This window comes from Vicia villosa, linkage group LG5, assembly GCF_029867415.1.
Source record: "Vicia villosa cultivar HV-30 ecotype Madison, WI linkage group LG5, Vvil1.0, whole genome shotgun sequence".
Classification (NCBI taxonomy): domain Eukaryota; kingdom Viridiplantae; phylum Streptophyta; class Magnoliopsida; order Fabales; family Fabaceae; genus Vicia; species Vicia villosa.
This window is the reverse complement of record NC_081184.1, coordinates 141,411,768-141,483,856: the sequence shown is the minus strand read 5'-3', so window position 1 is coordinate 141,483,856 and position 72,089 is coordinate 141,411,768. Positions and strand designations below refer to the sequence as shown.

General features: G+C 31.1%; 5 protein-coding genes and 1 non-coding gene across 6 annotated transcripts in view; 4 read left to right on the top strand and 2 right to left on the bottom strand.

The window, feature by feature from the left end:
• The window catches only part of LOC131602821 (uncharacterized), a 4,179-nt gene extending 206 nt beyond the window's left edge, over positions 1–3,973 (top strand). The window contains exons 1-3 of the mRNA XM_058875019.1: positions 1–113; positions 2,321–2,725; positions 3,014–3,973. The exon at positions 1–113 is cut by the window's left edge and continues 206 nt beyond it. Of these exons, the coding sequence (XP_058731002.1) occupies positions 1–113; positions 2,321–2,725; positions 3,014–3,883 (1,388 nt within the window). The 3' untranslated portion in view covers positions 3,884–3,973. The remainder of the gene's footprint in view (positions 114–2,320; positions 2,726–3,013) is intronic.
• Positions 2,806–2,878, bottom strand: TRNAK-UUU (transfer RNA lysine (anticodon UUU)). The gene has a single exon. It is a non-coding gene; the product is annotated as a tRNA-Lys (tRNA).
• A 345-nt stretch (positions 3,974–4,318) lies between the features above and the next one.
• On the bottom strand, positions 4,319–6,715 carry LOC131602822 (WAT1-related protein At5g64700). Its single transcript, XM_058875020.1, has 7 exons — positions 6,462–6,715; positions 6,327–6,389; positions 6,118–6,234; positions 5,252–5,507; positions 5,001–5,159; positions 4,766–4,917; positions 4,319–4,655 (listed from the first exon to the last, which is right to left on the bottom strand). Exons 1-7 carry the CDS (start codon positions 6,632–6,634, stop codon positions 4,529–4,531), a joined length of 1,047 nt encoding a protein of 348 aa, XP_058731003.1. The 5' UTR covers positions 6,635–6,715; the 3' UTR covers positions 4,319–4,528.
• Positions 6,716–30,848: 24,133 nt separating this feature from the next.
• Positions 30,849–33,888, top strand: LOC131607588 (probable mannitol dehydrogenase). The gene is made up of 5 exons (XM_058879571.1): positions 30,849–31,187; positions 31,265–31,378; positions 32,145–32,655; positions 33,197–33,350; positions 33,510–33,888. Exons 1-5 carry the CDS (start codon positions 30,946–30,948, stop codon positions 33,710–33,712), a joined length of 1,224 nt encoding a protein of 407 aa, XP_058735554.1. The 5' UTR covers positions 30,849–30,945; the 3' UTR covers positions 33,713–33,888.
• A 5,711-nt stretch (positions 33,889–39,599) lies between these two features.
• On the top strand, positions 39,600–42,558 carry LOC131602820 (probable mannitol dehydrogenase). Its single transcript, XM_058875017.1, has 5 exons — positions 39,600–39,838; positions 39,916–40,029; positions 40,872–41,382; positions 41,902–42,055; positions 42,211–42,558. The coding sequence occupies exons 1-5, from the start codon at positions 39,741–39,743 to the stop codon at positions 42,411–42,413; spliced, it is 1,080 nt and encodes a 359-aa protein (XP_058731000.1). The 5' UTR covers positions 39,600–39,740; the 3' UTR covers positions 42,414–42,558.
• An 8,765-nt stretch (positions 42,559–51,323) lies between these two features.
• On the top strand, positions 51,324–55,801 carry LOC131602819 (uncharacterized). Its single transcript, XM_058875016.1, has 8 exons — positions 51,324–51,617; positions 52,270–52,372; positions 53,047–53,154; positions 53,268–53,377; positions 53,867–53,974; positions 54,051–54,096; positions 54,402–54,533; positions 55,198–55,801. The coding sequence occupies exons 1-8, from the start codon at positions 51,409–51,411 to the stop codon at positions 55,279–55,281; spliced, it is 900 nt and encodes a 299-aa protein (XP_058730999.1). The 5' UTR covers positions 51,324–51,408; the 3' UTR covers positions 55,282–55,801.
• The last annotated feature ends 16,288 nt before the right edge of the window (positions 55,802–72,089 follow it).

The following is a 72,089-nucleotide window of genomic DNA, read 5'->3' as shown; positions in this document are numbered from 1 at the left end:
GACAGGAACAGGAAGAGGAACATCATGGTATCAATCTTAAAAATGTTGACCAAGTTATTGATGACGATCAAGGAAACACGCGACGTTCTCTTAGCTTGTTGTTCAACAAAGAGGTACGCACTCAATTTCCATATTCTCGATATTTTGTTTCTTCATTGCAGTTATTTCTCTCTGGTTTCTGTTTTTTCTTTATGCGTGCACCATGGTTTTAAACTATGAAGCACGGACATCCGGACACAATACTGATACTAATAATAATTTTAAAAAATGAATAAATTAATGTAATTGCAAGTCCCTGCATATGTGCATAGGTGTTTGATGCCGATATCCTCGTCTTTTTTTAGAGGTGTCACTGACACATAATTTTAATTCGTGGTTGCGTGTTGTGATTTCTGTCAAGTAATTGTTGAGATACTTGCAGTGAATTTTGATTAGGAGGTGTTTGAAATAAATCTTTTAAAAACACTTAATTTTTAAAAAAATTCGTTTCATCGGAATAAAAAAAAATGAGTTTTGAGGTTCTGAAATTTTTTAGTTTTGATGAATTTTTTTAGTTTTGAAGAAAATACTTGAAAAACACGGAAAAAATCATGGGAGGCATGATTAATTGCATTTCGATGCGGTTGCAGCAAAGTTGAGGCCGCAGTTGTAGATGAGGACTTCAATTTAAAACCATGGAGTGGACACCACTTAGTTTTATAATTCTATAAACAAAAGTAACCAAACATAATAATTAGACATAGTTGCCTATGGTTGGAACTTTAATTGTTTTGGCAAGGTTCTCCTAATTAGTTTTCGAAGATTCTTACAAACATTAAATCATGCACTAAATGCGTAGCAAGCAAAGGTGAAACCCCTTTTTGGAGGACCCTATTTGTTTGGATTCAATCTCTTTGGTTTTGTTTAACTGCTATCATTGCTGTCATGCTCTTGTTATAATTAACTAGTGTGTCCCACGGTTTCAAACATGAATGATGGCAAAGTGTGAATAAAAGGTTAGAATAGTGTTTCTGGTGCACGTTTGGATATGATTGTAATAGGGATGATTCATTGCTACAACCAATCTAGAATTCCTATATAGAAAAGAGTTCGCTGTAGATCTCCATCACACATTTTTCTTACACCAACGCAGGTCTGTCTTAAGTTTTTTGAAGTCCTGAGTAGGTTAGTTACGGTTCAAACTTGACAAACAACTATGGGTTGTATTAAGCTATGGCTTAGCCGTGACAAATTTATTATGAGATCTTATTTAGCCACATTTTAACAATGGCAAATTTGAAGTCCTGTCCTATAGCCCATGTTCCACACTCTCAAAGACGGCCCTGTTCCAACATGTGTCAGTAACACGCTGTGAACCTGTTCTAAAATTATACCACCAAATATGGCAGAAACATCTGAACAAATATGGTATTGTAACCACTGAAATTTGTTAACAGATAAATGATCTCAATGGGACAAATTTTTCTGAAGGGACAAAATAAGAAAGCGGAAAAGTGATTCAGAAACGCGTTAGGCAAAAGAGAGGGAATCGGAAATGCATTGAGTTTTGGTGCGAATTTGTGAAATGATTTAGCCTTCTTTTTATAGAATTGAAAACCACAGTGGACAAAAAACCGATGGCTCATATAGCACGAAAGCTGAGAAACGGACTACTTGAATGAGCTTGGAAGGAGCAGATGCTGAATCATGGAGGGCCCGTGCAATCGATCTAATTCGGGACTCAACTCAGTAACATTTTTGGCGATAAAAATATTTTTAAAATCATTTTACTCCAAAAACAACATATACTAATTTGAACTTACTTTAATATTCATTTTCCCCCTCAATATTTAGTTGTTGAAAAAGTTTGAAATGCTATGAATTTGAGTTGACTGTGATGGAATTGGATCCTAGACAAATACATGCGTAGTAAATGGTGGGTCTCATAGTACATTAGTACATGTTATGTTTGGAGCTGCTAACTGGTGGATTTTAGCTAAAGATGGTTGGAGTGATAAGTTGCATGATTTGGTAGTTTGAAAGGATAGCATAAAGGTTAAAGTAATAAAGAATTAATGATTCAACTCCTACTAAAATAACAACAACAATTTGCAGTCAAAAAAGGTTAAAAGGAACAATGCATGTTTCAAGAATATTATTTTATTCTACTATAACTTTTGATTTTACTGATAATCAATCTCTTCATCCTTCGATTAGTATGATTTCTCATATTCGTCATCGGTTGTTTACTTTTGAAAACGATCATTTTTAATAGAGATAAAAAGTTAATTTGATATGCATAGTTTTTTAACTTCTTTTCTGATGTTCTATGTTGTCGTAGAATGAAGACGATAAGGTTTCCACTGAAAATGAAAAAACCAAAGCTGAGGAAACGGTGAAACATGAAACATTAGAGGACAAGAAACCTTTGGAGGATGCTAAAAGCAACGAGCCAACAGTGAAACACGAATCTCCAAAGAAAGAGGAGAAGAAACCTTTGGAGGATACTAAAAGCAACGAGCCAACGGTGAAACATGAATCTCCAAAGAAAGAGGAAAAACTATATCAGGAGAGCAAGATCAATGAGCCAGCTGAAAAACAAGAACCTGCAGTGGTTGTTGACGATGTTGAGGAAGTATTTTCACTACAGAATCAAAGCAGTCATCCAGCTAAAGAGATTGTGAAGACAGAAATACCAGAAGCAGCTAAGCAAACTTCAGAAGAAACTATAATCATTGCAGCTGAGGTAACATCTTTATTTCAAATTTTAAAAAAAAAAGAAATTTTATCTATAGTTGCTTGGTTGCAAAAACAATTGCCATAACTCGCCGTCTGTGGGAATCGAACCCACGACCACGTGGTTAAAAGCCACGCGCTCTACCAGCTGAGCTAAGACGGCTTGTTGGTTTAATGGTTCATTTTTACTCTTATCTTTTGTTTCTCTATCCTGATCAGCGCGACAAGCGTTTATACTAGTAGATAAAGTTAAATTAATTAATCCAAACATGTCTTGACTTGTATTCTGATATCTTAGAATGAAGATGCAAAGGTTTCCACAGAAAATGAAAAAACCAAAACTGAGGAAACTGTGAAAAAAGAAACATTGGCAGACAAGAAACCATTGGAGCATGCTAAAATCAGCGAGCGAACAGTGAAACTAGAATCTCCAAAAACAGTGGAAAAACTATCACAGGAAACCAAAAGCAATGAGGCAGCTACAAAACAAGAACTTCTGGTGGATGCTAAAATCATCGAGCCAACAGTGAAACAAGAATCTCCAAAGAAAGAGGAGAAACTATCACAGGAAACCAAAAGCTATGTGGTAGCTACAAAACAAGAACCTCTGGTGGATGCTAAAATCAGCGAACCAATTGTGAAACATGAATCTCCAAAGACTGAGGAGAAACTATCTCAGGAAACCAAAATCAATGAGCCAGTTACAAAACAAGCATCTGCGGTTGTTGCTATTGAGGAAAAGCCTACATTGCAAAACCAAATCACTGACTCAGCAGCTGATGTGATTGTGAAGAGAGAAATACCAGAAGAAGCTAAGAAAACTTCACAAGAAACTAAAATCAATGAACCAGTGGTGGAAGTAACAGCGGTGAAACAAAATCAAAATGCTATTCCAGCTGAGGTAACTGTGATAAAGACAGAAACACCAGAAGTTGAGAAGGTTTCAGAGAAAACACAAAGCAATGAGTTGAATGAACCAATCAAAGATGTGGTAGTTTCTCCGCCTAAGAAGAAACTAATTGAAGAGGTTTTACCAAATGCAGAATCCGTGGAGAACAAAGAAGTGGAAACGACATCTGGCATAGGAGAGAAAATCTATGTTGATGCTGTGGGGGAGCATAAGCCAAAGGCTTCTGATGTTGGCAGTGATAAAGTTTCTCCCTCTTAATTCAACGGTCTATTGTCGGACTCAACATGAAGTCGGCCTTGCCATGTTGTGACATTTCTCAACTATATTTGTGTTATTCTTATTTTTCTTTCTTTCTATCTATTTATAATTATTTGAAGACTATTTTTTGTTCTTGTGGAGTTACTTGTATTTTTGGTTTCCTGCTATTGCTTATCAGTATTGATAGGTCTAAATCACCAATGTAAATTGTAATTTTGATGTGGTTTGCATGTGAGAATTCTTGGAAACTAAAAACTACATGTTTAAGAATGTTTCTTAATTCTTACATTACATGCATCAAGCTCAAAAAACCATTTGATTGTTTGAAGTGAGATTTGTGTATGCAATTGATGATTTAATTATACTTTATGATTTTGTACTGTAACATGATTAAAGCATGCTCATATTAAGTTTTGACGCCTAAAGAAAACAATATTATAGCAAAAGATACAATTGACTTTATATTTTGGGCCAAGATGTTCCTTGGTGATAGATATATCTGTATTGAAATCTACTATCGATTATGTTTTAGTCGACAGGTGTATAAAAATTGTATAAACTTCAACACGACCGTCGTAAGCATTTACAGATGAGGTATTGATATGATTGATATTGACTCAATAATCGGTCTATCCACCGTATAAGTCACTTATTTGGTTCATTCAAACTCGAAGCTTGCTCCATGTCCAAGGAAGCTTTCGGCATTTGCTCTCTGCTCTTTCCCCACAACACACAGTACAGTCCTAAAACCAAAGCACAGCTACCTAAAAGGCTGCACAAATTTACACCAAAAACAATCACATAATCAATTAATCAACTTAAAATAGAGACAGAAATTAAGCTTGAAAATAGTACTTTATATTGACTAGTTAATGAAAATACCTTCCCAAACTTATTATCTCTCCCAAGAGAATTGCTGAGGAGAACATAGTCATGATCAAAGCTAGCGGTGTTGACATGGCTAGAAACACTGGTCCTCTCTTCTCTATAACCCATGTTTGTAAGTAATATGTCACACCAGTCACCATAATTCCCTATCATCACAATAATTTATTGTTATCAGGCATTAATTACTTCATAGATTACTAACAAATTTAATTAAGATTGAGAGTATTACACAATATAACACAGCGACGAGTCTGACATTCCAACCCAATTTCCATTGTTCAATGTCTCGTTCTATGGCCAACGCTACGACCAAAGACTGGATTGAACTTAAAAAACACTGAAGAGTCGTGAGTAGCAGCTTTGAAGGATATCCTTTTACGATAAACGTCTGGTTAAATATCAGCAAAAGTTAGTAAATAATTTAAGAGTATATATATTTGAATTTAAGTTGGTGGCAATTAATTGATAAAAATGAATTACTTGTAGAACAAGCCACATTCCCCAAAAGGTATTAGAAAGAAGCATGAGGAAACAACCCTTGATCCATGATGAGCCAGATAGAAGATGGCCCTGATGTAGTTGGGTTTTATGGTAATTCCCCAAAAAGTGAAAATGACTTAAAAGTTCTAAATGAGGTCCTTTATAAAAAGCAAGAGTTGCTGCTCCACCCAAACATGCCACAACACCAGCCAACTTAGCTGCCCCAGCAGCTGTTTTTACTCTCAAAACTTCGATTCTGAAATGCGAAAAATCTATGCTTTAAATAGTGGTACATTTATATAATGGAAAGTGACATTTTTCCCCATATGAAAACAAAACAAGCTAGCTAGACAGGCACATATTATTGGACAATCATTCAAAGTATATTCCGCGGCTGCAAAACCTTAACACAGGTCGAATCAAAGTAAAAGTAATCCAAAAGTTGAAAAGATAAACGTATAATGGAAAGTGATGCAAAAATAACAAGAGAAAATATCTATATACGATATGGTAAATCGTAATCGTAGAAAAAGAAGATGCAGATGAATAGAAGAAAACTAGAAAAAAAGTGATATGACAGAAAGAAAACATGTGAACAAAAGTTAATCACTATCCTTAAAACTACTATATACCACTTCTATTATTAATCTCTATCTAAATACTATTCACTTTTTTGTTTCTTAGATAGGTTACTGTTTAAGTAGAAACCGGCGAGAGGTAGATGAAATCCGACCAAATATGGTTTGAGTCTGGATTTAAATCCGGATTCTCTTAAATAATTCGCCGTTCACTTGAGCTCATTAATCACTTGAGTTCAATCTTACTATAACTTTTGAATAAGGTGTATAATGCATATGAATAGATACCTGAATAGGAGTGCCAAGAAGAAGGTAATAACTGGAAGACAGTTAGTAGTAGCAGCAGCCAAAGTTGCAGAAGTATTTATCAAAGCAATACCATATATGTTTAAGCTCAAAGTTATCCTGATCAACAAATTTCATTAGATTATGATTAATCACAAACACATATAAGCACTATAATTGTTTCATGAATCACTAATCTAGTTCATACATACCCAATGAAAGAAAGGAAGAAGATCTGGCAAAAGGTTTTGAATGGTAAAGGCGGTGCAGTTTTCCTGTATCGAGTTCAACGTTGATTAAACGAATGAAATAATTGAAGCTGATTAATTATGTAATTATGATCATACCATTCAAAGAAGAGAGCAAAAGGTGTTAGGAAAATTGTTGCTGCAGACTGTCTGTAGAAGACAAAGATGAAGTTGTTCATGCCGTGGTCGAATGCAGCTTTTGACAGAAGAAACATTGCTGCATATATGGCTTGTATGATTATCACAATCATATAAGGATTGTCTCTTCTCATCTTTGCTAATTTGTTTTTTTAGTTATGACACAAAGTTCTTCAAGTGGGGAGTGAGTAGTAAGAAGTTGATAGGATTAGCTCTCTATGAGTCTGCTATATATACATGTACACGCTTATGCTACTTTTACTTTACATGTTAGGGGACCATATCTCTACACGCTGTTACTCTAATTTCATTTCATTAATTCTTGTAGATATAAAAGTTTTATGGATATCCACATTTTCCTTGTGCAGTGAATGTCTTAAAATCTGTTTTATGCTTTTAAAAGTGGACCCCGCATTTTGAAGTTGATTCGACTCGGTTATTACAAGTGATTGACACATTTTTATAGACAACATATAATGCAAGATGCCATGACATAATGTTAAGACATTTGATCTCTATGTGCTCAAAACAAGAGACAAAGATGTCGAACAAGATGTCCTGCACATTATGGAATATCATCTTAGAAACCAGCTACAAAGTAGCATAATCTCGCGCCTGATTTGTTTCCTTTTTTGATAAGTGTTTATGCGCTTTTCGGAATGAGGAAAGAATCCTCTAAAGATCAATTATTAAGGACAAAATGAACAAATTCAATTGAAGAAAAATTAAATGCATTTTACAAGGGACTCGCTTTTGGATATAAATGAGTTTTTGTGAAAAAGTTGAATAAGAATGGTCAAATTGTAAGATACAAATCGTGATTTCTTACTCAATGATTTTCAAAGACCTAATATTGATTTTGATGAAACATAGTCACTTGTAGGGGATGCAAGTAATTTTCAATAATTAATTAGCCTGATAGCACATGAATGGTTTAATTTGAACAGGACGGATGTTGTAAGAGCTTATAATATTTGCATTGTTCACTTGATATGGACATTTATATGAAAATTTCTGAAGGGTTTACTATACTAGAGACACATATTTTTGAAATCTTAAGAAAGCTACTCCATCAAATTGAACAAGTCTTTCTATGGACTAAAATCATGTGGACGTGTGTGGTATAATTATCTCATTGAATATTTTTTTAAGAGAGGGATATCCAATTAACTCCCTCTGCCCTTGTATTTTAATAAAAATATATGAAAAATAATTTGCTATAATAGATATCCACATGGATGACAAAAATCTTATTGGACCTCCTATAGAGTTTCCAAAATCTATAAATTGCTTAAAGAAATTGTTTGAGATAAAGGACTTGAGAAAGACAAAGTCGTTATAAGGTGAACATTTAGACAATGAAGTTTTTTTACATCAAAAAAGTTATATAGAAAAAGTGTTAAAACGTTTCTATATGGACATATCTCATATGTTATATAGCATAAGTGTTAGAACATTTATATACAGACAAATCTCATATGTCGTCTACTCCAATGATGCTAGATCATTGGATGTGCAAAAGGTCCTTTAAGACATCGAGAAGAGGTACCATATCTCAATGTAATTCAAGTATTGATTTATTATGCGGAAATCAGTTACTTGTCAAATTCTCATTATTTGTTTACTTATCTTGATACAACAATTCATGGAGACTCGTGAAACAAACCATAACAACAATTTCAGCTAATCATGGAGAAATTTTTAGCACTACATGAGGTAGATATCCCTTATTTGGCAGAGAATGTATTTGGTAGATATCCCAAATTTAACACTCACAAAAGACTCGTGGTTTGGCTTCTGGAAAAATAAATACAACAACTATATATGAAGATAATACTGCATGCATCGCTCAATTGAAATATAGTTACATTAAAAGAGATCGAACAAAATATATTTCTCTAAAATTCATTTTCACTCATGATCTTTAGAAAAGTGGTGTTATAAGCATCCAAAAAATTTGTTCATGTGATAATCTTCTAAACCCTTTATCAAAGTCACTCTCAAATAGAACTTTTAATCAACTAGTACGGAAGATTGGTCTTCACCATTGAAGAAATAATTTCCTTTCTTATTTGAAATAATCTATCTTGATTAGTAACAAGGCAATTCCCTAACCAAGAATATTATACTCTTTTTTCTTCATTAGGATTTTTTCCACGCGATTTTTTTAATAAGATTTTAATGAGACATATTCTTGATGGACATCAAAGGAGAATGTTATAAATAAAATGATTATGAATGTTCATTAATGAAAGGATTTCATATTGATTCTCCATTCATGATATATGTCTCATAAGTAATACAATACACTTTATTCTTCTACTTTCACTCTTTTATTATTTTGATTAGTTTCATAACAGAATATGAATATTATAATTGTTTTGCGGCCATATAATCTGTCACCAAATTAAGGCCACATTAGAAAATTTGAAAAAACTGAAACACCAACTAATCAAATACTCTAGGATTATAAAAGGAGACATCTTAAAAATTAAATATATAAATTATCTATCTTATAAATTTATCATTTTATTTATTCATAAATAATAAGAATGGCAAACAACAAAAATAAGACATGATAAAAATAGTTGATGGTATTGATCTAAACTTTTGATCTGTCCCGTAAAAATATGAGAGTGGGTCAAACATTCAGACCTTGCATCCTTAAAAGGTAAAAATTGCAACAACAAAAATTGGCAATCCCAACTTTCACAAAAATATGCACAAACATAAGGTGGGGAGGACATATTATAGGGTGTGAGTATAAAATCTAACCCACTCAAAAAAATATACATATAAAACAGACAGACATGTGTGACAGACTGAATCTATTTTACCATCCCTATTAAATAATATAAGAATTAACAACTAACATTTAAATTCAACCCATTCTTTATTTAAAACTATCATGTACTTTTCTTTTCCCTTCTACTTGATCACTTTACCGGAGGCTATATAAAAAAAAATATTTAATACAGACTTTCAACTTATATTTCAGATCAAATATAGTAACCAGCTACATTATTAACCGGATTTGGGAAGTCGAGAATGGCACAGTGAGTTAGATTTTGATCTCTACTTTAGTCCACAAAACGTGTTTATTAAGATATTCTGTACTGCAAATTGCCAAGCTTGAATTTTGCACCATCTAATGTGTCGATGTTGGTAAGATCCTCTAATGATAGTATAAAATATAAACCATTGGAGATAAATTATTCAACTACTACTTCTAAAAGATTTATATATGACTCAGCATCTGAATGTATTAGGCTGTAAGATTTGATGTATAGTCTTTTTGAATTGGGAATCAATTCGTACGGTTGCTAGATTATACATGCACGTTATATTACCATAAAGTATCAACTTACTACTGTATTTTTTTCAACTTAAAGAAAAGTTATCGTATCAATATATTATCGGATTTGTATCTGCGCTCTGCAGTCAGATGTCGTGTATAAACTAACTATCAACTGAGTTATCTTAACGAAACGAATAAATTTATATTCATTATCATAATATAAAGTAATATGAAAGTGATGTGTATAAATAGTTTTGGACTCAGCTGAAAAGCATAGAGGTTGCTTTCCATGGAGAAAACACTTCAATTAAAGAACACTTTTATAATATATGTATAGGACCATAGCCATTTCCGTCCATGGAAATTGAAAGCAGGAAACTCCTTATAGAAAGCAAAATTCATGGTTTCAAGTTCTCTGCTTTTTTTTAGTTGCTAGACAACGTGCAATTTATAAACACAAGACTGAATGTAACCTTCATTCAATTTCCGGCCAACAAAGTACACATATCTTTTGCGTGCATTTTGTATACTAATATAGTCATTTAGAATATTGCTACTTAGTTTCCTTTTTCTCCACATTCCTTTAATTTTTCTTATTCCTTTAATTTTTTAAAGAAAGAAATATTTAAAAAAAAGCGCATTCATGTAAATCAACATGAAGGAAAATATGTTTAATAAAACTCATATATAGATATTTTCAGAATACTTAAAAAAATCTCACATTGTTTTAAAGTTAAACTTAAAAATAGTTTATAAACAATTATCGGACTCTTCAATTTAATCCGACGTCTTTTAAAAATTGTGAAATTTCACATAAAATTCAAAATGAATATTACTTTAAAATATAGTGTTGAGAACTCAAGGTCAAAACATTTGTGCACTAGTTATGGGCCGAATTTAAGATACATTTGAGGAATGGCAAATATTTAACCCCTTAACAATAATTAGGGGTAGGAATAATAAGTTGGACCGAGTTAGACTTTGTCAAGTCTAAATCTGACCTGTTAAAAAATTCAAAACATAAGTCTGATATATATAGTCTATCATATACTTATTTTTTAGGCTTAAGTCTTTTCGAAGGTCTAATTAATCTACTAGTTATTTAAAAATCTATTTCATTTGAACATTTATAAATAAGCAATTTAACTAATCTTTAAATTAACTAAATAATAATTTAATTATTTAGATTAATCTATTTCATTTGAACATTTATAAATAAGCAATTTAACTAATCTTTAAATTAACTAAATAATAATTTTATTATTATCAGAAAATCAAGTTTACATGGTACAATAATTTCTTTGTGATATTTAGTACAATAAATTTTATGATACTAATTGTTTGAAAAAACTTATATAAACAACTTATGTTATTTTTTGAGATTTTTTAAATTTATTTTCAGAAGTATTTCAAGATAATTAAATTTTATTTTTGTATTTTTTAACTCAAAATAGAAAATACAATATAATAATAAAATTATTTATATTTATTTAAATAAGTCAATTTGATAAATTGAAAATATTTTTTTATGACTCATAACCAAACCTTTTTAACTATATAGGCTGATAAAAAAATCCAAATTCTTTTATTAAAAAAATATATGATCTAACTCGAGCATGTATAAGATAGATTATAAGCCGCTGTTAATTGACTCGCTCCTAGGGACAACTATTGGGTACTCTTCTCGTACATAAAGCAATCTCACATTGCTTGGGATTCCATACTAGTAACAATTTATAAACAAGACCTACATTTTTAACCCAAAGTCACATCTTTTAAAAAGGACAAAACCACGAGGGTTAACGTACTACTCAAAGAGATCAAAACTATACATGTTTATTGGAAGTGATAAAATTTGCAATCAACTCAACTACACTTTAAATCATCTCAATCTATAGTTCTATGAAGAAGATAATTCCAATCACCTTTTTGAAGTTGTTGATTAATGATTTGTACACTGCTGACTGAAAGAAAATGATTTCTTGTTTTTCCTTAATCATATTACCCTTCTTGCTTTTAGTAAATAAAGATATATATTATAAAAGCATCTTTTGTGTTTTGAACAAACTTATAAAACTTAGGGGCAGTGTTTTAAAAACCGGACCGGTCATCGAACCGGTGAGTGTACTGGGTCACTGGTTTATCGGTCGAACCACTGGGTCACTGGTCGAACCGCACGACCAAACCGGATTAAACCGGATAACTCGGTTGAATAGATTTGTCATTATATAGGTATAAAATCGGTCGAACCGGATGATTCAGTCTCTAAAAAATATAACTAGCTTTTAAATTTTTTAAAAATATCATATCATAAATTCACAATTTCATAACTTAAGTTCAAATTTTAAACAAAGGTATCACACATAATAAAATAGTAAAAAATTACAAAGTCTAATTGCAAACAGAGTTTAATTACAACATAATCTAAACAAAGTCTAATTACAACATAATCTAATTGAATAGTTTATAACAAAATAACTCCAATATGTACCAAATTTAATTCAAAATAGAATCCTCCTAAAAAGAAAATCAAATAAAATTCAATATGTTTATGCTATTTAAGAAAATTTATTAGCAAAGATAACAAATAGACAATAAAGTTTTTAATTTGTCACTAACGAAAAAAACTATGTGAGAATGCTATTTAAGTAATAATACACTACTAAATATATTAAAAAAAAAGTTTAAAAGAAAATTTAAAAAAAAAGAAAAAAAAAAGAAGCAATTAAACCGCCGGTTTTCCGGTTTTCCCGGTTCTCCCGGTTTTCCCGGTTTTCACCGGTTCCCACCGGTTTGATGGCATATCCGATCCGGCTATTGAACCAGACCGGTTACCTGGCCGGTTCCCGGTTCGACCGGTCCGACCGGCCGGTCCGGTCCGGTTTTTAAAACTATGCTTAGGGGTTATATAAAGAGAAGTCAAAATCTATTGACTACTCTTAATTAGTAGCCACTAGTTGTTAAAAAGAGTAAAACGACAAATAAATAGCATTTTAAGAGTTTCACATTGATTGTTATAAAGTTTGAAATGCAATATAAATAGTAACAATTCTCACTTTCCAAATATAATTTTATAATGTTTGAGTTAAACTTAAACTAAAGTTCAGATCACACGCTATCATGTAACTATTTATGTAATCTAAAATGTGAAAAAATATATGTTAAGAGTTTCACATTAAATTTAAAAATTATAAATGAGGACAATTCATAAGTTTAAATATTGGTTTTGTAGGAATTGAGTTAACTCTAAACCTAAAATTTAATATAGCACATTGAGCACATGATAGATGTTATATTGTTAGGAATTTAAACATATGACACTAATATCAAGTGTTTATGTCTTTATGACCTGTTTGTGCTGTTTAAGTTTTCTTGGTCCTACAATCAATTTTCTATGTAAAGCAAAACCACATGCAAGAAATGTTAAGTTCAATTATTAAGTTAACTACTCTGTCACCTGTTAACATCAAAATATCTAATATCTCACCACAACAACCAAAACGAACGTATACGACTTTGGTTTGATTTTGCGGTTCCATTCCAAATAATATTGCCACATTGATCATGTGTATGTATTCATTCATATACACCCTGTCCCTATGTCAATGTGAAGATGATTTTAGTCTTTTATATATATATATATTCCTGTTTAATTCTATCTAAAAAGACAAATGATTTTAATTAGAATTAACTCAAGGTCTCTAGTGAAGGTAAGGACATGTACAACTCAACATGAGTCAAATGAATTTTTCTTAAATTTATTAGTGTTAATCGTTGTCAAGAATCTAGACTTAGTTAAAATACAATACGCATGGATACTTGGACATTATGACCATGTACCCTTATTACTAATGTCACTAAAATGTGAAAATTGTGGAACCATGAATTACAAAAGTTATATACACAAGAACAAAGTCAACATAAAACACGGAAAAACATAAGACATTAAGTCTAGTGTAAGGGTGTCATGTACCCCAAAATAGATGGAGTACTTACGCAATACATGCGTAAATAGTCTAATGAGACACAATTGTGAAAGCCTTGAATCTATGGCCAATAAGTTTTTTTTTATATATAAATACCACAACTTATAAGTTATTGAAAACATTCAATTAATCAATCAAACTATTTTATGCACTATTTCTTTCTTTGATTTTTGTTATGTATTTCTCATATTAGTTGTTAAAAATCCCCACACATATACTTAACACTCTTTAGAGAGTAATTAAAGAACCCACGACTAGGGGAGAAAATTTCTTCCTCAACTTAATCATTAAAGATATGGGAATCATTGTAAAGAGCTATCAATTGATCTTCGAATAAATTTCACATTTCGACAACAAATTTGACATGTTTAGTGGGACACCACGACCAATACCAATAAAACTTTTCATTCACCCAGTAATGACTAAGCTTGGTTTAAGCACCAGTAGTGTGTAAAGGGCCTTGGCATCATGGATCAACCATCACAATCATCTTCAAGGAGGCAAAGACAACAACGACTGACTGAACCTTCATAAATAGTAGGAATACCAACAATCATGATTCATCCACTGTTTCTCGAGTTGGTTGGTCTCTTCACGTGAGGAACCAATATAATGATAATGAAGACATCTTTCATTAGACAACATTTAGACCTAGAAATACATGAAGTGATATTAAGTCTCTCAATAGTTTCCTAACTTTTTAAGATTTATAGTTCAATAAGCTAGAGAATTGGAGACCAAATGAGTCAATTCAATTTGAGTTCAGACACTTATACTACTCAAGGAGTTTGACGGAAACAAGGTTCTTCAAAATTCACTACTCAAAGTTATCTAATAAATACAACAGTAGGGTCTTCCGATGTTCAACATGTTCCTATATAATAGATCAATGGTATATGAGACTCATGCAAGTAACAATGTCAAGGTGAACCAAAAGCATCCATAGGGGACACCGCCATCTTAGTTTCAATTTCAACACGCTTTCCATCACCCCTAAATAACATGTGGTATCATCCAACTACAACTTAGGCTTTACCTTCTACAGTCCCATTGTTTGAACTCGACCTCATAATTGATACAATCTAGAGTTATTTTGAGATACCAGTTAAGCCCATGTATATGCATATTGGGTGCTTTTTCTTTCTTGATGTACTAATTTTTTATTTCTATTGAAACACCAATCTTATAAGCTGTGAAGCACGGGTACTCCATTTTAGATAAAGTGCCAATATCGGGTACATACTGGGTACCGGTACGCGAAAGGTACTCATTTGGTACGCAACAAAGGCTATCAATTTTTTTATTTTATTTTTAAGTTAGTACACCAACCGGTACACATTTGGTATCACGTACCCAACTTTTTCTGATGGTATAATTTAGGTTTTTTACTGGGTCAAAATTAGATTATTTATTCTATTTATAAATATAAAAAGTGAAAGAAAAACCAATCTATTTCATTGAAACTTCTTTCACACCTAAGTTCTTAATTTATTTGATGGAGCTGATATTTTTAAAGTTTCTAGTTTTCTCTCGATGAACATGAACTAGAAGCCAATCTTTTTAGTGATACTGGAGAAGAAAGTATTAATATTCAGTCATGATTTCATGATTTATTGATACTTTTTAAGTGTGATTTATTCAAGTTATTGCGTAGATATTAACTTTTTTCAAGCAAATTGTTTTTTAATTTTAATGTTTTGCTGTTATTTAAATAATATAATTATTTTTTATTTTAATAATTATATTTTAAAAAAATTATACTAATGTACCTGTATCGTAAAATTTCTAAAAAGGCCGTACTCCATACCGGTACCCGTACCGGGTACTGGATACGCACTCGAACTTATGCGACGCATCTTATAAGAGAGCATCATCAAGAAGTTCCAAGAAAAAATGCATGGCTCTTCCCTAAAGAGGCATACCCCGAGTGCATCTATTTCTCTTCAAATTTTTTAATATCGATGATTGTGAAAAAGAAGTAAGGATCATGTCTTGGACACCCACAAGAGGCAGAATATAAGTGGATCATGTGCCTCCCGAGGACGTCCTTTCTTATATCCTTATGGATGTCTTTTCTTGTTGTTGAGCTCGAAAAAATGTTGATCAGTAATGACTCTACAACTTCTGATCAAACTTCATCAATAGTTTTGAAGTCTTTGCTTCAAAGGATTATTGTCTATATCAAGTCAACAACTCTAAAAGCATTCATCTAGATTAGTTCTGATCAAGATTATAATAAAGACAAACTCAAAACCTGTGAACTCAAGACTCTGAATTCTCACTCTAACCGGGTTCTGAAGACATACTCTAACTTTTGATCAAGCTTTAATTAATTCTATAAGAAGCTTTTGATTCAGAAAGTTAAGTATAAAAGAAAACAATGAATCTAATCAAGCTTCAACAAACATTTATAAGAATTATTCAACCATAAGTTATCTTAAGAGGATCTAGTGACAACATACAACTAATTTATGTCTATTCAAGAAAGTAGCATTGTGAGGCTCCCATCTCTTTGCTATTCTGCAAAATCAACTCTGCTCATCTCAATGTCTTTATGCTATTTGTACTTAGACTTCACTTTACGTGTTCTAGCTAAAGACCATCAACTACTACTTATACTATGGCAGATTCAAACTTCAACGACTACTTACATTATTAGTAGTTTCAATCTTCAACGGCTACTTGTATTATGAGTGGTTTCAATCTTCAACGTATATATTTTCATATTCTATTAATGAAGAAGAAGATTGAAGGCGTGAGTGTGTGTGTGTGTAAGACTGTGGACACAAGAAATGTGATACCAGAACACACCATGGAATTAGAGAGAGAAAAAATGTGTTAGACAGAAAACACAGTCTAGAGTAACACACAAAAGAAGAAGAAATCCAACCAGAAGGGTTATTGTGTGTTAAGAGAGCAAAGCGAGACATGTTCACATATGACTAGGAAAGTCAAAAGAAAGAATATGTGAATATGATCGGCAGATAAAAAAACAGTAAGGCGCAACAAATGAAGATCATTTGTACAGAAGAAGAAGAAGAGAAAAATGAAGAATTCATTCTTATATACTTAAGAGCTACTCAAATTATATCATGCTCCAAGTGCAAAACCTTTGTGTATGTGCTTAACCAAGAAGCACGCAAACAAACACAAAAGTTAACAACGGATTCTTTTGATAAAAGATTCTGAACTCTCTAGCAGTCATGCTTAAGCACAAGTCTCTTTCTGTTTGATTGAGCAAGGAATTCTTAGGCAGTTGGTTTAAGAAATGAAGTCTCTTTCAGTTTGATTAAGCAAGAAGTCATGAACTGAGGTTTAGGCAAGGAAGTCTCATGTCTGAGAACTTGAGCAGAAAATCTCGATCTGGAGGATAGAGCAAGGAAATCTCTTGTTTGAGGACTTGAGTAGAAAGTCTCGATCTGCAGGATTGAGCAAGGAAGTCTCTTGTCTGAGGACATGAGCAGGAAGTCTTGATCTGGAGGATTTAGCAGGAAGTCTCTTGTCTGGAGGACTTGAGTAGGAAGTCTCGATCTATAGGATTGAGTAGGAGGTCTCTTGCTTGAGGGCTTGAGCAGGAAGTCCTGAACTGTAGGTTTAGACAAAGAAGTCTCTTGCCTGTGTGCTTAAGCAATGAAGTCTCTTTCTAGTTTCATTGAGAATATTGTAATCTGAATGATTATAGTGAAAATCTTTTGTGCTGCAAGGAAACTGGCTACTCTCAGTTTGGGAGGAACCAAGATATATTATGTGTCACTTTATTTACTCGTAATCTATTCTCCCCTTTCCATCATTCATCTTTATAATTTGATTTCATTTTCATTAAATTAAATTAGTTGTTCAATTCATTCGAAAGGTATATAAGTCCAATTTAGAAGGGTAACGTCAACGACATGTAGAAATGACAGCTGAAATTAAGAATCTTGATATTGATTTGTAAATGCTTGCTTGCGAAACTTATAATAAGTTCATTAGTGTTACATATACAATAAAAGGTATTTAGATCACTATTTTTCTCTTGATTTGTTTAGACTTTAAATACTATAAACATTTCTCGTAACTATTTTTATAAAGCATCTTTTTAAACATTCATAAAAAAATAAGCAGATTTGACGGACCAATCTGCATCGTTACATCATTTCTTCAGGAGATTCTTTATTTTTGCGAAATAGGGTAGGCAGGTCTAAGTCCCAATTCAACCTGCCATTTTTTAACGGGTGAGTCGGTCGATTCGATATACCAAGCGGCCCATTTAGGCAGGTGAGTGGGTATGTTAAATAACTGCTCATACGAATACTTATTTATCCTTTTCTTTTACACTTTCTAGCGCTTTGTTCCATCTCTTTCTCATATGAATAAATTCTTTTGAAAGTATGTTATTATGCATCATAGTTTATAATTACTCTATAATCATTCAGCCACTGCCCCTTAAATTTTATTATTATAAGAGTCATCATTACCCGGAAGAAGGATTGGCATTTTTAGTGAAAGAGAAATGATACAATAATTTAGATTTTTAATCCGTGGGACACGAATAGTTTATATAGTTGGTCAATATATATTTGGTATCTTTTACAAGCCATTAGTTAGTGATTAATTTTTTGGTAAGGCTTAAATGCACTTTTGGTTTCCGTAAGTTAGTGAGTTTTTTATTTTTGTCTCTGTAAATTTTTTTTTATTTGAATCCCTATATTTCACTTTCGCGTTCGTTTCAGTACTTAAAATCAAAATTCGCAGGAAATTTTCCTGCAGATTTTAGCTTTAGAGAGTAAACCTCAAACAAAAAATATAATATAGGGATTCAAACAAAAATTAATAATTTACAGGAACGAAAATCAAAAACTCAATAACTTACCTGGATAAAAGTATATTTATGCCTAAAAGGAATAACTAAACACAACTTGCTTGGTAGTATAGTATAACTGTGTAAGTGCTGAATTTTGTAATTTTGTAGTATAATTCTCTGTTCATGTACCAGAACTAAATAAAGAAAACAGAATAATAGTAGTGCCTAAATAATTGTTAAAAGTTATAAGTAGTGTTTCTCAACCGTTGTTTGTAACTTATACTTAATTAATTATATTTTGAGTGTTGATAATTATAAAATAACAACTTGGTGCTTTGGTATGTATCATGATATAATTTATATTTGACCCCATTATTTAGATGTGTCACACTTTGTGGATTTTTATTCATAAAAATCAATTTGATAAATGTTAGTAAATTAGAAATCAAAGAGTAAACGAATCATGATAAATTGGCTTCTATTGTATGGTCCCATTACTAGACTTTTGAATTTATAATGTACTATTTGGAAGTGGCTTGTGTTGATGTGTCAAAACGTATTTATAAAATGGAGAAACTTTGATTAATCACCCGACAATATTATGATAATGAGAGTGAGCAGCATCGAAGTCAATCAGTAAAGTGTTGCTAAAATAGAAGTGTTAAGTATGTACTCAATAGAAGTGGTTATTATAAACCCTTGTATTAGCCAAGTTTTTATAAGAATAGGTAACTAGAAAAACATTGCAATGAAAAAAAATTCTTCTTCAAACTTTGTTAAAAAAAATTCTTCTTCAAACTTTGTTGGTTATAATGGATATAATAATGAAATATATAATGATATTTTGGCTTTGTTTGACGATTGAGGTATACTTGTAAACACTTATATCCTCAAGTTAGTGAACACCGTAAGAGTGACATATTTAGGTTATAATAGTGTGTACATAAAGCTGACTTGCATTTATCTTTTTATTGAGGTTATGGGATTTTGATGTTTTGGAACCTTCTTCACATTACAATTGCCTCAAAGGATAGATGTCAAGAAATTCCTTAAAGTATGATTTGACAATCGTCATGGTCCTATCAACTTATTTTAGATGTATTTCTAGGAAAAATCATCTTAAGATTTTGAAGTACTAGACCTTCTTCGTAGACATTCTTTTGCATATGGTCAAACATTAGTGAGTCTAACTATCTTTTTGATCCAATAATACCCGGGTGTTTAGTCAGCCCCGATCTAGTACAAAGTTAGGACATAACTATTTTATAGATGTTGCAAATATGAATGTCATCATTTGTTGTTTGTTAAATAAGGTTGTATCTTATTCCGAAAGTGAGCTTAATGGGTGAGGTTTCCCTCATATATTTAAACATCCAATAGTCCAACAACCTAAGAAATTTAGAACTCAAACGCACCTTTAACACCCTCCCTTATGCATAACATGGAATCTATGTTCAATTTCCACACGCTGCAGTCCTTAACCCGACTTTGATACTATGTTAGAATTTGGGTAGGGCATAACTCATCCTACAAAATCGACTTGTAAGGTGAGGAGTGTCACTCTATATAAACTCTTTCAATACTCTACCTATATAATCAATGTGGAACCTGAGATTTTTCTAATACACTCTCCATCAATATTGAGCTTGGTGCGTAGATATAAATGGTGGGTGGTTCATGGTCCGATCGATAGGCTCTGATACAAGCTAAGAACTGTCGTTTGGCCTAACTCAATCTTACAAAATCGAAGATTATCCACACTTATAGACATACATTGATACAATATCCTTCTTAGGGGTGGCAAAATGGGTCGTGGCCCGCCGGGCTGGCCCGCACACCCGCCAATAATGGGCGGGTTGGGTTGGGATTTTGGGTCCTCCGCCCACCAAAGCCCTCCCCGCTAAAACCCGTCGCTCGCCAAAGTTTGCCCCGCCAAAGCCCGCCGCCCGCCAAAACCCACCTCGCCTATTCGTTTAGCCCGTTTCGTCTTAAGTTCGTCATTTTTTAGTTAATTCTAGAAATTCTAAATCTTGTTGATTTTAATTTATACATTTATTTGTAAATATATGTAATTTTTTTTAAGTAAAATTTATTATGAAGATGCTTTAATAAAAAATTGTTTTAAAAAGTAAATGAAAAATTTAATTTAAAGGTAAAAAAAACCTATTAATATATTAAATAAATGAAAATAAATAAATAAATAAATAATAGACGGGCAAGCCCGCCGCCCGCCAACCCGCCATCTTGGCGGGGCGGGCATTATTTTTATGTCCATTTCATTTGGCGGGCATGTTCGCCCCGCTCTTTTTTTGGCGAGCATGTCCGTCCGGCTCTTTTTTTTTACGGGCATAAGGTAGGGCGGGCGGTCCGTTTTGCCACCCCTAATCCTTCTCAACGTGGGACTTTTCAACACCCTTTCCCCTCGGGCCTAAGACTGGACATGTAAAATGTGTATACAAATGGTGTGTAGCCTGATAATAGAAATAAGCTAATAGGATGTGGCCCAACGGATCTTAGATATCCTTAAAGGGTCATGCAAACATGTGTCGTAAGGGCACGTGTTAAGGATACTATAATTAGAAAAAGTAAGTGTAATAAATTCAAATTTAAATTTTCAATAAAATGAATGCACGCATTTCAAGAGAATATTTATACAAATAGTGTATTAACTTGTGTCTTTGGGGCACACGTTAGCTTTTCCCTTGTTTGAATTGAAGTTACACCTAATTCACTGGCGGTTCTATGGCCCAGCCAGCCCGGGCATGCGCCCGGGCTCAACCCCTATGTTCTTTGTACTCTTCCTAATTTAATGACCAATTTTTAGATAAAATCAGGGGCAAAATTAATAAAAATAGAGTGTGAAAATTAAAACAGATGAATAACCAATAGTCCAGACCCAACCCAATTAATTATTTATGAATTAAAACAGAAATTAAAAAAAAAAACTTCCTTAAAACTAAATAATGATTATAACAGAGGTTCTTGCTAACGAGTGTCCTCAGGGCATAATTTTTTTATTTTATAAAAGTTAATATTTTAATTTCTAATACATTTTTAATGGATTAAATACACACATTTTAAAAAAAACTTACTATTTTAATTACCGCACCGGTTAACATTTCTTTAATATATAGCACTTGTCTTATATATTCCTAAGTTGGTATTATTTTTTATTATTAGTCATGCTATCATAAAAATAAATATATATGAAAATTCTATAACATGAATGTATTGCTTCGTTAAAACATATATAAAAAAGCCCAAAAATATTTAAAGCATATACTTAAATCAAAATAAATAAAAGCAAAAACAAGTCCCTTTTAGTTTATTAGAATTAATTTATATAGTCTTTTGTCTAATTTACTTAATTTATTCTAGTGTTAAAAAATATTTTAAAAAACACAAAAAAATATTTTCTTTTATTATTATTAGATTATTTATTTTATTAAAAAAATAGAAAACATGTAATTTTATTTGATTAGGTTTTTATTATTCAATAAATTTTTTATTTAATTTTGTTTTGCTACTGTTTGTTTCTTTTTTTTAATTACTTAATTTCTAATAATTTTATATCCCCTATATAAATTAATTGATAGAACAATCTACTAAGGATATGAGGTTTGTAAGCTCCTCCTAAGTTAAACAGTCCATTAAGATAAGGTGTAAGCTCTCCTCAAGTTCTTTCTTAGTTAAGTTTATTATGAAATTTAAGACAATTAAATTCATTCATAAATTAAATAACTCAGAATCTTCTGAGAGTTCAGGTTCACATGCATTCCAACTGCATCAGTCTCTCCTTAAGTAATCTATTAGTCTACAAATTTATTGAGTTGACTTTGATATTATCGGTGTCGACAACATCCATTGAAAGAGTTTTTTCAGCAATGAGGATTATCAAGTCTAATTTGCTCAACAAGATCAACAATTTGTGGTTCAATGACTTGATGATATGTTACACCGAGCGGGAGATATTCAAGTCAATTAAAGATGTTGATATTATTCGAACATTCACCGCAAAGAGGTCTTAGAGAGGGCACTTACCTCCTAATTTTATTTAGTACAATATTCGCATGTTAGGTTTCATCTCTCTTATGTAGCACACTTTATGACTATTTATATATTATGTCACATGTAATTTGCTGTTAAATTTTTTGCCCAGGCTATCTAAAATTTCTGGCTCCGCCACTGACCTAATTCAACCATACAAAACCTATGTTTAAGATGATGATTTCCCCCACTTATAAACATATATTTTGACCATATCCTTTTCAATGTGATAGCAAAAACTTGATAATTGTTGGCCCAACAGATCTTGGATATACGATGATATCATCTTAGAATTTGGGTTAAGTCTAACTTATCCTTACGAAACCAACATATAAGATGATGGTTGCCCAAACTTTATAAACGCTACAAATGACATATCGATAACAATATGAGACCAAATTCACCAATTCAAACTCAACAGAATGAAGGCAAGTCAAATGGCATAATTAGGTGATTAAGTGCCGACCATTTTGAAGATAAAATTTTAATACATTCCATCGCGCTCCAGTTTTAATGAGACTGGAGCATGGATGATGAAGGAAATCCAACAACATAGCAACGATAGACTCCAATACCATCTTAAAATATGGGTCCACTCATCCTTACAAAACTGGTTTATAAAGTGAAGGCTATCCAAACTTTATAAACACTACAAAGATCATACCTCTAAACAATGTGATACTAAATTCATCAATAAAAACCCAACACAATGGTGTTGGTGACTACAATAGAGACAAGACAAATGTCGTAATTAGAGGATTAGAAGAGTACCGCAATAAACACATGACTTCTAAAAAAAATAGATTTGGGCATTATCTCAAACTAGAACAAAAAAAAATAAAATTAAACAAATGGTTAAATAATTTTAATGAATTTAATATAAACATAAACTTTTTTTAATTTTAATATATATAAATTCAAGGTTGTCATGATTACAATCATAGCCATATGTAATATTGATAGCAACTCTAACGCAGACTAATTTTATTATTTATTAAATTGACATTATATTAAGAATAAATAATAATAATAATAATAATAATAATAATAATAATATTAATAATAATATACATAATAACAATAAGCATAATAATTAAAACTAGACGTACACCCGCACGATGTGCGGATAAGTTTTATTAAATTATTAATAATAAATAGTGTAGTTTAAGAACTGATCCTGAACCGGACTTTATCGGTGGTGATAAATAAATAAAAATTAATAATTTAAAATATAATAATATAAATTAGAAATAATTTAATAGTTTGTATATCATAAATAATAATAATGTATATTAAGAAAATGAGAAATAACTCATAGAGTAAAAATAGTCAAAATTAATTGAGTGAAAATAATAAAATTAATAGAGTAAAAAATATTTAACAAATGGACATTGTTATTATTGGTATAGAAAAAAAAAACATTGGTAATTTACAATCAATAATTTTAAAAACAAATGTAGATGTTATAGGTGGTATATCATAGTAAATTATGAGTTTGTAAAAGTAATAACTATTAATTTTTCTTTTTACCTTGTATTTTATTAATTTTAAATTATTTCAATTAATATTTGATTTATGATCCATTAAAAATCTATATTATTTTAAGTTAATTCACATATAAAACAAAAATAAAAAATAGAAATAATTTAATTGAATTAAAATGTAATTATTTGATCAAAGCCTATTCATGATAAAATGTAAGATTTGTACTCCATTATTTCTCAAAAGACTGGATACAGAAAAGTAAAAATATTAAAATAGAATATGAAAATTGAGAAAAAAATGAATGATTAGGTGTTCAATCAATTTTAATTAAAAAAAGAAGCAGGTGAAAGAAGTGATCTATATAGACTTGTAAATAAAATGAAAAAAAAAATGTTAAATAATAAATTAGAATAAGAAAATTGAGGAAAGGTGAATAATTAGGAGTTTAATCAATTTTGATTAAAAAAGAAGAAGGAGAAATAAGTGATCTATATAAACTTTTGAGTCTTGAAAACCAAAACAGGTTATAAATAAGAAAATTAATGGAAGTTAATTTTTGTAGAGAGGTGCATTGGAAGTTAATGAAGTGAGTGAAATTTTAATAAAGATATAAATATGAATAAAGAAATTTTTTAATTTAATTATTAATAAAATAATAAATAAATTCGTAAAAATAGAAGTGGGAGAGAAATTTTGAAGAAGACTTTATAGAATTATAAATAAATAAATAATTGAATTCTTGACAACAAAGACGTGGTTTAATTAATAAATATAATTGAATGGAATTGGCGTGTGCTTATGCAAGTGAAATAAGCTGTTTTTTGTTGTTGTAATAAAGAGTTATTACTTATTATTATTATTATTATTATTATTATTATTATTATTATTATTATTATTATTATTATTATTAAATTAAAAATAATTGATCGTGGGGTTAAATGGTTAAGAGAAGTATTTTCTTTAAGTGGGGAAGTTATTAGTTTTTTAAAAATGAATTATAGGTATTATTTATTTATTTATTTATTTTTATGGAGGAGGAGCATTAAGAGATATTTTTAATAATAAGTTATTAATTTATGTATTTATTTACAAACCCAAACTATATTGTAAATTATGAACAAAACCATCTCTTAATAGTGCTATTGTGTGGTTAGTGGATCTATATATCAAGTAATGTGTGGTTTAGTGGGATTGTGGATATGATGATTAAAGATTTTTTTAAACTTCCCAATAAGCACTATTGTAAGCAGAGATTTTATTAGGATTATAATGTTGTTGAATTTTTCAATTTTAATTAGTAATTGTTACATAATACTATTTGATTTATGAAAATGAAAAAAGAAAAAAATGTAATCAAGTAATGGATTAGTGAGGTTATTAAATAATTATTTTATATATCATTATTTTATTATTATTATTATTATTATTATTATTATTATTATTATTATTATTATTTCTTATAGATTTAGTCTTTTTAGTCTTTTTTTGTCTTTTTTTCAATTAACTTAATTTCAATGAATAATTGAGCATTTTAATTAGTAATAACTTTTTTGGAAAATATTTAATTAATAATTTACTAACACTATGTTTTTATTATTTTTTGAATTAGTTGTGGAAGGTAGTTTTAACACGTCTCTTATGCCTAAATTAGAGTTCAATTTTTTGAACCATTTTTTAAATTGATTACAATAATTAAGAAACTGTTTTTGAAGTAATGGGAGTTTTTAATTCATTTAATTAATTAATTTTTAATTTACTAAATAAATTTAATTAATTAATTAGTTAATTTTTTATTTAATAGTTACGGACATTTTACAAACACAACTTATATTGTAAATTATTAACAAAACCATCTTCTAATAGTGCTATTGTGTGGTTAGTGGGATTGTGGACATGATTAAAGATTTTTCTATTTCTAAACTTCCCACTAAGCACTATTGTAAATAGAGGTTTTATTAGGATAATAATTTTGTTGAATTTTTCAATTTTAATTAGTAATGTTATATAATATTATTTGATTTATGAAAATAAAAAAGAAAAATGTAATGATCTAATGGATTAGTGAGGTTATTAAATAATTATTTTATGTATCATTATTTATTAATATTATTATTATTATTATTTCTTATAGATTTAATTGTATATTTAATTATTACTACTAAATGTCCTATTTTTTAGTCTTTTTTCAGTTAACTTAATGCTTCAAAATCTTCACCTAAAAAACACCTAAGAATTAACAAAAAAAAAAAAACTATAAAATTACAAAGAGAGGATAAAAAACATAAATTTGAATAGGAAGATATTTCTTCTAAAGCACCATCTCACATAAGACAATTTCTTCAATAACATTTGTTTTTATAAAAAATGCTTTATACAACTATAAAATGCAGTTGGTAATACTTCAAAATATATACTTATAAAAAAAGCATAATCAAGAACTAACAACTTATGTTGTTTCTCTATATGTTCATGAGAAAAAAAACTGCAGATTTAAGAGATACTTGTATTCATCTTCTAATCCACCATCACCTATAAATTTCCCCTACAAAAAATACAGCTAAGAATTAACAAACAGCAATGAAGTTGAAAAGAAAAAAAAATCATAGATAAGGAGAGAAATATATTTCTTCTAAACCACCATTTCATACAACACAAACACAATTTCCTTAATAATTTTTATAAGGCTGTTGCTGAAGGAGAAGTAGTAAATATATATTGTTGCTAGATAATGTGCATATGTGGAATTAAGAGGATAGGATCGTGAGTTAATGGTGTTAGTTACATTATTCGCACCAATCAAATAGCATTATAACTTCCCACTACATATTATGAGTTATTCATATAGACTTTTTTATTATCTTATTTTAATTAACTAATTAAATTAATAAATGGAAAAAATATTATTAAATTGATTAGGTATGATGAAATATTATTTTAATTAAAATAAATAATTATTAATATGATTGATAAAAATAGAACTTGGTATAAAATTTTATTGAATTAAAATTTAGTATTATATGAATAATGGAATAATAATTATTATATTTATTATTATTAGTAAATATAAATGTTTGATGTAGTGGGAAATTTATAATAATTAAGAAACTGTTTTTGAAGTAGTGGAAGTTTTTAATTCATTTAAGTAATTAATTTTTAATTCATTAAATCATTTAATTAATTAATTTTTTATTTTATTTATTATTAATATGATTGATAAAAATAGAACTTGGTATAAAATTTTATTGAATTAAAATTTAGTATTATATGAATAATGGAATAATAATTATTATATTTATTATTATTAGTAAATATAAATGTTTGATGTAGTGGGAAATTTATAATAATTAAGAAACTGTTTTTGAAGTAGTGGAAGTTTTTAATTCATTTAAGTAATTAATTTTTAATTCATTAAATCATTTAATTAATTAATTTTTTATTTTATTTATTATTTATTAAAAGTTTTGGCGGAAAATTTTGGTGGGAAGAACTTCTAGGATTATAATTTAGTATGATATGATTATTATTATTATTATTATTATTATTATTATTATTATTATAAGTTTATTATTATTATTATTATTAAATTTTGCTAGAAATTCTCAATAATTAATGGAGTTCTGTTAAAAATATATAGTTAGTGGAATTAGTGAGGTTTTTCGATAGATAGTGATGGAGTTAGTGGAGTTATGAAATTTATTATTTATCTATCAGTTGTTATTAATATTAGTTATCAATATTAGTTATTATTTACTTTTTAAAAAAAATAAAACTAAAGAGGAGAGAGAAATTGAAGAAAAAAGTTAATATATAAGTGGGTGAGTGGATTTTTTTAATTAATTTATTATTTATTTATTATTTACTTTTTTTATTTAATTTATTTATTATTTATTATAGATTTTGGCGGGAAGTTTTGGTGGGAAGAACTTCTAGGATTATAATTTAGTATGATGATTATAATTTAGTATGATTATTATTATTATTATTATTATTATTATTATTATAAGTTTATTATTATTATTATTATTATTATTATTAAATTTTGCTAGAAATTCTCAATAATTAATGGAGTTCTGTTAAAAATATATAGTTAGTGGAATTAGTGAGGTTTTTCGATAGATAGTGATGGAGTTAGTGGAGTTATGAAATTTATTATTTATCTATCAGTTGTTATTAATATTAGTTATCAATATTAGTTATTATTTACTTTTTAAAAAAAATAAAACTAAAGAGGAGAGAGAAATTGAAGAAAAAAGTTAATATATAAGTGGGTGAGTGGATTTTTTTAATTAATTTATTATTTATTTATTATTTACTTTTTTTATTTAATTTATTTATTATTTATTATAGATTTTGGCGGGAAGTTTTGGTGGGAAGAACTTCTAGGATTATAATTTAGTATGATAAATAATAATAATATTCAACCACCACTATTATAATAATAATAATAATAATAATAATAATAATAATAATAATATGTATTCATCTTTAATTTATACAAAATCATCAAAATAAACAAAATTAAATTTGATGCAAATAAAAACTAGGGATACCAAACAAAATTATTGAAATCAAGAATTAAATTCTATTACATTGAAATAAAGAATTAAGTTCAATTAAATTTGTTAACCACTCAAATTATTAAAATCTGTTTTAGAATATTAATCAATTAAAATTGATTAAAAAACATTTAAAAGAAATAAATTCTCCATATTGAAACAAATATTTAATTTCGATTAATTTTTTTAACCACTCAAACTATTAAAATTGTATTTATTATTTTCTAATTTTAATGACTTTTATCATTCTTGGTCATCTTTATAACCACAACTAATCCTAAATGTATTATTTGCTCACCCTTTTTACTGTATATTTCACAAATCCATATTTCTCTCAAATTTGCAAATTATCATACAAGATTTTTTTTTTGTTGCTTTTTTCGCTATACCTTCTTATTTAATGAAGCTAATTTATGTTATTTCTTTCTTAAGACAAAAGAACTCACAAATTAATAGAGTCGTATCTTTCGCAATGATCTCACTAATATTACGTCAATCAAAATCAAAATCACTCTAATTTTGTATAATTTGAACATAACTAAGCGAAAGAAATTTATTTACTTTATAATTTAAGTATTTTTTTCAACTATTTCTTACTTTAAATAGTTTAACATTGTATCACTAATCTTTCCATTACATATATGATGTATTATTATTTTTGTGACATAATATTTTTCCCTCTAAATTCACATATATTTCTGTCATTCCTTTTTATTCAATTCATTTTCTTTAATAGATATGTCACTACCGATCCCTTGAATTGAATGATAAAATCTTTATTATTTTTATATTCTATATTTTCGAATTGATGAGTCATCATAATATTTTTTTTTCTTTTTGTGTAGAAGAATAAATATACATGTTTTAGAATTATGGATACTTATAGAAGATTTGTTTAAGTTTTTTTCTTTTTGTGTAGGAGAACAAAATATAATTTTTTAGAATTATAAGGTTTGTTTAAAAATGTGTGTCTAATCAACTTTTTTACATGTAATTTAATATGTAAGTATATAAATTAGTTGTATTTATTAAATTTAATATATTTTTCATTCGATACAAAATAATTTTAATGAAAATAATATCTCATTAGCTTGAAATCTGTATAATTATAATTTTATATATATATATATATATATATATATATATATATCATTATAAGTATATTTCATTTCACTTAAATTATTTATTTAAATAATAATCACTTCAAAAAATTTAAGAGATACCAAAAGCATATGAAAATGTTTTCATTTCTACATGACCAATTTAATTTATAATAAATATTTTAATAATAATAATAATAAACCACTGAAACAAAACTATTTAAATAAAAAATTAAATTTGATGCAAAAAATAATTCAGTGATACCAAAGAATAAAAGCATTGAAATAAAAAATTCAATTAAATTCAATTAAATTTTTTAATAATAACAATAAAAGATAAAATTAAATAAAAAACAATATTAATAGAAAATATCTTAATACAATAGTTATAAATTAACATTAATAATAATAATATATCAAATCAAATTTTAATAAATATTATACTCTCTGTTCTTATTTATAATAAGAAAAAGTAATTTTTTTTTAAAATTTATGAAATAATACCTAAAATATCTAGTCAAATACATTAATCATTTAATATATTTTACTTTTAAAAAAATACATTAATTATTTAATACTCCTTGAGGTCCTATTTATAAGAGAAAATAGACTTTTTATATTCATTGAATGATCAATGTATCCGTTCCATGATACAACCCAAATACATCTATTATTTAATAAATCTAAAAAATAAATTTTCTTTTATAAATGGGACCGGAGGTAAACGTAAACTTTTTTTATAAATAGAACCACAATTATTACTCCCTCTATTTTTTATTATAAGTCGTTTTAGACTTTTCACACAGATTAAGAAAAATAATAATTTTTATATGAAAATGAAAAATTACGAAGGTTTTTACAAAATCATCATTTATTAATGACATGTGGAAGATAAATTTATATAATTGAAAGAAGACAGAATAATAAATATTTAAAAATATAAAAGAAAAAACAACATTAATTATTTATTAGAATTATAAAATGACTTATATTTAAATACAAATTTCTTTTCCAAAACAATTTATAATAAAAAACAGAAGGAGTACTTGTCACTCCTAAATTAGCCAAGGAGGAAGGATGTAGTTCTCCTCTGGCCGGAGGTGAGCCACCCAAAATGTAAAGTGATAACTAATGTCTAATTGTCCATTTAAGCCGCGGAGTAAAATGGAAAATCGAGCGAAACATATTTAATGTGCATTGATTCTACTTGGTGCGTTGCATCTTTACTTCTTCCATCTTTCAACGTATATTCTCATTCTCACACCTTTAATACCACATTACTTTCCAACACAAAACAAAACGCCCGAACAGAGTACAACAATAGAATACAAGAAATGGCGAAATCACCTGAAACCGAACTTCCGATCAAAGCTCTTGGCTGGGCTGCTACTGACACTTCTGGCATTCTCTCTCCATTCCAATTCTCCAGAAGGTTCTTTTACTATCTCATTTCAACTATTCGCTCTTTCTTTTTGCGATTATGATTTCTGATGTGGTTTTTGTTTCTAGGGAAAATGGAGAAGATGATGTTGCGATCAAGATTCTGTTTTGTGGCGTTTGTCATTCTGATTTGCACACTATCAAGAACGATTGGGGTTTCACTACTTACCCTGTTGTTCCCGGGTATGCTTTTTTTCTTTTGCAATTTCAAATATGCTACTGTGTAGGAGTATTATGCAACTCTCATGATCGGATATTTTTATATTATTATTATTATTATTATTATTATTATTATTATTATTATTATTATTATTATTATTATTATTATTATATTCCATGAAACTAAAAGAATATGAAAGTGCCTCTTATCGTGTTATATTGATCCATTTATTTATCTGGTGTAAAATGAATTTTGATATGCTTTGCTAGTCTCGAATAGAATTGATTTTGTTTTTAAAATTGATTTTAATTCAAAGTTAGGGTTTGTATCTGTTGAGAACATCAGGTTACAGAGTATGAGAGTTCGAACCGCGACATTCAATGTGACTAAAAAAAATAAGTCAGGTACTTGACCCAAAAAATTTGGGTTTGTAACATGTGGGTCAATAATTAATTTTAATTTAAATTACTATGTTACCTTTGAAGGCGTCAAATCCTAGTATGCTATGGGCCCATGTAACCTCACATTACATCATGTGTCCATGATACTATCAGAATGTAGGTGTGTTACAAATTGTTTTTTAGCACTGCAAAGACTGTAAATGTTGATAATATGTAAGTGAGTAACACTTTGAGGAGCTACGTCTGTTATACTATTTGGTTTTGTTTTATCATGTTTCTTATCTTTGAAAATTGATTAATAGTTTAAAACGTACACTGATGTCTTGATGCAATAGTCAAGATTGGAAATAGTAATTCTTGCATTGAGTTTTGTGATTGTGTTTTCCAGGCATGAGATTGTTGGCATTGTGACAAAAGTGGGAAACAATGTGAAAAAATTCCGTGTGGGGGATAAAGTTGGTGTTGGTGTAATGGTGGAATCTTGTCAAACTTGTGAGAATTGCCAGCAGGATCTAGAGAATCACTGTCCTAAAACTGTGTATACCTATAACTCTCCTTATAAAGGAACAAGAACCCAGGGAGGCTATTCTGATTCAGTGGTTGTTCACCAGCGCTATGTACTCCAGTTTCCGGACAACTTACCCCTTGATGCTGGTGCTCCACTATTGTGTGCTGGGATCACCGTGTATAGCCCGATGATATATTATGGCATGACTCAGCCAGGCAAACATTTGGGAGTGGCTGGGCTTGGTGGGTTAGGTCATGTTGCAATCAAAATTGGCAAAGCATTTGGGCTGAAGGTTACTGTCATTAGTACCTCTCCCGACAAGGAAAGAGAGGCCATTGACAAACTTGGTGCTGATGCTTTCCTTGTTTCCAGTGATTCAGAAAAACTGAAGGTAAGTAAGATATAGCAATCTGGTTCATCTAGGTTATGATTTTAGCTGTTTTACTGGTACTTTATAGCATATTTCTATAGGAATTGCCTAGGATATACAACTCTGGGCCTTGGAATTCTCTGTGGTTGCAAATAATATATGTTTTACATTTTATGAATTACTATTTTATAACATAATATGTCATTTAGCATGTACTGTTTATATGTTATGTTTGAATATTTTTAAACGTATAATCAAATTATTGAGTTACACTAAATGTCAATGAGAAATGAAAGAATAGTGCAATAGAAAGTGTTTTTAGATCCTGTTAGAAACTTGAATACATTAATATGGCTGTGTAGAACACATGTTCTAATCAACCTTGCTGTAATCAACTTACTTAGCCAAGATGTGCATCCGATCATGAAAAAACCTTAATGTTCTATTAGCCAGATCAATGGAATGAGCTACTTCTCCATGATAGTCAGTAATAAAATAATGAATTGAATTGTTATGCATATCTGCTTGTAATGCATTGGAACTTTGGTATCATTTTACGCAGGCTGCTAGGGGAACCATAGATTATATCATAGACACAATTTCTGCTGTTCATCCCCTGTTGCCACTGCTTGGCCTGTTGAAGCTGAATGGAAAACTGATCAATGTGGGGTTGCCTAGCAAGCCCCTTGAGCTCCCCGTCTTTCCATTAGTTGGAGGTAAACAATCACATCAGTAATTCTATGTTTATTCGTACATAAATCTGAATTGCTGTTTAAATTAATAATGAGTCCGCGGCCTGTAAAGCTGAAACTTAAGCACATAAATTTGGCCAATGAAATATCTAAATTTTCACATGTCGAATGTCTTGGTTGCAGGACGTAAGTTTATAGGAGGGAGCAACTTCGGCGGGATCAAGGAGACTCAGGAGATGCTAGATTTCTGCGCCAAGCACAACATAACTGCTGATATTGAGCTGATTAGGATGGACCAAATCAACACAGCAATGGAAAGGCTTAGCAAAGCTGATGTCAAATATCGATTTGTGATCGATGTGGCCAACTCTTTCTCAAGTTTGTAGAGTTGATATCAACTTGGTTCTTCAACACTTCCTTATATGCTCAGGATTTTTGAATTTGCATGTTGTTTCATCTTCGCAGTGTTTTAGACTAAGTGCGTTTAATCTAGTTATATTTTATATTAAAACTTATCTTCAAATTAAAGCTAAAAATAAGAGCTTTTAAAAATAAAGTTAGGTAGTTGGAAGCTATTTGATAATTTTATTATTTTGGTTAGGGGTGTTCAATCCTGAATCGACCCAATAAAAAACCATTAATCGAACTAAATAGAAACTGCAAAAAAATGCATTTTATTCGAATGTGTTTGAGTCAATTTTTAATAGAACCGTGCGATTTGGTTCGGTTTGCTGTTTATTTTTTATTATGTTATAATCTAAATTTCACTTAATTCACATTCAACGATAACTAACGATTTTCTCTTTTTCACACTTAAGATTTTAATTTTAGTCTTCTCAAATCTCTCTCAAAACTTTAAGTTATGTTATTCTCTGTACGTGTATGTTTGATTCAATAAAAATGTTATAAAAAATTGAACCAACGAAATCAACCCAAATTACATTGATTTTGTTTGATTTGGTTCAATTTTATTTCTAAAAGTCAACTAAATAAACAAAATCTCATTTTTTTTCATTTGTGTTTCGAGTAACTTTTAGCGTCAAAACCGTCATATTCACATTGCGAACACCCTTGGTTCTGGAAATACAAAGATAAACTTATAAGAAAAACAATTATATGAAATTTATAACATTTGATATTATTAAAATATTTTCATAATTAAATGAAACATTTAAAACAAATGTAGTTTTAAAAATCTATTACTTATTTAATCTATGGTTGTTTTACCTTTAAAAAGTTGAATTTTTTTTTAAAATGAATTTTATAAAATCGTTTTTCAATATATTACACGTTTTTTCATATTTATTTTTTAAAATTTAAAGACTAATTTTGACATCTTATAATATAAATATACATTATTGAAGATCAAAACACAGTCGAAATTGCAATTTTAAAAAATTTGTAATTCAAAAATGATTTATATGATAAATTAATTGAAATAGCTTCAAAATTAAGTGATTTTTTGAAATTATGATATCTAATTTTTTTTTTTTAATAAAATGATGAAATACTTAAAATAATATTTTAAGAATAACTATTCAAATCAAATTTTTATTTAAAACTTTTATATAAAAAAATTTACAAATTATATTTACACAAAATTCTGTTAGATAAATTATTTTTTAAAAAAAATATAAAACAAATGGGCACATATAATCACATTTATAAAAAAAGTTATATAAAAAATATTGTCATTTTCGATGTAGTTTTAACTTTTTAAATTACATTCTCTAATTAACTCTTTAATTAACTCTCTGTGCATCATAGATAAATAGTTGAATAACTAATAAGGATAATATGTAAAAGTTAAAAGATAATATGTAAAAGTTAATATTGTCAAAATTACAGCTATTTTGAACCAGAGAGTAATATATAACAATTTTATTGATTTTACATTATTTTTTTAAGTAAAAAAACAAAATGTGTATTTTAGCTTAGTAATTATTGAGAAAAATATGAATCTCTTGCAAGTTTTTTGGAAAGAAAATTTTGTTTTAGGTTGTTGTATCTCAACTAGAAGCCAAAAAATTCATTAGTAGTACCGAGAAAAATATGCTTGATTTGAAAAAAAGTTGTATCATCATTCCTTCTTTAAAATTTGTTTTCAAGTATGAAATTTTCCAGACTATCAAAACAATCTCTAAGAGCTTGTCTTAAATCATAGAGACTCGTTTTCATTTTGAAAATAGAAGTGAGAAGAAATTTTCAAAATCAGAAGAATGATTAACTTGCATTTCCTTATGTATATAACAGTTCAATAATGCATTATTTACATTTATTTGGAAGATTTTACAAAAACACATAAGAAAGCTAGAATCATCATTATGGTTTCTAGTTAAGGTACAAGAGCATAAGGTTCATTGAGATCTATGTTTTATGTCATATTCTAATTTTTGACCCTAAGATCCAACCTTATTTTCATTGAATCTCAAAGAGTATGATCTTCATTATCATCATTCATAATTATTCATGCATTATTTGCTAACCCAAAATATACAAAAAGATTATGTTTGTTCGTTACTTGTTTCACAAGATGGGTGATTGGTCAAGAGCTCAGGAAAATTAGGGTTTTGAAGCTCACAAGGTGACTCAAGCCTTCTCAAATTCTCAAGTGATTTCCCTCATCAATATCCGAGCCCAAGTGTGGTTCAATTAGAGAGCAACAGCTTTTCAGTTCATCTGGTACATAATTAGGGTTTTGACCTAATTCTTTGAAGAAGTTGACTTTTGGTCAAAGCATGGTCTTATGACTCAAAGCATGATTTAAGCATCTCAAATGCTTCATCATAATCCACTTAAATCATCCATTTGGCTAGAAGGTCTTGATTCAATTGGTATTTGGAAGAATGCAATTAAACTTGAAAAAGTCAACTGCCCAAGATCAACTTTGACTTTTGGGAAATTTGGTCAATTATGGACTTCTAAAGATCAAAATTATGACAATATGATTATTGAAGTCATTTGATCAAGATTAATCAAGAAAATCAATCAAAGATTCAAAAGTGAAAGATTTGGGTTTTGACTTTTCATGAAGAAATTACATGTTTAATGCTCAACTTTGAAAACCCATAACTTCTTCATTAAGCAACCAATTTATGTGCTCCAAAGGCCAAAATGAAGAGCAAGTTATATTCTACAACTTTATCCTTTTGGAGGAACTACCAAAAAATGCAAAGATTTTAAGTTACGGAGCCACGGAGTTGATGATTTTTTCTCCCACACTTAAAAATTAAGGCAGAATTGGTCCTTAAAAGTGTCCAACTTTGAGGCCAATTTCCATAAAGATCCTTTGAGAATTTGAGAAAACTCCAAACACGAAAGTTGTAGAGGATGCTTAGGGCTTTCCAAAAAGTACATGAACTCCTCCATAGCATTTGTGAGCAAAGATAATCGAAGAGGTGAATTTGGGCATCCATACTTGAATTATAGGTCATTTGTAAGGTATGAACCAAGTTGCAACTTGAAGCAAATCTGCATATCCCTTGATTACAAGCCATATTACTTGCAAATCTCCCTCTAATCAGAAGATTACACACACTTTTGAGCTATTGTCCAACTGTTTTGATCAATATCCATTCAATCATTCCATTTCAAGACTAAATGCACCATTGCCATTTTGGAAAAGCTATTTTATCACCAACAACTCTTGCATTGAGTTTCCAAAGTGTTTTCTCTGATCACACTCCGACTCAAAACCAACAAGCAACGCCCTAATGTGTGGAAGAGCCTCCTTAAGGCCTGTTTAAAGCATGACAAAGTACATTGAAACCATAACTCCGAGCTTTCTTCACAAAGAAGCAACCAGGCACAATTTGAACTTGGGACAGCCATTTGCTCTAATTCCCCCTCCCCCACAAACCACAAATCATCCTTATAAATAGAGGGTCTTTCCTCTTGATTCAAACACATAGAAAATCTCCATATGTGTATGTTTGGTTCAATAAAAATGTTATAAAAAATTGACCCAACCCAAATTGCATTGGTTTTGTTTGATTTGGGTCAACGCTATTTCTAAAAGTCAACTGAACAAACGAAATCACTTTTTTTTCTTGTGTTTCAGATAACTTTTAGCGTCATATTCACATTGCAAACACCCCTAGTTCGGGAAATACAAAGGTAAACTTATATGAAAAAAACTATATGAAATTTATAACATTTGATATTATTAAAATATTTCCATAATTAAATGAAACATTTTAAACAACTTCATATACACCATATAGAAGTTGTCCAAACACTCACATTTAATTTGTAACAGCCATATCATCATCCTCCATTTTCATTTTTGTCACTTGCAACTTGATTCTGGTAGAAGGATTAAGGCTATCTCCAGGTGATCCAAGCATTCAGTTAGCATCACCAAGGCCCCAGGAAGATGTCCAAATCATCAAAGCACTTTTAGAAGTCCTCTAATCCAGCTTTCAATCTTCATTTGTAGAGGTAAGTTTTTCAAACTTGAACTCTTTCAATTCTGAATCATTTTCAATAAAACTCAATTTTATCTTGTTTAGAATCATGTGAGGATCAAAAGTGCTCTGTTAGTTGTCATTTATTGTTGCTATGGATCATTTGATTTTGTTTTGAAGTTTTAGGGTTCATATGATTTTTTGAGAAATTCATGAGATATAGTTAAAATAAATTTATGTGTGATACATTTCTGGATTCGTGTTGAAAAACTGGGCAAGTTTCATGTTTATACTTTTCAAAATGATTGAGAATTGAGAGAATACGAATTTGGCTCCATGACTGACTTGAGGTTTAAGATGAAGTTCAATCTGGATTTAGGACGCGTTTTCTATTATTTATTAATGAACGTATTTGAATATCACTTGTAGCGCGTTGGCTTAGTGGTCTTTTTTTTAGCCTTTCACCCTTGTAACCTGAGTTCAAGTTCCCTTAGGTGCAAAAATAAATTTTTACCACTTGTTTATTTCATTTATTTTCACAACTTTGAATATTTATTTAACCTATCAAAATTAATTATTTTCACTTAATTTTTTGTACACTCTTTATTTATGTGATTTTGTTAATAAATTTTAAGAACTCAAAAAATATTATTATTTGATCAAATTTTAATTAGTTCAAAATGATCCTTTTAATGTTCTTTTAAAAAAATATCTTCAAAAATTTCTTTACCAAATGACTTGTACATATTTGTGTGAAACAATTAGGGTTAAGATGAGCCTCTTTTAAAGATGACAACATGATCCCCTTAGTTGTTCACTTAGAGTTGATTCAACTTTTAAAAAAATGATTAGGTTAGTGTATATACTAGAAACCCAAATCTTGAGATCTCTTGATCTCTTCCTTTAATTCAATGTAAATACCATGTTGATATTAACTTGATTTCCATGACCCCTCCTTGTTTATCCACTTGTACATATGCTTGTTGATCTACATCTTTGTACTTTATAACTTTGATTATGTTATTACCTTTGTATATATACATTATCTATTAACCCCACATGCATGAGATATTCATCCATCATCATATCATACTCATACATACATGATATAATTGACTTTGAGGTATGTCATCCCTTTTATTCATAACCTTTTATGCTTGAGTTTATACATTGATACCTTTGTTTATACTTAACTCACCTTTGTTTGTATCCATGATACACATGTCATGTTTCACACACCATTTGAGATACTCACCATTAATGTTTGCTTTGAGATGAATGATTCCTCATTATTGCTAAAAATCTAAAGGAATATGAATGATATTGCCTAAAATTATCAAGGTATCCACTCTTTTTTCCTCCTCTTTTACTTTGTGCTTAGTATTGTTAAAGCTTGACACCCTCCCTATTTTAAAATGGTTTTGTATTATTAAAACTCAACCTCTTTTAAATCAATCTTGGTTTTATATAGTTAAACTTTAACTACCACTCTTTTAAATCACATTTGCCTTGTGTTGTTAAAGTTTAACTCCCTTTTAAAAATTGTTAAATGTCGTTAAAACTTAACATTTTAAAAACTCCTAGTGTATTATTAAAGCTCAACACGCAAAAAGATTTTTGTTACTTTTAACTCTTATTTTTTTCCTTTTATCGAGAATTACAAATATTTTAACTTCCTATTATACAAAAAAGGTATGTAAATTTCCTATATTTACACCGTCTCACTCTATTTTTACAAGTAAATTTCTGTAGAGTATTACAAATGTAGATGTGAAACTTTATTAGTACAAACCTCTGGACGGAGGTGAGCCACCCAAAAAGTAAAACGATGATTAATTGTCCATTTAAGCCGTGGAGTAGAATGGAAAATTGCGCGAAAGATATTTATTGTGCATTGACTCTAGTTGTTGTGTGCATCTTTACTTCTTCCATCTTTCTACATATATTCTCACACACCTTTAATACCACATTACATTCCCAAACAGAGTAGAACTGTAGAATACAAGAAATGGCGAACTCACCCGAAACCCAACTTCCAATCAAAGCTTTTGGCTGGGCTGCTACCGACACTTCTGGCATACTCTCTCCATTCCATTTCTCCAGAAGGTTCTTTTACTATCTCATTTCAATTATTCGCTGCTTCGTTTTGCGATTATGATTTTTGATGTGGTTTTTGTTTCTAGGGAAAATGGAGAAGATGATGTTGCGATCAAGATTCTGTTTTGTGGCGTTTGTCATTCTGATTTGCACACTCTCAAGAATGATTGGGGTTTCACTACTTACCCTGTTGTTCCCGGGTATGCTTTTTTTTCTTCTCTTCGTTTCTTTAACTTTTCTGGTGCTTCTATATTCTTTTGCAGTTTGAAATATGCTACTCTGTAGTATTATGTAGCAGTTTCTGACGAACTGATATTTTTAAATTATTATTTATATTCTATACCATGAAACTAAAATAATATTATAGTGGCCCTTTTTCTTGTATTGATCCATTTATTTATTTATTGATGTGTAAAATTAATTTGTATATGTGCGGTTTATCTCGAGTAGAATTGATTTTAAATTAAAATTAGGGTTTGTAGCTTTAGGGTTATTTGAATTGGTATTTGTGTGGAGACGTTAGACTAGACTACATAGTACTAATTCACTTTAAAAAAATGGAATTTCAGTCACTAATCTATTTGATAAAAAAAATTGAATTATGTTTGTAACCTTTGAAGGAGTTAATATTTAATTTAAATTTAAATTACTGTGTTACCTTTGAAGGAGTCAAATCCTAATAAACTATGGGGCCATTTAACCTTACATTACATGATGTGTCTATGATACAATCAAAATTTAGGTGTGTTACAATAATAGGTGCGTTGCAAAGACTGTGTAAATGTTGATGATATGTATGTGAATCAACACTCTGAGGAGATACGTCTGATATAGAAGCAGAAACTTTCACTGCAGTTTTCTGTTTTTGGTGAAAATGATGCAATGTTTGATTGTTTAAATTATTTGGTTTTGTCTGATGATGTTTGTCATCTTTGAAAATTGATTAATAATTTAAAACGTACATCGGTGCCTTGATGCAATAGTCAAGATTGGGAATAGTAATACTTGCATATGCATTGAGTTTTGAGATTGTGTTTTTCAGGCATGAGATTGTTGGCATTGTGACAAAAGTTGGAAACAATGTGAAAAATTTCCGTGCGGGGGATAAAGTTGGTGTTGGTGTAATGGTGGAATCTTGTCAAACTTGTGAGAATTGCCAGCAGGATCTAGAGAATCACTGTCCTAAAATTGTGTTCACCTATAACTCTCCTTATAAAGGGACAACTACCCTGGGGGGTTATTCTGATTCCGTGGTTGTTCACCAGCGGTATGTACTCCAGTTTCCGGACAACTTACCCCTTGATGCTGGTGCTCCGCTATTGTGTGCTGGGATCACCGTGTATAGTCCGATGATATATTATGGCATGACTCAGCCAGGCAAACATTTGGGAGTGGCTGGGCTTGGTGGGTTAGGCCATGTTGCAATCAAATTTGGCAAAGCATTTGGGCTGAAGGTTACTGTCATTAGTACCTCTCCTGACAAGGAAAGAGAGGCCATTGACAATCTTGGTGCTGATGCTTTCCTTGTTTCCAGTGATTCTGAAAAACTGAAGGTAAGTAAAATACAAAACTCTTAACTTTTATAGCAATCTGGTTCATCTAGGTTAGGCTTTAGCTGTTTTACTGATACTTTATACTACAGTTCTATAGGAATTACCAAGGATATAAAACTCTGGGCCTTGGAATTCTCTGGTTGCAAATAATATATGCTTTGCTTGTTATAATTTACTATTTTATAGCATAATATGTCATTTAGCATCTACTGTTCATAAGTTATGTTGGAATATTTTTAAACTTGTAATCAAATTATTGAGAATTGCACAAAGTGTTTTGAGATCCTATTAGAAACTTGAATACATTAATATGGTTGTGTAGAACACATGTTCTAATCGACTTTGCAGTAGTCAACTTAGTCAAGATGCACATCTGACCATGAAAAAAACCTTAGTTTTCTGTTAACCGGATCAATGGAATTAGCTTCTTCTCCATGATAGTCAATAGTAAAATAATGGATTGAATGGCTCTGCATATCTGCTTGTAATGCATTTGAAAGTTGGTATCATTTTACACAGGCTGCTACGGGAACCATGGATTATATCATAGACACAATTTCTGCTGCTCATCCTCTGTTGCCACTGCTTGGCCTGTTGAAGCTGAATGGGAAACTGGTCCTTGTGGGGTTGCCTAGCAAGCCCCTTGACCTCCCTGTCTTTCCATTAGTTGGAGGTAAACCATCAGTAATTCTATATGTTTATTCCTACATAAATCTGAATTGCTGTTTAAACCGATAATGAGTCCGCGACCTGCAAATCTGAAACTTAGCACATAAATTTGGCCAATGAAATATCTAAATTTTCACATGTCGAATGTCTTGATTGCAGGACGTAAACTTATAGGAGGGAGCAACTTCGGAGGGATCAAGGAGACTCAGGAGATGCTAGATTTCTGCGCCAAGCACAACATAACTGCTGATATTGAGCTGATTAGGATGGACCAAATCAACACAGCAATGGAAAGGCTTAGCAAAGCTGATGTCAAATATCGCTTTGTGATTGATGTGGCCAACTCTTTCTCTAGTTTGTAGAGTTGATATCACCTTGATTCTTCAACACTTTGTTATGTGCTCGGCGTGCGTTTAATCTAGTTATTTTATATTAAAACTTATTTTCAAATCAAAGCTAAGAATAAGAGCTTTTAAAAATAAATAAGTAGTTGGAAGCTATTTGGTAGTTTTATCGTTTTGGTTATGGGTGTTTAAAAGTGATTTGGTCCAATAGAAAACTACTAATCGAATCAAAAGTAAACTACAAAAAAAATATGTATTTTTTAAAAATGTTTTTGAGCTATTTTTTAATAGAACCGTACGGTTTGGTTTACTATTTATTTTTTGTAAATAAAACCAAACGCATTATGTTATAATTCAAACTTTACTTAATTCACATTCAACTCAAATCTATTATTCCTTAGTCTTAGAATTACTAACGATTTTCTTTTTCTCATATTCAAGATTTTAATTTCTGCCTTCCTAAATCTCTCCTATCAATATTGTGCCTTTTTAATCAATCGTTAATTGGTTTAGTGGTGATTGGCGCTAGACTTGGTAGGGAGAACTACGCTTCGATCCCCCCAACTACGATCGGGAGGGGGCTGGAATCACTTGATGCCAGAACTGACCCCCGAACCGGACTAAACCGGTGTTGAAAAAATAAAAAATATTGTGCCTTTTTTACATCTTTTATTCGCCAAGTACATCTCACGTCTTCGTTTTCAATCTCTCCTCTCTTATGTTTTTTCTTTTTCTTCTCACTTTTATGTTACTGTTATCTCTTCTAATTTTGTTTCTATCACGTATCTTCTCTAATCTCTCCTTTCTTTTTTAACTTCTCTATCTCTTTGCTCCTTTATTATGTTTCTTTAGTAATGTTTTTATATTGTTTTATATATTTCATTTCACTTTTTGTCTACTCTAATTTTTATGTATTTAATGTGAAGTTATTTTTAAATATGATGAGTTTTGTTATTTGATAATGTATAACCGATTAAACACAAAAGTATGTTATTCATTATATGTGTGCGTATGGTTCAATAAAAATATTCTAAAAAATCAAAACAATCAAACCAACTCAAACTTCATTGGTTTGATTTTATTTCAAAAAACTGCATTTATTTTAGTTCTATCAAATATTCAAATATTTTAATATGAATCTCTTGCAAGCTTTTGGAAGGAATTTTTCTTTTAGGTTGTTGAAAATTTTGGTTGGATTTTGATCATATTCTCCACTTTTTCTCTTTGTTATTTTTATTTTGTTGTACAATTTATTTAATTTCACTCTTTGAGTTCTTCTAACCCCTAAACAGCCACTTTCCCTATTCAAGACCCACCCGGGAACATATTTTGAAAAAAATATGAATTTCTTGCAAGCTTTTGCGAATAAATTTTTGTTTTAGGCAGTTGTACCTTAACTAGAAGTCACAAGGATTCATTAGTAGCACTGAATCGTCAAAAATCATGTATAAGAAAAATATATTCGGTTTGAAAAAGAGTTGTATCATCATTCTTTCTTTGAAATGTATAATTAGTCGGAAAAATTTTCAGACAATCAAACCAATCTTTAAGAGCTTGTCTTAAATTGTAGAGACTTATTTTCATTTTGAAAACATGAGTAAGAAGAGTTTTTCAAAATCAGAAGAATGATCAACATGCATTTTCTTATGTATGTAACACTTCAATAATGCATTATTTACATTTATTTGGAATATTTTACGAAAACGCGTGAGAAAGTTAGAATCATCGTTATGGTTTCTAGTTGAGGTACATGAACATAAGTTTCATTAAGATTTATGTTTCGTTGTTAATTTTAATCTTTTATAATGTGTCTTGTTTTATTTCTCAAAACATTTCTAAACACATCAAGCTTGTCCCGAAATATCAACCAAGGTTCCAATAACTCAACTAGTTTTGGGATCGGGTTCCCAACCGTTGTTTCTCTCAAATTGATTTAAGGCTTAATATATTTTTGTGTCATGTATGTTAACCTCGGAGTTCATTTTGGTCCCTTAATTTAAAAAGGTCCATATTAGTCCCTTAATTCTTTAAAATGTATCATATTAGTCATTTTCATTTAATTAATGATGGGAAAACTCAAAAATTCATCGCTAATTATATTAAAATGACTAATATGACACGTTTTGAAGAGTTAAGGAACAAATATGAACATTTTTTAAGTTAAGGGATCAAAATGAACCTCGAATTTAAGATACAAGATTAAAAAGGCTATTATACCTTGATTTAACATTTCTTGCATAGTAATATACCAATGTTCTTTGATGATAGCTTCGTCAATTTCCTTTAACTCAATATGTGAAACAAAAGCCATATAGTTACATACCTTGCTAAGGGAGTGTTGAGATGTTATTCCCTTATAAATATTTCCATTAACATTTTGAATAGAATGGTCCTTAATGATCCTCCGTTCTTAAGATAAACTTTATTTAGCTGACTCCTTTGAATTTTTATATTTGGACTTTGGACTTTCTCTTGTCTTTGATATTTTTTCCCTTTATTTTCATCTTGCAAGGATGTTATTTAAGGGATACCTGCAAAATTAACAACCTCTACTTCTACCTATTGGGGGTTAGTTCACCAAAAGTAACATGTACGGGTTCTTTCATAGTCATAGTCCTTTCGATAAGAAGTTTAAAAAGGATTACATTTTTATAGACCATGCATATAGAGGAATTAAACATAGTTTATTATTTTTGTTATACAACTTACGTGATGCTAAGTAACTTGTGCAATAATGTTTTAATCAAATAGAGCAATTAAAGGGTAAGATTAGGGATCTTATTGAAAATCAAAGATTCAATGACTTTGTCTTGTTTTTATTAGGTTATGAGATTTCTTTTCTTGTAAGAGTGGAACAATATACCATATTGATTTCTTTATTTGTGTCATTTGAAGAGCAACTATCGGTATCATTATCTGCATCACAACTTGACTTTTCTACATTTGGCACCCATTCTTTTTGGGTTATTTGATGTTAGTTGCAAACATATTTCTACTTTTACGTTTACAATGCTCTTTATAAAAGTATGAAGGTTGGTGTCATTTTTTGCTCTCATGACTCTTTTTGATGAAACAGAACATGGATACATGTTTGTCTTTATTACGGTAATTACATTTTAAGATTTTGCATTTAAATGTTTGTTTGGTATTGCAAATATTGCCAAAGCTTTTACTATTGTTCTTGGGTTTTTAATCAAGATCAACCCTATCGTAAAATGTTTTTTGGTAACCTAACAGAAGATTCAAGTATTCTCTCCCTTTAGTGAATTTATCAAGTGTGTTTTTAAGATCATCAATTTTATTTTTCAAAGAATTTTATTGATCACACTTGATAGATTTGTCTAACAATTTATAAGATAAAAAAGAGCTTTAAATTAGATCATATTTCCTTTCTCTAATATTTTCTTTTTCTTCCAATAATTTTTTATTTTTCAATTCAAGGGAAAAGACAGTGTCTTTGGAGGTAGAGATGATTTGTTCTAGTGTATTTGTTTATTTTGTTAGCCTCTCACAAATGTGAAATAAATCTTAATAAGAAAAGTGATAGGTTACTTCATCATCTTGATGATTTCTCGTGAGGTAGAGGTTTGTTTCTTCCTTATCTAGAGATTTTTTATAATCATTATCTCAAACTATGTATGCTCTCTTTTCTTCTCTCTTGGATTTATTGAACTTTTTTTGGTTTTTTCTTGGGTTTTGAGGGCAATTTGATCGTATGTGTCCTTTCTCTCTGCATTGATAACATGTAGGAATGGACGAGGAACTTTTTTCATTTTGCTTCTGGTGCCTTGAAGTTTCTTTTTCCTTCTTTAGGAATACTTTGAATTTACAAAATATGAATTCCATGAACTTATTACTTTTACTTTGACACTCTTTATCTTTTGGCTCTATATCTTCGGTTCTTGTGACTTTTAGGGCGATACTTTTATTCTTTTTCTTGTGATCCTCTTTGTCATCGATAAGCCTTTTTAGTTCCATCTCGTGTTCCTACAATTTTCTAAAGAGAATGGTGTGTCCATAGTCGCTAAATTCCTAGATTCACAAATCGCTGTGACTTTGGGTTGTAAAGTATGGTTTAGGCTTCTAAGAATTTTGTTAGACGACGAGACCTTATCTAGAGGGGTGAATAGCTCCCCAAATTCAAAATTAAAATTAATAAGATTTTTGAAAAGAGTTTAAACTTTGGTTAGCGGAAGTCTCGCGTTTAGATCGAAGTTCGTCTAAATCGAACAAGTTATTGGAACTTGGATACGCATAACCGTGTACGGTATGACAATGAGGCAATCAACGTTGACGATTGAATTCCCAAATTAATGGTTCAATTAGGCACAAGTCAATCAATTTCTAACCAATTAAAACACAAAATGATAAAGTGTCAAATTATCGAACACTTGGTGTGTGATTATTTTTTCAGAAATTTCTTTCAAGTTTGTTGATATTCAAATCATCTTAAAATCAAAGTGATTGCAAGACTATTAACAAATCAACAATAATCAAAACAATTTCCATAAATTTATTACCAATCAATGTGCCTAACAATTTGATAATGAAAATTTAAATGCAAGATATACATACATACATACATACATACATATATATATATATATATATATATATATATATATATATATATATATATATATATAGAGAGAGAGAGAGAGAGAGAGAGGGGGAGGGAGAGGGAGAGGACACGGGGAGTTGTTTAGGCAGTTCACTGATTATCCTCGCTACGACTATGTCTGTCCCTAATTCTAATTTGGAATTGAGATAATGATTCTTACTTTGCAAAATAATGCTTACAAGAGAAATGTAGCAATCCATATCTACAAATCCTAAGCTTGATTATGATTCTCACTCTTTCTCTCCCCTTGATCTTGACTCGATCAAGTTGCCCAACAATACCAATCTGATTCACTATTTCGCGTAACTCCTTTGCAAGAAACCACCATTCTTCAATGCTTTCACTCGGTCGAATCCAAATTGTGAATTATTGTCACCCGATAATGCCAATTGATTTAGCGTCTCACGCTACCCCTTTGCAAGACACCACCGTTCTTCAAAGCTTTCACTCGGTCGAATCCAATTGCAAATTATTGTCACCCAAGGTTTACCAGATTGATTTATTGTCTTACGCTACTCCTTTGCAAGAACCTCTGGTTCTTTAAAGCCTTTCACTTGATCAAATCCAATTTGTGTAATCTAGTCAAAAACCTTCAAATCCCAATAATCTTGAAGGAAAACCCCAACTTGGTTTTCTTATTGAAATAAACCCCAAATCCACAATGACCTTGGAGGATAAGCACTTGGTTTTTTTGAATGAAACTCCCTATGATTCTCAACCCAATCTTAGGTTACAACCAACCTAAATTGAACGTTATCAATCAAGTCTAGATGGCACCCAAATAATGAATGATTATGTATACTTTATTTGTGTGCATGCACAGTTGAGAGGTTGAAGATGATGAGCAATTTTAGTACGTATTTATAGTTTCATAAAATCGGAAATGATGCATGTCTGATGTATTTATAGTGGTGCAAGTTGGAGGCAAAAAGGAATGAAAATATTCTAAAAAACTACAACATGTTTTGACACATGTAAGTCATGTGTCGACCTATGTAATTCCATGCGCGACCTACAACAGGTTATGTGTCGATAGAAAGTTACAGAAGTTATAGGCTTTAAAACTACAACACATGTGTCGACCTGAAAAAATCGTATATGTCGATACATAGAAGAAATTTCTTTAGTATGTGTCAACCTGAAATGATGCATGTGTCGACACATAGTTACAAAAGCTACAGGCTTTAATTCGACAGTACATGTGTTGACCTGCACCCTATATGTGTTGATCTGTACACTTGCTTTTTGAGGGAAAAATGATTTTTCATGCTTGGAAATGGTTTTTGTCATTTATCCCCTTGAGACGACTATTCCTTAACAAAAGTTAGACTCTACTGCCACTTGCTGAACAAGTGACTTTAAGCACAGGAGGGGGTGAAATGTGGTATTCAAAATTCGTGATTAATTATATATTTTTTCGATTAAGATCGTATAAGTAATTTTGACTAAATACTTTGCAGCGGAAATAAAATACTGAACTAAATCGTAGAAATTAAAAATATAGGGTTAGAAAAAATCGCACTAGAGATTTATACAGGTTTGGTCAAACGTTGGCCTAGTCTTGTCCCTAAAGGATCTTCTCGAGATTTTGACTATAAACTTTGACTTTTTGAAGGTTATGCCCATGAATCTTAATATAGTCTGATCTTGAGATTTTAGCAGGTTTATCCCTAACTAATGACATCTTTTACCCCAGGCTAAGCTAACTAACCGTTTAGAGATTTATGACTGCTCTCAGACTCTCAATAACCAAAACAAAGCTTTTTCTGTCAAAGCTTAAGAAACCAAATACATATATTTTATGACAGATTCATCTCAAGAACCAAAATCAATCTCTTAAGAGTATCACATCCTTAAGAATATAAACGACCAGAAAGACCACGTACGAAAATTCTTTCCACACAAGTAAAGCTTCAATTACTAGCACTAATGCAATATACTAATGCAATATGAAGTGAAAGAAAATATTTTCTAGAGAAGGGGAGAAAGATAAATTCCAAAGAAATATGGAAAATTTAGAAAGTGACAAGATTTGAAGTGAGGGTGTGCCTCCACTATATAGTAGTTGAAAAAACCAAAAAGGAAAATAATCCATGGGCAAAATTAATTATCTAATCAATTAGAAAGCCTAAATATGAAGGTTTGAATATATAGTCGTTGCAAGTCATTAATATGTTGACCTTTTTGATTATGTAATCGAGTGACACTCTTCTACTCGGTTAGCATAGTGTTCCAATCGATTGGCTGGTTAGAAAAGTTTTGCCAATCGATTAGATAGTTAACAAATAGTTTGAAAAGGTTTTGTACAACTTTTTAATCACCAGGTTCTAACTTAGAAAAACATTTTCAAGATGAAAACATTTTAAAAGATGTATTTTAAGTGTGTGTGATAGTTGTCTTAGTACTCTTAAGCTACTTCCTTACTTTTACAAAACTCAGGTCAGCCAGACACGACCTGACAAACTTTCACACTTCCTCTCTATTATTACTCTAAGACTCCCAAGACTTTTGTCAAATGCATCGATCATATGAGCACTTTAATCTCGAGTCTATTTCTGTTGATGAGGCATGAGATGTTAGCACTTTACTCTTAAGTCTCTTTCTGTTTATGCGGTGTGAGATATTTGTCTGGTTATGTCACCATCATTAGAGGGTTGAAAGCTATTGTCATAGACTTCATCACAACTGTTGACGACGTTGTTGTCATTAAAATTTCATAGATGGTCTTTTGCGGGATTGTCAACTTTATATTTGCAAGCACATAGATTCACAAATACTATATTCAAAAGTTGAACGCTGAGGTGTTAGAGCCGTGAGAACGCAGAAACCGAAAGTCGATTCCCACAGATGACGCACTATTATGCTCTAGAACCAGAAATAGAGTGAGACACGAGAGCTGCGGCAGAGTAGAGCTTCTGATGCGGCAGAGCAGTGGTGTACCTGCAAGGTTATCCTTTGACGCTCAAGTCAGTGTGTGAAATAGTATGGACCTCAGATATATATGGGAGAGGAATAACAACCTTACTATCTTTTAGGCGTGAAATTCATAGAACTGTTAGATTTGGTTGAGACGTAAATCTCTTGTTGCGAGGTACATGATAGTCCATCGGCCAAGAGAAGATTAAAGAAGTGTGATTGAGCAACCGATTGATATATTTTGTTTGGACTGTTTTGTCTCAAGATGGTCAAATCATGAGAAATATGTCAGACGCAAAACATAAAGTTTTTGGCTTTTTGCACACAATGCCAATGATTAAAACTTTATAAAAACTCATTTACAAAAAATTACTTCAAAATTGTTTTCTAAGTACACATTTATATTTATATTGAGGTTTTGGTATTTACAAATTTTATAAAAAATTTAACGAGATCAAAATTTATATTCAATAACCTATAAAATCATATTGTTCGATTTTTTTTTTAAAAAACACATAAATTAAACATGTGTTATTTTTATTTTATTTCAGCGACAAAATTTGCAGGATAATTTTGTAGATACTTAAAATTAAAAGAGAATAATATTCATACACTGTTAGTGTAAAGTTATTTTACACATTCAACCAATAAAAAATCAATAAAATGCTACATTATTAAAAAAAAAATTAAAATAAAAGTGGAGTGTAATTAGATGCATGGTTGTGATTGGTTGACAGTGTAAAATTATTTTACACTATCAGTGCATGACTCCTATTCTCAAATTAAAAAATTTATATGGTGACATAAAACTAAATTTGATAATATTAGTAGAGAATAAAAAAATATTTAATTAATATCTTTTTAAAAATATTATTTTATTTTACTTATGAGATTAATTGGTATGCACTATCGATATAAATTTTTTTACACAATCGAAATATTACAACCATTCATATGTGATATTTTAGATACAAATAAAAAAAAGTCAGATACATATAAAAATTTAACTTTTATGATTAATTCACAGTGTAATTTTATTTAATATTTTAAATATGTATCAATTGAATTATTTATTTTATTTCACTCTACTCTTTAATATTATTAATGTAATAAAGTATATTTATACACATTTTTGTTCTCAATAATCAAAATTTCTCTTTGATAGTTTATATTAGAAAAAACATGGAATAATATTTTATTGCTTCACATTGTTAGACATTTATCAGACATTCAATAATTGAAAAAAATCATAGTAATTTTTTTTTAAAAAACTATGAAAATTTTGGAAAGTGGTTTTTTGAGTTTAAATTATTTGAAGGTTAGATTTAAAAAATTTAGGGGATGGTATATAGATCTTGAAGTGGGTAAGGGCTTATATGAATAGGGCCCAATTAGATAAATCCGACCCATCCTCACACAGAAAATTTTCTGCCTAGGTCTCTCTCCTTCTCGGCAGTAAAGCCGTAGCAAGAAGCGATGAACGAGGAAGATCTTCCGCTGAAGGAGGCGAACGTGCTCAAGGGTCACGAGGGTGGCGTGCTCGCCGCCAGGTTCAATTCCGACGGTAACTATATCCTCAGTTGTGGCAAAGACCGTACCATACGCCTTTGGAATCCTCACCGTGGCATCCATATCAAAACCTATAAATCGCATGGCCGTGAAGTTCGCGATGTCCACGTTACTTCGTATATACATACACTCTTTCTCTTTCCTTTACATTCATTCGTCATAAATGTATATTCAAACTTTATCGTAATTTCACTTGCTTACTAGAGTATGCTATACGTGTTTTCCAAATAAGTGCTTATGTATAAGCTATTTTTTAGACACAGGTAAAATATAGTCAGATTTTTTTTATATAAGTTACAATCGAAGACATTATGAAAATAAAGTGAAAATAACTATGGCTTTGTTTGGATTGATGGAATCGGATGGAGTGGAGCGGAATTGAATGGAATAAAATGATTTTCTATTGTTTGAATAATTTAAAAACGGATGGAGCGGAGCGGAAAGGAGTGGTATGGATTCCTTCCATCACTTACCACCATATTCTTTCCTCTCCGATTTGCGCGGAATGAACTCCATCATACTCCGCTCTGCTCCATTCCGCTCCGTTCATTTCGTGATATCCAAACATAGCCTAATGGACATGTTGTAAGTTACTTTTTGAAGTTCGCGCAAACTGTCTCAGAAGTGTCTGTGTTAGTATATAAGTTTAAATAAGTCAATCTAATGGAATGTTTGTTATATAAATTGTGGGGTTTTCTGGTTTGATTTCGATCGAGCATGGTTGTCTGTTATGTAAACTGCATTTCTTGTTGTTTTGTTTGCTATTAGGGACAACTCCAAGTTATGTTCCTGTGGTGGAGATAGGCAGGTCTTCTATTGGGATGTTGCTACTGGACGCGTAATAAGAAAGTTTCGTGGCCATGATGGTGAGGTACTTTCTATTCTATCTTTCTTACTATGATAATTGCTAAAGAACTTTTTCGCTTCTCTCTTTTTTTTCTTGCTTTTCTCTTTGAATGAAGGAAACCATGAGAGTTAGGGATTGTGAAATTGATGTGTTTCTATCATGTCACTATTTCTACTACTTCTTTTGGTTTATTGCCTTTTACTTTTTACATATGTCACTGGTTTCATCATGTATACATCCATTTTAAACCTAAGCCAATGACCCCTCCGATTATTTTTGTTTTCTCATGCACTAGAGTCTATTTTTTATTTTGTAGTTTTGTGTGCAATGTTGAAAATTAAAATTTTGATGCTGAGAGTTTATGTTGTCTTGAGCAGAATTTGAAATTGTGGCTGTGAGTTTACTTTTTAGAGGTTTTTGATATCGCAAAAATTTGTAGTTTATAACTAAATGACTAATGTAACCACAATTGCAGTCATGATACGGTCTTGGAGACATCAAAAACGTTGATAACACAGCCACATCATGGTCGCAGACCTTCTTACAATCGGGGTCGCTAGCCCTTTTTTATGACTTTGGTCTTGAGCTCTCAATGATTGTTATTATTGTGAATCTGTGATATATGTTCGCCCGACCTTTAATTCAGAACAGGCAATACAATACAATTTTTTGTTTCTAATAGGTTATTTGTTCTGTAGGTAAATGGTGTAAAATTCAACGAGTATTCATCTGTTGTAGTCTCAGCAGGCTATGATCAATCATTGCGCGCTTGGGACTGCAGATCCCACAGCACTGAGCCAATACAGGTGGATTTCATCAACTGATTCCCCTATCCTCACTATTCAACTCATTTATTACATGCAATGCACCCAATTTCTTTCTGCTGGCTTATTAATCAGGAACCACAATTGATGCGCAGGTTATTGACACATTTGCAGATAGTGTGATGTCTGTTTGTTTAACAAAAACTGAAATTATCGGAGGAAGTGTTGATGGGACTGTTCGAACATTTGATATTCGTATTGGCAGGTTTGTTACATTATATATAAAAAACTTCAAGACCTGTATATTTCATAATTCATGAGTTTATGTGTAAAAAAACTTAGTAATACAAATTAAGCGATATTTCAAATTAGACACTTTGGGTATGTTTGGATTGGTGGGGACATAATTGATTCTAGCAGAATTGAGTTTGTAGAGTTGATTTTAACATAATTGAGTTTAGTAAAATTGATTTATGTTTGGATACATTTATGTAAAAGTGAATTGAACATTAAATTTTAGTGTAAAAATCACCCAAAATCAATTCTAGAGTCAGACGCTACAAATTATAGTTTCAAGTTGAATCAATTCTACTTTTAAAAAACCAAACACCTCAAAATCACCCAGAATCAATTCTACATCTCTAGAATTGATTTTGGGTCTCGTAGAAGTAGAACCAAACATACACTTCTATTGTTGCCATAAATTTTATTTGCATTGTGCAATTTTACTAAGCTTCTATGTTCTTTTCATTAGAGAAATATCGGATAGCTTAGGGCAACCTGTCAACTGTATATCGATGTCAAATGATGGCAACTGCATCCTAGCCGGTTGCTTAGACTCTACCGTGCGTCTTTTGGACAGGTATGTTTGTAACATTTGAGGAACATTTACTATGGCTCTTTATCTCTTTTAAATTCAATATCCTTTCGTGTGACAGAACCACTGGTGAACTATTACAAGAATATAAAGGACACACTAATAAGGTTAGCCTGAATAAATCTGATTGTAGCACTTTCAATTCAAATATTCCACATATAGCATTAAGTACTAATAAAGGAAAATAGCAGGTGCATGGTCTCAACTATTTGTATGCAAGTTTATATTCACAGTCATTACTCATCTGTATATCTGCATTTGTGGAATGCTATTTACTGATCCCTGCAATTGCAATTATCAATTCCTGAAGCATGTTTTTCTTTTGATTTAAGTAACTTTACTATGTTCAATTCAAAACTTTTTGACTTGAGCATTCTCTGAAATTTGGTCATTTATATTGATTTATCCTCAGTCTTACAAATTGGATTGCTGCCTTACTAATACGGATGCTCATGTAACTGGTGGCTCTGAGGATGGTTTCGTCTATTTCTGGGATCTTGTAGATGCATCTGTTGTGTCAGAATTCAGGGCTCATGCCTCAGTGGTAAGAAAAAGATTCTAGTTTATTCATTCTAAAAGAAATACGTGGAAGGATGATACTAAAAGAAAACTATCATGATTTCTTGAACCTAATACCATAACATGCAATATGTTTACGGTTTTGTAAGTTTTCATTTCCCTCTTGATGGGGGGAAATTAAGAATTTCTTATTACTGACTAGGTAGTAAAATCTCACTTGTTCATTTATTCTTTATATGATTCCTGGTGGAGTTAAGTGGATAGTGTTTGAAAGCCTCTTATTTTACATTGTATTTTCATATTGATTGATAATGAATTTGAAGCATACTCTGAAAATAATTTTTACCACAAACACCTCATAATTTAGATAGAAATGATAAATTAGTTGTGACACCTAAGTGCACATTTGGATTTAGAGTGAGTTTGGCAAATCACGATAACACCTTGACTTTGTCAATTATCTTGAAGCTCCAAAGTGTAGCTTTTGCTGACATAACGTAATTTAGTCAAATTTACCGCCAAGCCAAGCATGCAATTAGCATATGTTATTATTGATGCAATTTTTGGTCTGCTGGAGGAACTTTGTTATTGCATGAATTAGTCTACCGTATGCTGCACTTTATTATTGTAGGTTTTTAGTCCAAAGATAATGGCATTATTAACTATATACAATGTGTTTTCTTTGTCAGGTAACAAGTGTAAGTTATCACCCAAAGGAAAACTGCATGATAACTTCATCCGTAGATGGCACTATTAAGGTATGGAAGACATAAAAAACAAAATGCAAACAACAAGTTTCTCTGGTGTTTCCACACGTACCAAACATCCGGCAATACAAATATGTATGATGATGATATCATGTTCAATTGCAAAAGGAGTAGTCACACACCATGTTACTTCAGGTGTTATTAGATATATTAGATACAAGTAACATTCTTGGGGAGGTTTGTTTGACTGAGTTACATGTGCATTTTGTTTGGAAGATAGTAAATAATACTACTACAACAGTAGGGGGCATCATGCAACACTGATCTTGAGTCAAATCATACACCAGTTTTTGTCACCATTGAAATATTGGGTATTGGGCAATTCACTTTACGTGTGTTCTATGATCCATCAATTGTTGTCAAATTTACTCGATTGATCTATATCCTGAATCCTGATTTAATGTGTTCCCTGTGTCGGTTGTAACTTTACTAGTGTAGTTGGCAAACAAGTGGCTTAGAATTAGATACTGTTGTTATGTTATGTAGCTACAAAAATCTATTTATTCTGTGATCATTATCCGTGACTTTTGTTTTCCAATGTCTAACACCACCTCAAACGCTAAAAATGGTGATGTTGACAGCAATGCTTTGCAGCTATTTATTGGCTAATAATTTAGAAAAACTGTTTGTTTTTTCTTTCAGATAATTGTAGTAGCACTTTTTTGGATTTACTATCTCATTGTTTGTTTATCAAAGTGATAATCTGTTTACTGTTAATACACTTTTTGGTAAACCTTCATTATTGTCGCTTTATCATTGTATAGTAAAATGGGACCTTCTAGTACAATCAGTTTTTTCTTTAAATAAAATTTAACTTTTTTTATAACAAATTGATCTTTGGTGAATTGAGCAATGGAATTCACAAGGAGGATTATAGTAGGTCTCAAGGCTAAGAGAACCGACACTTGTTTAAATAAGATTTAAGATATTTTTTTCATAGCTTTTATGTATGTAGCCATGATGAAATACTATATCTTAAAACCAAATTGTTAATAATAGTTGCAATATTTTCAACTTATTCTTGAATTTCCTTTAAAAAATAAAGCAATATTTTTAAAATTATTACATTATTTATAACTTTTATGTATGTAGCCATGATGATATAATATATCTTAAAACAAAATTGTTAATAATAGTTGCAATATTTTCAACTTATTCTTGAATTTCCTTTAAAAAATGAAGCAATATTTTTAAAAATTATTACATTATGAAATATCAACAACTTCTTTACATTATTAAATGATTCAATTTTTTTAGTAGAAATTGAGTATTCTCTACGAACTAACTGTAGAGATTAATTCTCATAAATAAATAATGCGATTTAACTCTATAAATAATTTATTTATTTAACTCAATTAATACATCTCATTTGAGTTACTACACCCTAAGAAATTACTTAAACTAAATTTTAAGAAAAAGATGAGACCGTTTGATTAAAAAATTGGGTACTAATTATATTTTCAGAATGGAATTGATAACAAAATTCTGATCCAAATAACACATTAGTAAATCATTAATTTGTTAGTTTATTGAAATGGGATAATTGTGTCATCTTAATTATATTCCTCTCTTCAACTTCAAAATAGAAAAACCCCTAGTTGAATTTCATGTTGCATAAGCCTAATTAAAATTCTGTGATTGGTTGTGTGTAAAACAATTTCTTAGGTATGTGTCCACCTAAAAATTTTCCAGCCATACGACACCTCAACGATGAGTAACTGAGTTCTTGAGACACATTTCTGAAAACGTGAATTGTAAGAGTAAAATTACTTTTGAAACTATAATGTTGTGGTGCTCTTTTTTTATGATTAATTTTCAACTTTTACAAGTCTCGCTGTCAAATTTTCAATGCAAGATGGATTCTCTTCCCGTACATGTGGCTAACAATTATATCAATAATAATAATAATAGTGGTAGTTATAGTCATTATCACCGTCATCATTGCATCTGGTATAGTATACATATAAATATATGGATTATACAAAATAAAATATTCAATAAATATTTCAGATCATTAAACATGCCAAGTGAATGTTGTTTAAACATCAATTTCTTCTAGGTGAAGTTTATTAATCTTTCTCTTAGCTAGTCAACGTATAAAAAAAATAATAATTGATGTATACTAGTATATTGGTATAGTAGGTGATGTGTCAAATTCTAAAAAAAAAATCAAAAAAAAAAGAAAGAAAGAAAAGATTTGTATCTAGTGTTGTCCAAGTATAATAATGAAATGCCTTTACTTGTTGAGGAGTATAAACTTAGTATTAAATTTTGTATATATTATTTAAAGAGGCCGAAAAGAAAAGATATTGTATAAAATAAAAAGTGTTTGTTAGAAGTGAGAGATTATAGCACCGACAGTTTTGAGAGGTAACAAAGGAACCATATATTTGATTTGACTGGTCCCTTATGCAATAATGAATCAAAAATAAAATTAAAAATAAAAATAAAAATAAAAGAAAAGGAAAAAGAATATTGAAATAGACAAGCTTCAGGTTTTGTGTCTTGAATGAGTAGCTAGCAGGATTGCAGTTGCAGGAAAAGAAATTATTGTGGCATTTATGTAAAATTTGTACTAAAAGATAAGTGAAAAAAAAGTGAGTAGTTGAAGTGTAATTGAAGCTCAATTTATACTTTTTATTTTGGCCACAGTTTATACGGTCGCAGAGTAGTTCAACTGATATGTGTTAGTCGTATTAATTGAGTATAATTGTTTAAGAATTTAATTTTTGACAGACGTATTTATTTATACTTATTTATTGTTGTTGATATTTATGAATTAATATTTTTTTATAAAAAATATAATTTTTTTCTATTAAAATTTAAGTATTAAATTAATTTAAAAGACATAATCAAATATTCAGTTTTGATATTTTTGACTACCATCGTGTGGTTGAAGTAAGTACAGTGAGTTTCCACCGAACGCAAACGAACAGATTGCCAGCTGTGGCCTCTTGTTCTTGATGGGACCCACTCTAAAATTATGAAATTGGGACTTGCTTGGTTGTCTTTAGCCCCACCATCCCTCACATGTTTTTTCACGTGGCATGTTTCTATTTACAACTTAGCAAAAATACTAGTACCATGTACTTACCCAATTATTAGCTTTGTAATTAAGCATTTAACTTGCTATTTTCCATAAATAATGTGCATCTTATTTTTCAGATGGGAATAAAATGAACATGATGCCAAATGTGGAAGAGTGAGAACTATCAACTTATGTGTTACCTATTTGTTATCTAAATTCATGAAATATAAGGTTTGAATTCTATTTTAGAATTCTAAAAGAAAACAATAGTTTACTAGAAAATTATAAATATTATAAGCTTGAAAAATATTTTTGAGAAAAGTAAATATAAAAGGAACAAACTAATATAGATCTTGAGAATAATTTTATTTTGGATAAATACATTGGTGTAGTTATTCGTCAAAACCTATCACCTCAACAAATTCATTATTACGCATTGCATTGCATGTTTGACAGTTGTTTTACTAGGAAAGTATAATTGATCAAAGATCAAAGGTTGTGAATTATAATGGTGGACTTGAGTTTCAGGTATGTGAGAGAGAGACTAACCTGCAAAGTTAGCACTATAACACTCAAGTCAATATGAGAGTAAGATGAGTGAATGAAGTTTGAATTTGAATCGTCCCTAGAAAATAGCTTCCTCTTTATATAGTAGAGTGCTTATAACAGCTTTTTTATCTTCATGTGAAAGATGTGGATATCTATTAGATGGATCTTGGATCCATATCACCTACGCTCTAACTCAGGATAACACTCTTGCTTCGCAAGTGACTTTAGTAAATTAGCACGTTTCTCTAGACAGTGGTTTTGGGCCTTATGATCGGCCCAACATTGTTTCCCCAATCCCTCGCCCATGCTTTATAGGGTGAGAGCTTTGTTGCATTTGTCATTTTCTCTCAGTCGTAACCCAACTTGAATGGAAAGTCAAAATGTGTTATTGTTGTCATTAGGAACATGCGTCTTAAATGAGACTCAAACTTTAGATGACTTTTCATATGTTATATCGGAACGGTCTTTAAAAATTATAGTACTTGAGTGTTTTTCTAAGGCGATCTGGACTGCTGATAATGCCTATCACATTTCTTTTCGTTAGGCATTATGCGATCTTTGTAGAGTCAACTTCATAACTTCTTGGGGGCATTACCTTTGTTCTTTTCATAATTTGTACTTCCATAACATATTATTTTTTCAGTCCATGAAAGTGGTACCACCATGAGGTAAAAATTGGAAAAGGGACTTTTGTCTTTTGGGTTGGTCCTGCAATTTCGGCAACTATGTCTACCTTTGCTCGCGAAGGTAGCCTTGAAGGGGCTTTCCTTGACGTGGGTCCTTCTTCTGACTGAGGTGTATTGATCCATGAGGAAGATAAAAGAAGTTGTAGAAAATATGGGGAATGTGTTATTCCTTTCTATGAATTTACTTTTTTGATCATGGGTCTCTGCCTGCTCTTTAACAATTTCTAAATAGAAGTTTTAAACCATTTGATGATTTCCCTTCGCAACTGAGCCTTGTGAGTTGGGCCTACATCAAAGTCTTTCAGTAACGGTGTGACTATCGGGGAGGAAGTCCGTCTTTATCCCTTTTCTTACACCTTTTTAAGAAACAACGTAGCTTAGCGAACCACGCACAGGGCCAATACTAAATTACATTGGCACATGTTACCCATTATTTTGAAGCATTTTCCAATGGCGTGAAGCATTTTGAATATCAATTATTTTTTGTTACCACTCTCATCAAAGAGGCTCATGCGACAGTATCTGCCATATGAACCAGAACGGAGAACAGGTGTACAGGTTTGTTTCATAAGTTTTGGAGCCAATGTCCCTTTTTAATGGGGAATGAGTCATATGTCTACAAGGCAAACAGTATATCCCAAAAGGAACTTTACTTGAGAAATGACTAATCCTCTTCTTCAAAGAGTTTGGTTACACTAGGGTGTTGTCCCTCGGGACGAAACCTCAAAGAAACGCTTGAAGCGACTAATTGAAACCCACTTATTGATGGACACCAGCACCAATGATGAGATGAAAGTTATCTTCGTTGATTTTCTGGTGCTTTATTTCCCATTGTCAGTTATTTTTACCTGTAATTCTTTATATTTTGATAATTATCCTATATAGATTCGATGAAGTATGAGAAGATAACTTACCGAATGAATAAGGGAATCAACATGTGTCAACGATTGATGCTCCTTCAAATGTCCTGATGTCATTTAGTGGTCGTGCTGTAGTCAGGATGACAATCAGGTCAGACCGATCTTCTAAATCATACTCTCCTCATTTGCGAGGAGGGAATGCCTCGAGGATACTCCTAATGTCGAGATTCTAGGTGGTGCTCGAGGGGTTTCATGTGCCTATGTCTTCTAGTCTAGACAATGAAGCTAACGAGGAAGAGTTGTTCTTATCTTTCTAGTTTGTTGTGCTGCTTATTAGAGTAGCTGATCACATGGACATTCTTTTTGCTCATCGACATCATATGGTGAGATAGTTTTTGCAAGACAGCCGTTGTTATCCATGTTTCCGCATGATACGTACGTGCAAGAAGTGTAAAAGACTTATGTATATCTTACCGAGATTAATGATGATTTGAGCACTAGCTATCATCTTTGGACCAAAGATGACAAGAAAAAAGTAAAACTTAGTTTAAAACCTAAGTACTTGATGATGAGTGCTCTAAGTACAGGAAAGTATCTTTGTGTTTTTAATTATAAATAAATCAATAACGTCCAAATAATCTCCATCATCTTCACTAGTTTCAAAAATAATACTTGAAGAAGTGATTAAAGGATTAGCACTAACTATTTCGTTTGAAAGAACTATCATAGGAAATGAATGATCCTATGAAGAATCAACATTCGGGATTTTTTTTGGAGATTCATCACATCGAGAATCTCCTTAAAAAGGGGAATAAATGGGATAAAACTCAAGAGATTCATTCAAAGATATATTTAAAAGCTAGTATGAAAATTTTCTTGAGTATTTTCCATAATAATGACAAAGGAAAGTGAAAAAGAAGAGCATGTTTGCTTCAATGTCACCACTAAAGAAGATAATGATAATAAGGTAACAACTCTAACTTATAACTAAATTTTTAAGTTACGTGTTAAGCTCAAAAAAGAGAATGAGAAAATAGAAAGAAGCATTGCTGAGTTTAAATATTATATTGACTTTCTAGAAAATAGTAATAAAATTCTTGGGGGGAGAATTAAGCGATATTAGAAATCAATCATTAGAATCAGCTAAATGTGAAACTTGTGTCCCTAAAAAATGAAGTAGACAAATTGTATCAAACCCTAGAAAAAATCACTTAGGGTAAAAAAAACATAGACTTAATTATATAAAATCAAAGGGATTCCTATAATAAGAGTGGATTAAGCTATCAACGCAATAAATCTTTCATTAGCATTTTAATATGTTAGGAAGAAATCTAATCGTCTTGTGTTTAAATGCAAGTATTGTAATGAGCTTGGTCATTTAAAATCTTTTTGTTATTCTAAATTGAATGATTTAAGGTTGTGAAAGGGAAATACCTCAATGCCTCTTAAAAACACTAACACACGTGGACCCAAAAACATTTGGTTACCAAAGGTGAAAACCTAATTTTTTTGCAGGTATGGTTTGCAACTTCTAGGGCTTAATTGCAAATTAAGAAAAATTGTGCAAAGTATGAGTTTTAAAGCTCCACATAAAAATGGTTTTGATTATCTTGATGGTTTTGGAAGTCCTTGAAAGTTTTGTGGTTAAAGATATTGAGAAAGTTATCACTCATGAAGACATATGAACCAACTCTCGTATCAGCGATCCTGAGAGAAGGAAAATTAACAGTGTAATGTGACTCTCTTTAATAGGGGAGATCTCAATTTTTATTGAGAATTTGAAGTTAAACACTTGATAGAGAATAAAATTTGTAAAACTCCGATTAATCCTCTAACCAGTGGTTAGTTATTTTCCTAGTCCATTTGGTTTACTGCTACTAAATTTTGGGTTTGAGAAAAAATCAATTTAAGTAAGGGGTATCAGGCCAAAAGAAATGGGTTGCAAAAAGGAGAAGTTATGCCCGAAGTCAACCAAGGCCCAAACATATCAATTGCCAAGGAAGTAGAAAAAGTTGCTTATAACCGATTAACACTAATAGGCTAATCAATTAGGCGCATTTAAAATTCCAATTTCATGCCACCTAATATATTAACACTTAATGTCTAATACACTAAATGATCCAAAGGCTACCAATGCCACAAATAAATCATAAGGATAAATTGCATTTATTGCCTTAGTCGATTAGAAGCTCATATAAATGATTAAGGTGATTCTATAGATTGGTATTCTTCCCTCATTTCTAGTCATGTTAATTTATATTCTCTCTTCATCTTTGTTCTCTAGCACTCTTTGTGTTTTCACGTTCTTGTAAGTGTTTTAATGTGTTCTTCATGAGTGTTATCTCTCATCATCATTCATCACAAAATGGCACCGAAAATTGGAAAATACTTTGAAAGCTCTATTATTCTAGCATTATTCTCGAATGATTTTTCCAATACAAGAACAAGTTTAATAGATATTTTTCAGCCAAAATTCTTCTACCAGTCTATTCTTTGGATCTTGGATTCTTCGAAGGTTGTCAGTTCTTCAGTTTTTACAGTATCTTAGAGGAGATGTTCCAAACCCTAGTGAATTGGGAAAGTGTGGTAATCTATCACACAATGGAATGCAGTATAAAGAGGATTTTATGGTTTCCATATGGTGTTTTGATCATGAAAATCATGGAGGATATTGGCTTTGACTTTTAAGAAGAAAAATCTATTAATGACTCAACATGAATATGGATACATGCCTTAGGATAGATGCAAATGCTCAATATCGATGGAGTAGTAATGTATAAGCCGCCCAAAGCAAGAAGAGCTCCACAAAATCAACGGACACTAGAGGAAGGATGTCCCTCAACTACATATAATTTTAATTATGAGATCCCTATGACGAATAATATTGAAGTTATCCTCCACGCCATCATCAAAAAGTAGAAGTATACAAGCAGAAAGATTGACTATTTTGCGCAAAAGCTTGTTGAGATTGGGATGGCATTACCATTTGGGTTGTTTAGTGATAATGAGGAGGGCATTGAGTAATCCTTTCTTATTTGCCTTAGTTTCTTGTTTTTTCCTTTTTGCATCCTTTCCCTTTGTAATCTATAGTTTTGATGATGACAATACTATATGCAAACGACATGTTGTGAAGTCTTCATCTGTGAAGAAGTAATGATAACTATTCTCTATAAATATCAATATATTTGTTTAGAGACCAAGATGTAAAGCCAAATGCAGCACCTCATGTCAAGTGGAATTTGGTGGAGTTCTTTGTGATATTTGGTCAAGAAATATCTGATGATGGTGTCTATCAACTAAGTTATATCAAGCCTCATTAATAAAAGATTTAAGTCCCATATGAAGCGTGGAATCAATGACATATCGAGCAAAGGATCTTGAATCTTCAAAGATTTTGAAAGAGAGGAAGTATGAAAGCTCGCATGGTTTGTGTCTGAGTGATCAGTATATTGTAAAGATATAAGAGTAATCCTTTTATTACTAAGGTAACTACCTCTCTACCTCTCTCTCTCTCTCTCTCTCTCTCTCTCTCTCTCTCTCTCACACACACACACACACACACATACACGCGCGCGTGCAAAGATTTTTTTTAAACCTCTCTTTTTTGCTAAAACACCTTGAAACCTATAAAGGAACCATCAATGTGCGTGTGGGATTGACCAAGAGTGTTTCTAATCATTTAGGAAGCATTTACACACTACTCAATCGATTAGAGACTTAATCCAATTGATTAGAGAAGTGCAAAAGGCTTCTTAATCAATTATAAATTCTCCTAATCTATTAAGACTCATAACAGTTATAAATCTTCCTTTTGGGGATTGGGGTTTCAGTATTTTTGAAGCTTCTAATCGATTAAACTTATGTCTTAATTGATTAGATCATCTAAAGGTTCGTGGATCTTTTTCCTTTTTAAGAAAATATTTACTCCATTAAATAAAGGGCTTTTCATATTTTAAAACACACTAGAAAACATATTTCATACTTTCTCACTTTATACTATCTTTTTTTCATTTCTCTCTTTTTCTTCACAAAATTTCCTAAGTGTTTTGAGAGTGAAAAATATATGTGAGGCTTTTTTTTTTTTTGGTGCTATGAGAATATTGTGAGTTACTTAAGATGGTTTTTCACTTGTGTAGAATCTCCAAAAGAAGTTTTAGTTTGGTTTTGATCTAAACTAGTTAAAAGTACTTGATTGGTTTAAGAAATTAGCCAGATAGATTGTTGTTTGGTTTGTAATCTTAGCTTTTTAAAAGCTCTCGGTTTATTATTGAGTTTATCCACCAAAAACTTTGTTTGGTTCTTGAGCTCACCCAGGTGTAAAATCTCTATTTGGTTCAGAGATTAGAACGATGTAAAATCTAGGTTTGGTTCGGGAATTAGCCTGTGTAAAATCTCATGTTCAATTGTAAGAAGGTTTGTGTGCATAAACTATGAAATACTCATAACTCATAATGGAAACTCTCCAAAAGATATTATTCTTTCTACTATATTTTCTTATCTTCATCTCATTGATTTTCATTATTCTAAGTATTTTGCTTATTATTCTATGTTTCATTTTTAAAATCAAATTAAATTTTTTTATAAATAAAGATATTTATAATTGGACATTGTTTTTTAAACTCACACAATTCACACACCCCCTTTGTGTTTGGTGTTAATTGTCCAACAAAATGCTGCATGGATCATGTTTTAGGATATATATTATTTGTATGGTCCATTTATAACGCTCTAAATGCTTTTAGGATTACTGACTGATCCCACAAACCAACACAGGCCTTTTTAGCATGCTTTGTCCTCACTCACATGCTTTATGGGAAACTTTCTAAAAGGTCACCCATCCAAATAATACTCTAAGTCAATCTTTCTTAACTATGAAACTCTTATTTGTTAGGCTATTGAAAAGAAGATGCATCTTGTTGGTATAGGTAGTATCAACCAATCCTTACGAGTCTTTCTTCAAACATGCAGTCCCATACTTGCACAACCTTAAGATCCCTTTCATTTCGATGTGAATCCAATTTTTGCCTAGAATCAGTCAGGTGCCGCTCATTGTCATGCCTCGTGCACCGACAACCATTATCCACCCTCTTCACCCCCGGGTGTTACACCATTCATTATTAAAGTATATGCTCTTGGAAAACATTTAGGTTTTCCACTAAGTTTACATAATATATAATGATCCATGATGTTGTTTTTTGTTCATTTTTGTTGTCTCATAAGGCTAACTTAGACAAATTCAGTAAGATTGAAAATTAACCATGGGGGGGGGGGGGGTTGCTTTGCTTCATTATTCTGTTAAACTTTATGTAGGTGGGAAAGTAGATGAAATGACTCTAGGGTTTAAGGTTTGTAAGCTCCCCCTGAGTCTAATAGTCCTAAGTGTAACACCCCTTTAAATATTTAGTCAATTATATTATAATTTTTATAATTGAGATTGGTTGTGGTTGGGTTAAGGGCACTAGTGCAAGGATAAAGTATGTGTTTAGTGGTTAGCTAATGTATGTGTGGGAATTGATGTGTGAATTCGTAATTGAGATTATGTGTGTGGTTATAGTGGTGATAAACACATGAACATGATGAACTGTTGCTGTAAAAATTATGTTTTGATGAGTTATTGATGAACAATGCATTAGTGATAAAATTTGGGATTGTGGGCATGTTAATTGGTGTGAAAATGATTGTTTATTGATAGATAGATGATGTAGAATAATTTTAGGTTGATGAAAACTATATTGGAGACTGTTAGAGTCAATTTTAGGAGCTTAGAAGTGCTCCAACAAGGGGGAAATCGCACTGTTGCGAAATATGGATTTTGCTGTCATAGACTGCTCGTACCCTTACAAGGGGAGGTCATACGCGTATGAGGGGGCATCCTAAGGGATGTACGTGTAGCGTACGTTCCATGTCCCTGGGGCTTGGAAAATTGGTTTGGCTATACACGTATGGCCCATGGATGTATGTGAATGGGAAATTGCTGAGAGTTCTAGTTCAAAACAAGTCTCTTATGATACGCTTATGGGAGGGGAGATACGCATATGGAGCTTGATCAGTATATGGTAGTGAATACGCGTACAGGCTGGGGTGGTGAGGTTATTGAGGAGGAAACCCCCTTTGGGCGTACGCGTACGGTACGCATGTGAATGTTGCAGATCAGACACCTAACGCGTATGGTACGCGTGGTTGTGGGCGTGTGGGAAAGGCCATACGCTAATGGTGCAGTTTCGTACGCGTATGAGCCTGGTGTAACAGATTTTTCCTTCTGTTTGCGATTTCTGACCCAATTTCGCATGTAGTCCGTTTTTCCAGTGATCCTGGAGGGTAGGAGAATAACTTAAATAATTGGAGGGTAACATAGGGTAGTTGAAACGAGAATAAAACGTGTGAGATTTATCTAAATTGTGGGAATGTGTAACCTGTGTGTTGATATTGTGATATCTTAAATTGTGTAAATAATTTGGTATGGAAGAGGTAATTCTAAAGGCGAATTATTATGGGTATGTGACTCACGTTTGATCAATAAGGATCGTGTTATGCACAATGTACTGTTAAATTGTGCATATTTGTATGTCATGCATCATCATGTCATGTTATGTGGGGATGAGTCTATGTGGGAGTTGAGTTCAGATAAGTCGGAGTTCGGGGGAGCGCGTATTACTTATATGGATTCTAATGAGAATCGAGTTCGTATGAATGAACCGTATTTTGGTTGTGTCGGTACCACATGCACAGAGTTGTGATAGTAGAGTCACTTTGCATACATAAGTAAAATGTGGATTGTGTACAGTGAATGTGTGGAGTATTGTTAGGATTGTTGTGTATATGAAATTTGTTGTGGATGTTTGTGAATACTACTCCTTAGCATGTAATATACACTGTTTAATTATTTGAATGTGATTCTCACCCCTTTTATGTTGGTTTGTATTTACTCCTTGGGGAGTACAAAAGATCAGGTACTTGAGTAGTTGCTTGGATGCTTGTGTTGCTATTGATCGAGTCTTAGGAGTCGCTCTGATACGTAACACGGGAAGATGGGGGCAATGTTATATTTTGTGTTAATTACATTTTGTTATGTATCATGTTTTAAATTTGATATTGGACCACGATGAGGTGGAGTTTATTCATGTTGGGCCATAATGCCATGAACCAGTTTTAATTAAGTTTTCTGCTGTATAATTTTTAAAGTGATATTAATAAATTGAACTGTTTTTTCTTATTGTGAGTTTTTGTGATGTGGCATCCTGCTTTACTGTTTTTATTTACTGTGTCTATAAATATTTTTATAAATAATTAACGGGGAAAGTGGGGTGTTACACTAAGGATGGGGTTTGTAAACTCCCCCTAAATTTTATCCAAGTTAATTAAATTGAACTTTGAAGCACAATATAATAACTCTAGAGAATTTAAGTAAAAATAAATTTAACTATCAAATTCAGAGTTTAAATACTTATCATCTTACTCCCCTTTTGTCATCAACAAAAATATAGAGAAGGAAATAAGAAAAAAGATTGAAGATAAAATATCATTAAAAACCAAGAAAAATGATGTTCAGAAGCAAAATAATTTTTAAAGACAAAAAAATAATAGAAGGATCTAAATCCTAAAGCTTAGGGTTTCTTCAGAAGCTCTAGGATGGCCTAGATATCAGAACCCATGTCATTATGTCTTTCAACCATTGTCTTCGGTTGAGCATCCATTTCAACTTGATTAGCCACCACAGACTGAAGTTGAGCACCCATAACTTCTTGCGTAGTAGCAATTGAAGCCATCTTAGCCTCTAATAGATTTTGCTTTCTGGGAAACTTCCCAGAAGTTCCCCCATCCAAATACTACTCCAAGTCAAGCTTCCTTAACTATGGAATTCTTATTTGTTAGGCTATCGAAAAGAAGATGCATATTGTTGGTAAAGATAATACCAATCAATCCTCATAAGTTTTGCTTCAACCATGCAGTCTCATACCTAGAAAGCCTCAAGATTCCTCTCATTCCGATGTGAATTCGATTTTTTCTTAGAAGCTTCCAGAAGCCGCTCATTGTCATTCCTCGGGCACTGACAACCACTCCTCGCCCTCATCAGCCTCGGGTGTTACACCATTCATTGTCATAGTATATGCTCCTGGAAAACATTTGGTTTTTTCAGTAAGTTATCACAATATGTGATGATCCATGATGTTGTTTTTTGTTCAAATTTGTTGTCTCATAGGCTAGTTTAGACAAATTCAGTTAGATTGAGAATTAACTATGGGGGGGGGGCTTTGCTTCATTTAAACTTTATGTAGGTGAAAAAGTAGATGAAATGAATTGGAAATGGGATGTGGATTTTATGTATTATATGAGTATTATTAAATTAGTGAAAAAATTGTGTTATTTAAACATCAAATTTTTGTGGTATCGTCATCCAAAATTTTCATTTAGGCATGGTCTTAGACCTCTCGTCAATGATACTGATCTAATAAAATTTGGGAAAGATCTGAATAATTATGAGTGTATTAACATTTATTTTGAGCATATGTAGATTAACCGGTTGTCTTAAAAAGAGAGGAATTAAGGAAATATGTTGAACTTGGACCAATACTACATTTATTCATATGAGGATGTGCAAGTTGAGCATAAAAAAATGTGAAAGTTGAGAAGAGTGAAAATGTGAAAGCTACGTAGAGTGAATAAATGCATGTTGAGGAGACAGAAAACTTGCAGGCTAAGACGAGTGAAAATGTGAAGGCTTAGCAGGCGCTAGCTAAGTAGAGTGAAGTTGTTAGTGAAGAAGATGAAGATTATTTTCGAGATGATAATGGTTATTGGTGTGATAGAAAATTGAATACTCATACATTATTTCATTAATTCATAACAACCATACAACACAAAGATTACAACAACAATATTCAGTATATCGATATTTATAGATTTCATGTACACCGTGAAGGTGAGAAAAACACAATAATGGGGTTGAATTCTGTTAGCTTTTTCTTTTTTTTCTTACTTTGCAACAGATAAGATAAGATCAGAGTAAGAGACATAAGGAAAGAGAGACACAATGATATATATTGGTTTCTCCCACAAATCAGGAGTAGTTCAATCCCTTTGCATTTCCAAGGGATTTCACTATAATCACAAATGATTACAACTGCTCTAGCACACAAGCAAGAGACTTCTAATGCTAAAACAAACATGTAAGATACTTCCAATGCTCAAGCACACAAGCAAGATACTTCCAATGCTTTTGATTTGATAGAGTAACAACTATTTGTTTATCAATAGATCTTGTTTATTTTTAAGTTATTCAACTTCATATTTAGATAAACACAAAAGAATAGTTGGAGAAGATTTCTTGCACAAGTGAGTCTTGGACAAGCTTTGATCAAAGACACTATAATGTTGCTTCAAACACTATTGAAAATTCTTAGCTTCAAAAGGAATTATTATTTCAATCCCTGTTGTCTGTGCATATTTTTGATTGGCATGCTCGTGATCATAAGAAGACAAAATAACCTCTAAGTCTGAAAGTGGCATTTTATAGTCTTCTTAATGTTTGTGGTTGACCACCTCTAGAGTCTGAGTCTTCAGAACCTGGATCTTCAGAGTCTAAGTCTTCAACAGTTGATCTTATAAAGAGACTGGTCTTTAGAAGTTGACCTCCTTCAGAGTCTTCAGAAGTTGACCTTCTTCAGAGTATGAGTCTGCAGAGTTTGATGCTTATGTTTTAATTCTTCATATTCAAATTTTCAAGTTTCTCTTTAATGTTCAACTTCAGTGTCATAACTTAACTTGTATCACAAATTTTAATCTATGGTCTTGCATGCTTGAACATAAGTTAGTATAAGTAATTGTTCTTTGAATACTTTGTTATCATCAAAACCTTAGGGATATGGTACAAACCAATTTTGTTCCAACAATCTCCCTCTATTTGATGATGACAGATACAAGTATTTAAGAATAATGTTTATTGATTTAATTAACAATTTAACTCCAAGGTCTGAGGTTTGTAAGCTCCCCTGAGTCTGATAGTCCTAAGGGTGAGGTTTGTAAGCTCCCCCGAAATTCTATCCAAGTTAGTTAAATTGAACTTTAAAGAACAATATAATAACTCTTGAAAATTTAAGCAAAAATAAATTTAATTGTCGGAATCAGAGATTAAATACTCATTATCTTACTCCCCTTTTGTCATCAACAAAAATATAGAGAAGGGAATAAGAAAAGAGACGAAAGAGAAAATATCATCAAAAACCAAGAAAAATTATGTTCATAAACAAAATAAGTTTTAAAGACATAAAAATAACAAAAAGGTTCAAGTCCTAAATCCCTGGGTTTCTTTAAAAGCTCTGGGATGGCCTTGATATCCGAACTCATGTCATTATGTCTTTCAACCATTCTCTTCACCTATTAAGTTAATCGGATGCTCAGCTGAAGAGAATGGTTGAAAGACATAATGACACACTATAAGTGATACTTTGCAGTGAATAATATAAGATAAGAGTAAGAGAGATAAGGAAAGAGAGACACAAAGATATATCCTGGTTCCTCCCCCAAATCAGGATTAGTCCAATCCACTTGCACTTCCAAGGGATTTCACCATAATCACAACTGATAAAAATTGCTCAAGCACACAAGGAAGAGACTTATAATGTTCAAACACACGTGTAGAATACTTTCAATGCTCAGGCACACAAGCAAGAGACTTAAGAAGCTCAAGAACACAAGGAAGAGACTTCTAATATTTTTTGACTTGGCTGTGTAACAATTCTTTGTTTGTCAATAGTTATTGTTTATTATCCAATTCTTCAACTTCCTATATAGAGAAACATAAAAGAGTCGTTGGAGAAAACTTCTTGCATAAGTGGGTCTTGGACAAGATTTGACCATAGACGTTGTGATGTTGTTTCAAATGGTTAATGTCTGGAAAAACACTTTTGAAAATCCTTAGCTTCAAAAAGAATTATGTGTTCCATCCCTGTTGTTTGTGCATATTTTTGATTGGTTCTGCATGTGATCAGAAGAAGACAAAAATGACATTTGAGTCTGATAATGACCTTTTAGAATCTTCTTGATCTTTGCGTTTGACCAACTTCAGAGTCTGAGTCTTAAGAGTTTGGATCTTCAGAGGTTGATATTCTTCAGATTCTGGTCTTCAGAAGTTAACCTTCTTCTGAGTCAAAGTCTTCAGAAGTTAACCTTCTTTTGAGTCAAAGTCTTCAAAAGTTGACCTCCTTCAGAGTCTGAGTTTTCAGAAGTTAACCTTCTTTTGAGTCAAAGTCTTCAAAAGTTGACCTCCTTCAGATTCTGAGTCTTCAAAGTCTGATGCTCAGGTTCTGATTCTTCATATTCATATCTTCAAGCTTCTCTTCAATGTTCAACTTCGGTGTCGGAACTTAACTTGTATCACAAATTTTAGTCTATAGTCTTGCATACTTGAACATAAGTTAGTATACACAATTGTTCTTAAATACTTTTATATCATCAAAACCTTAGGATATGGTACAAACCAATTTTGTTCCAACAATCTCCCCTATTTGATTATGACAAACAGAAGTCTTTTAGAACAGTGGTTGTTGATTTAATTAACAAGTTGATTCCAGGGTCTGAGGTTTGTAGGCCCTTTGTAAGTTTGATAGTCCTAAGGACGAGGTTTATAAGCTCCCCCTAAATTTGATCCAGATTTATTAAATTGAACTTTGAAGCACAATATAATAACTCTTC

What these genes read in the sequence shown, in the direction of transcription:
- LOC131602819 (XM_058875016.1), top strand. Translation starts at nt 51,409, where the DNA reads ATGAACGAGGAAGATCTTCCGCTGAAGGAGGCGAACGTGCTCAAGGGT. An exon ending in CGCGATGTCCACGTTACTTC is followed by an intron (nt 51,618 to 52,269) that starts GTATATACATAC and finishes GTTTGCTATTAG; the next exon opens with GGACAACTCCAAGTTATGTT. An exon ending in TTCGTGGCCATGATGGTGAG is followed by an intron (nt 52,373 to 53,046) that starts GTACTTTCTATT and finishes TTTGTTCTGTAG; the next exon opens with GTAAATGGTGTAAAATTCAA.
- LOC131602822 (XM_058875020.1), bottom strand. Translation starts at nt 6,634, where the DNA reads ATGAGAAGAGACAATCCTTATATGATTGTGATAATCATACAAGCCATA. An exon ending in TTTGCTCTCTTCTTTGAATG is followed by an intron (nt 6,390 to 6,461) that starts GTATGATCATAA and finishes AACTCGATACAG; the next exon opens with GAAAACTGCACCGCCTTTAC. An exon ending in GAGATAATAAGTTTGGGAAG is followed by an intron (nt 4,656 to 4,765) that starts GTATTTTCATTA and finishes AAATTTGTGCAG; the next exon opens with CCTTTTAGGTAGCTGTGCTT.
- LOC131602820 (XM_058875017.1), top strand. Translation starts at nt 39,741, where the DNA reads ATGGCGAACTCACCCGAAACCCAACTTCCAATCAAAGCTTTTGGCTGG. An exon ending in GTGATTCTGAAAAACTGAAG is followed by an intron (nt 41,383 to 41,901) that starts GTAAGTAAAATA and finishes CATTTTACACAG; the next exon opens with GCTGCTACGGGAACCATGGA. An exon ending in TGTCTTTCCATTAGTTGGAG is followed by an intron (nt 42,056 to 42,210) that starts GTAAACCATCAG and finishes TCTTGATTGCAG; the next exon opens with GACGTAAACTTATAGGAGGG.
- LOC131607588 (XM_058879571.1), top strand. Translation starts at nt 30,946, where the DNA reads ATGTGCATTGATTCTACTTGGTGCGTTGCATCTTTACTTCTTCCATCT. An exon ending in CCATTCCAATTCTCCAGAAG is followed by an intron (nt 31,188 to 31,264) that starts GTTCTTTTACTA and finishes TTTTGTTTCTAG; the next exon opens with GGAAAATGGAGAAGATGATG. An exon ending in GTGATTCAGAAAAACTGAAG is followed by an intron (nt 32,656 to 33,196) that starts GTAAGTAAGATA and finishes CATTTTACGCAG; the next exon opens with GCTGCTAGGGGAACCATAGA.